The following is a 72,089-nucleotide window of genomic DNA, read 5'->3' as shown; positions in this document are numbered from 1 at the left end:
TGTCGTCTCTAGAATAGCTGAATAGCAACTAATAACTTTATTAATATACTATGGATGTGAAGAAATGCTCACCTCTAACACAAACATGTTCTCCCTGTAGTTTGCAGCATGCCCAGATGTTTCCCAGAGTTGCATATTGTACATATTTGGACTAATTACCTAATATCACGATGAAATCATTAGGGGCGATCAGGAACATAGAATCGTAAATGATGAACATGAAACCAAGTTAATACCCACCTCCTCATAGCCCCTATTCTTATACTCACTTCGAATAAAATCCATCAGTTTATTGTATATGCGGGCACCGAGTGGAAGAAAAAACCAGCTTCCTGGGCTGAAATTCAAAAGAGATAAAGTAAAATCATTACAGGCCACTTCAACTATCATCAAATCACTGCCATGAACATCCTTTCTGCAAACCTGAGAGGGTGACAAAAGAAAAGCTCCTGTTTTACACCCAATATTCTGTGATCGTATTTTTTAGCTTCCTCCAGCTGCCTAAGATATTCCTGATGAAAAAAGATAATCAAAAGCATTACAGTACTTGAGAATCTACAATAATTCACACCAGCACAACCTAACAAACTTTACCTACCATTTAATAAGTCAAAAAGTAGCTAATCATCCAGTAAAAATGTGAAATTGTACTATTTGCTCCAGAAATCATAAGCTCTAAATCACTAAACATGTTACTAAAAGATAGGTACTGCAAGATTTTTTAGCAAAGGACAGTGTAATGATCCGGTGACAAATCAGCTGCCCAAGATTTTTTAGCAAGATTTCACACGTACAGAATGACACCAGAGTACAAGCCCAAAAATGGAAACGCACATTGAAAAGTAACAGCCACTATTAAAAAGCACCTTTAAACGTTTTGAATCCGGATAAGAAATTCCATAGACCCTTTGTAAGCTTTCCCGATTTTTGTCCCCCCTCCAGTAAGCAGATGAAGCCTGGTCAATTAAGAGAAACTCTTAAGAAACAAGAAACTCGACAACCAAAACTTTATCAAACACAGAAGCTATTAGCATCACCTTCAAGCAACTTAACGCTTTGGCAAAGGATGTATTAGGTATATGGGGCCCACGACAAAGATCGACCAAAGGGCCACATCTATATACTGTTATAGTTTTGTCTTCAGGTAGATCATTGATGATTTCAACCTAAAACCATACAAAAAGCAACCACAAGTATGAAGGATAGAGTGAATAGGAAAGGTTACAATAATGATTTTTCATGAGACCTCCTCTACCAACAAGCTCAACCCTACCACTCCCCCCCCCCCCAGTATGCATAAAACTTGCCTTGAATTGATTATCAGAAAATATCTCAAGAGCCTGTTGTCTTGTCACTTCAATTCTCTCAAATGGTTGTTTCTCCTGCAATTGAAGGAAACAAGAAAACAATGAATCAAATATTACAAACAGACAAGGTAAAAAAAAAAACACTACTAGTAGAAACCATGCCTAAAAGAGATAGTAAGTGCATAATGGAACAAAACTCACAAAAGACAAACCACAATATATTCACATAATTAACCATACAAAAATTGAAAAACGTATGAGCCAATCAAAACAACACCAAGTCACCAAGTATGTATACTATTGAGGCAAGGTTTTGGAGCATTTGGATTCTCTTGTGGTCGTTGGAGGTTCCAGTTCTTGCTAAAATTATGACAGTTGGCTTAGTCAAACAATTAAGGGCACTGAATTGTTTTCCTTTTCATTCTGCACTTGTTCCCTTCAACCCATACCACTTGGTACATCCGCAACTATGCTCTTTTCAAAATCTTCTACTGGCACACTCTAAAAAATAAAGTCTTTTAACTTCAAATGAGAAATACGACCTGAAATTATTTACAAATTATTCAACTGGATCTACTCATAGTTATTTGCCGCCATTCTACCGAGGATCGACAGAAGATTTAAGAGTGGAAGGAATTAATTTTTTACCCATCACTAACCTTTGGTGCTCTGTATTATTTTTTAAGATCTGTCTATTATTTTAGTTTCTACTCTTGTTATTGATTCATGGTAGAGTTTCACCTCTTCACCGACGGAGTTAACTAAATCCTCACATTCCCCCATCTGTCAATCTGTCATAGGATTTTCTTTTAATTTTTGCAGCAACCCGCCGAAATTTCTCCAGAAGAAAAGGTTGCAGTTACTTGTTTGAGTGGTGGTGAGGAGACAAATGTCAGCAAAGGAAGAAGAGAGACAGATATATATTTTGCACATCAGGGAGGAAGGGTGTTGAAAGAAACCTAGACATGTGCGTGCAAAGTTTGACTGAACCTCCAGTTCGAAACCCCTAATCAATAACAGAATATAAAAAGAGAAAGATAGAGGAATATCAACTGCAAATTAACAAGTCACACATAACATCCAATTCTACTGCTAATTTCCGTTTGCAGAATTACAGATCATCTATGAGTCAGATTATTGCAAAGAACTATTTATGAAGTACTCAGGCAGTAAGGCTTCAGCAACAAAGTATGGCTTCAACACTAAAAAAAACATTTTCTTAAAACACAAAATTGGCCATAAACAATCAAAATATAGCTTGTTAAAAGAAAAGTTATACCGCAACAGCTTTTGCTGCCGCTGCTTCTATCCGTTTGAAGTGATCCTCATTCAAGCTCATTTCTCCATAAAATGCATCATAAAAGAATCCCTGTCCAATAACTTGGAAATGTTACAATGGGTGGTACTGTGGTAGAAAGATAGGCCAAGTCTTAGAGATGTATTAGGAAAAAATCATCATACACAAAAAAGAAAAATAAACAATATAGTATTATGGAAATATGTAGGTGATAAACTCGATTGTTTATGTGCAAAATATGGAAATTGGAAAGGGGGAGCAATACTCTGACTACAAGAAAACCTAAAACTCACCTCGCCGCGAGTAGTGCACGGTCCAATGCAAAGCTTGCATCCATACTCCGTCTCTAGAGCCTACAAAACAATCATTCCAAAACGAACACCACGAATTTAGGGAAAACTAAAATTTAAAAGAAAAAAAAAGGAAAAAAGGAGTGTGAAGTCTACCTGACCGAGAATGTGAGCACTGGAATGCCAGAAAGTATCTCTGCCTTCGTCAGTATCAAAGTTATACAGCTTCAAATCACAGTCCTCTTCAAGAGGCCTATGCATATCCCATAGAACACCGTTGACCTTTGAAATCAACGAATTCGAAGCCAAACCCTTCGAAATCTGCGCTGCAATGTCGAATGGAGTTGTAATCCATTTTTTGCCTTCCTTCACATTTCCATCCGGCAATGTAATTCTTCAAAAACATACAAAAACCAGTCAAAATCATCTTAGGATAGAGAAACTTAACGAGAGATTGGAGAATAAGGAGGACGGAACTTGATGAGCTCGCCGGAGAGGGAGAGACGTTCTAGAGCTTGCTGAGCTTTAATGGTCTCGAATTGATCGATTCGCTTGGGGATGACTGCGGCGAGGTATGCGTCGTCCTTCGGAAGAGCGCTAGGGCTTGTCTTACTGTTCGGAGCTTTATCGCCGCCGGCCATGGAAGCGCTGTAGAATGGCGGCGAGGAGAGGAGAGACTGAGGAGAGAGAATTGGGGCAGGAGTGAGCGACAGGGCTAACTATACGTTGATAATAGTAATGGGAGAAGGTGATGGTAATTTTGACACTTTTTTTTATTCTTTAAAGTAAATACATAAAGGCTTTATTTGATTGGGAGGAATTGGAAGGAAAAGAAAAGAAAAGAAAGGAAAAGTAAAATAAGGTTTCCTGTATTTGGTACAAATAATTATATGGGAAGTGGGAGGAAATGAAAGGAATTGGAAGGAAAGCTCATTTACAAAATTTTCACTTTCCTTTCCTTCCAAAATTGGAGGAATTCGGAAGGAAAGAGAAAATTAAAAGCTGTCATTTAGTTTTCCCTTCTCTTCCCTTCATTTCTTTTCCCTAAACCAAACACAGGAAAATAAAACCTATTTCCCTTCCTTTCTTTTCCTTTCTTTTCCCTTCCTTTCTTTTCTCTTCCTTTCCTTTACTAATAATGAACCAAATAGGGCCAAAGTGGAGTGATGGTAAATATGAGTGCTCCAAAATCTCAATCCCCACCTCTTATACACTAGTTGTTTAAGAAATTTTAGTTAATTAAGTCAATAAAATTAATTAAATTGGGAAAAAAAATCCCATAGATTATGGAAATAATTCTTAACTTATAATTAAGAGGTGTATCATTTAAGTCAATATTATTTAAGTCAATATTGACAAATAAAAAAGGATTAAATAACAAAAAGTAGTAAAAAAACACAATGATGGACTATTCCCAAACTATTATTAAAAAAATGCTAAAATAAATTGGGGAACATTTTAAATATAGAAAACGGAAATCAAAATTTATTATTGTATAGTAGTCTGATAAATATTAATCATAATTACTCTGTATTACATTTCAAATATTAAATTAGAATGTGAGGCTATATCATTTGCACGGTACAATTGTACCATACGTGGACATCTGAGCATAACGAGTACATTAATGTTAGACATATTAAATATTACATTCGTTTATCTGAGATCATCGTTTTTAATTAATTTATTAAATTTCAAAGTCAATAAATTACAAAGAGCCGAGGGTCGTGGGCTGGGTTAATATCAAAATATAGCAACGAAAATTTATATCTTAAACAATCAATTGACACGTAAATATTTGATCAAGTATTACCAAGAAAATATTACTTTCGTAAAAACCAACTAACACGTACCCGTGTAATCATACAAAACCAATTAATATAATCATTCTGATACGTGTATTTCAAGCTAGCTAATACACTAAAAAACCTATTATTATTATTATTATTATTATTATTATTATTATTATTATTATTATTATTATTATTATTATTATTATTATTATTATAGGAAAACACCAAAACGTTACAAGCTTAACAAGCTACAAAGAACAAGTGAACTACAAGAAGTTGGAGGGGAGCCGAGATACAATCTGGGCCCCCACTCCTCTAGCTATGGCGAACCCGATCCTGCTGAAAATGTGGGCAGCTGCCCGCGCCCCAATGTCCTGAGCCCTGGAGTACGTCTGGACCCGCTTCAGCAAAGAAACAGCCCCTTTCTCTAATTCCCCAAAAGAAGAGAAGGAAAAAGGAAAGAAACCGTAACCCAAAGCCCTACAACGTGCCGCATACTTATCCTGCTTCCGTTGCGCTGCAACCGCCACAACACGACCCGGAACGAAGCCTGACAACCCCGATTGCGTCATAGGGGAAGACCCAGTCAAGTCAACACACACATCTAGACCGCCATCCCATGAGTAAAGCAAAATATCTGCAGGACGAAGAGCTCCATCACTCTCACTAGTCAGCCCAACATCAACCTCCTTGCGAGCAGAAATCCCCGACCGATAGCAAATATCCAAAAGGGTATCACGAACAACATTATGTCGATGTTTGATACCCACAATCCCAGCACAAGACACGGCATGATCCCCATAAATGTCCCCGTCGAAAACCCGAGAGCAAGCAGAACACGGCGTCGAATCAGAGAACAACGGAATACCCAACCGATAGCAAAGAACCGAACGATAAGTCTTACCGTTCATAGTCTGGCCTAAACCCGAGATGGGGACTGCCCGCAACCAAGCCGAGGAGTGATCCCCCTGCTGCGATTTCCATAGGGCAACAAGACGTGAAGATAAGGAGTAGGCGGATTCCGCATCAGCAGTAACCTTCGTGAAATATATGTCTGCCAATTTCTTCATGAGTGTGGGGGCAGCGATCTCACTAGGGCTACGCATAAGGTCGGACTCCACGGTCCTATTGAAAAGACCAAGAGCATCATCAAAGGCCGGTCCCGGTCCATCAACACCTGAAAGCCGAAGAAGCGAATCCTGCAAAGCAGAAGACTGCAAACGAGATGCAAGAAAAGCATAATGCCGAACATCACCAGCTGAATAAACACCCAATCCTCCATAAGAATAAGGCAAGGTGGCAAGGCGCCATTGCCAGTCACCGAACCCAGGTCCCGAAGCAGTCACGATGCGCTCTAAAGAAGCCCGCAGAGCCACATCAAAAGATAATTGGGCCGCTTCGAAAAGATGAGGCGGACAAGTGCGCATAGCAAAGTAGAGTTTAGAAACTCCAGTACACGCACGAAGAAGCAACAACTCACACTGGGGATCATTAAGCTTGGCTACAGCATCCATCAACACAACAGTCTTCGACACACGCTGCGAAACCAACTCCTTGCAAAAAGAAGAATCCGTACTGACTGGGCCACCAAGCAACTTAACACCGAGCGCAGGACGAGCAATATCCGCAGGAAAGACACCCTCCAGACGACTGCGTGGGTCATCCGAAGGCCAAAAAACCTCCGTCTTCTCAACATTAACATGGAGACCTAAATGAGGACCCTCCTCCAAAATCAACTCCAATACCTGTCCAACCACCAAAGTGTCACCAACGATAGTGCCATCGTCCAAGTACCAAACCTAAAGAGATAGATCAAATGAGTCTCTGATGCAACACACCAATGGATGTAGAACCAAAGAAAAAAGCAAAGGGCCGAGAGGATCCCCTTGCTGCACACCCTGACAAGACCACAAGGTATGCTCCCCATAATACAGCCGCGCTGGAGAAGAGTAGCAGAATTCAACCCAACGCGAAAGAGCAGGACAATGAAGCCGAACCTCACGCAACAAAGCCGATCGATCAACTAAATTGAACGCATTCTGAAAATCCACCAATAACATAGAGAGGCCAACATCGGCCCCACGAGCCTCAACCAACCGATTGACAGCATGGAGAATGGCCTCACCACCTGCTGGAACCCCAACTCCAAACTGAATACCTCCAAAGTAGGCTCCTAAACGCGGACCAACCAAAGCAGCCCCGACCTTAGAAACAAGGCGCCTCCAAATAGTGCCCACAGCAATAGGCCGAATACCGCCACCAGGCTTAACAAGTGGCGTAAGAGGAGCACTAGCAATTTATCCTCCAAGCTCAGCAGGACACTTTCCAGCAAGAAAGAGATTAACTACCTGAGTGATAGCATCCACCAACTCATCAGAAACAGCTACAGCAGCACCACCCAAGCAATCCAAAAGGTGTTGGGCACGCAAGCCATCCCTACCGCACGAAGTACCACACGGAAAGCCCTTAATCTGCTCCAAAACAACAGCGGATGAAGCAGTAAGGTGATGATCAACAGGGATATCCGGTAAGGTAGGGACCGGAACGGAAGGGTGCTTTGCTCGCAAATCTGCAAGGGTAGCATCATTGTAAGGGGCAAGACCCGAGGAAGAAAGAACCCTAACTGCAGCAGTGTAGTGACCATCAGAAATCTTTCTCTTGCATTGCTTAATATTACGCTCCGCCAAATCATGGTCTTCGTCAACATCCATTGGAGACACACTAGCCAATGTGTCTATGACTAGTTGCTCGGAACCACCAGGCTCACCCCAAGAACGAATAGCAGAGGTGATACACTCTTCCTGTCGTCGCCGCCGAACACCAGAGGAACACTCACGATTACTTCGCGGTGAAAAAGTCGTGAGGACACAAAGAGGTAACACAAGCAACTGAACCCAACAAGCGATGTCATCAGGTCTACAAATCACCTTATCAAGCGCCCCTTTTAGAACTCGCGAAAAACCCAAACGACATCTGGGAGGGATGGATTTCACAGAGCGCAATCGCTTAGACAATAAAGTGTCTAGAAGAGCAACATCAAAAGAAAAATGATGTTCTCGAGGCGCATCAGAAGAAGACAGCTCGGAAGCAGGAGCTTGCGGTTTTTGAGGTTGCAGGAGCTTGCAGGAGCTCGGAAGCAGGAGCTTGCGGTTATTATTATTATTATTATTATTATTATTATTATTATTATTATTATTATTATTATAAAAACGTTTACACAAAGTTTGATGGGAGCTAGCAACTAACTAAGTCCCGACACCCTTATTCAAGGCAAAACACAACTGTTGAAAAAGAAAGAACGGATGTTAGAAAAGAATGGATGTTATTAATAATATTATTATTATTAATTTTTTTTCTTTCAGATCAGAAAAAAATAAGTTCATATCAGATTATTATTATTATTATTATTATTATTATTATTATTATTATTATTATTATTATTATTATTATTATTATTATTATTATTATTATTATTATTATTATTATTATTATTATTATTATTATTATGGGAAAACACCAAAACGTTACAAGCTTAACAAGCTACAAAGATCAAGTGAACTACAAGAAGTTGGAGGGGAGCCGAGATACAATCTGGACCCCCACTCCTCTAGCTATGGCGAACCCGATCCTGCTGAAAATGTAGGCAGCTGCCTGTGCCCCAATGTCTTGAGCCCTGGAGTACGTCTGGACCCGCTTCAGCAACGAAACAGCCCCTTTCTCTAATTCCCCAAAAGAAGAGAAGGAAAGCGTTATTTTATTATTATTATTATTATTATTATTATTATTATTTATTTATTTATTTATTTATTTATTTATTTGTTTATTTATTTATTTATTATTATTATTATTATTATTATTATTATTATTATCATTCTCAACGAGCATAGTAATTTTTATATAATCTAATTATCTCTTTCATAGCTTTCTAATTTTATAGAAATCACGAGCATTAGCACGGGCACAGACTAGTACAGATTATTACAATTATGTATATACTGAGTAGATTCTATTGCTAATTAGGTCTCCATTATTTCCAATCTAATATGTCGCTATGTGTCGCTTCTCTTTGGATGAGGCTTTTGATATCTGCAATGATGTTGTGAAGTTTTCACTGGGTAGACCAAATTCCTTTGACATAGTTAATGATGAGGAGATTGTCACCTTCAATGAGTAGTCTTCTAAATGTTGAGATGTTTGGCTTCTTGGCCTTTGTTTGACTAAATTCTTTCTCTAGTTTGTGTTCGTGCTAATGTACGGGATATTTATTATCGTGTCAGCTATTCTTAATATTAATTTGATTTAATGATACATTTTTTTATTATTATTATAATAGTGTTATCAACGTGTCGCGTGTTAGAGATTTTATGTGAACAATTTATAATCCTCAAAAAATTATGCACCTTACCAAAAAATTGCATCGGATTTTATATTCATATTGTTTATGCACATTATGCGTACTTGAGATTTCATATGAACAACATAACTTTAATCCTAGTATAATCGGTTATAACATAAGAGATTATTTTTTAACGAAATTATTGATATACGGAGTACTTGATATGTGTTGCGAATATTATTTACGGGGTAGTAAATGACAGTAGAGCGGACTACTAAGAGAAAGTTTTATTTTATTTTTAAGGCTTGAGCATTTTAAATATTGATTGATTAGAGGAAAAATTAGACAATTTCGGTGAACATCAAATTTCCCAAGAGTTGGCATTGTGAAGGGACAAAATACTGGGAATTATAAAGTTGGTGAAACCAGTTTGTCCAATTTGAATGCATCATATGTTAATCGTACATCCTAAGACTACATGACATGAATATCCCCTTTAATTAAAGACAGAAAGAACGACTCGCTGAGCATACGAAGGAACTAAAAGTCTAAATTTAAAATTACACGACAATTTATTAATCAATGTTTGTGACTGTAGAATCTAAAATTTAAATTTAATAAATTCATCATATGTAACTCGGATTTTTCCCGTGTATTTTGATAGATGATCTAGTCCAGCTACTAAAACAATTATTGATGGGATTTACAGTCAATCAACATTAACATAATAGCGGAATAATCCCAATTCCAAAATCCATGTATAAATTATAGTTTAAGAAATACATACTTTTGTAGTGTTTACTCCCGTATTAATTAGTCTACGAACACGAACGAGAAATACAATCGTAGCTCCTCTACTAAGTCCACCAACACGTGTAGATCCACCTTGAGTATTGATAGCTTAGATCTTAATCAAGGGTTTGAGCTTTTGGGAAGAACACACATTGGAGGCACATAGAGAATTAGGGTTCTCAAGGATGCCTGGGGTTTGTGTATGATTCGTTAGATTGGAAAACAACAAGTATGTGAATTAATGTAATAACCCTTAGGTTATAACACTAACCGGTCAAGGCACAAAGGCCAAGAGCCGGCAAACACTCACGCAAACCCATACGCACAACCGCACAGGCGTTGGGCCTTGGGCCGCTCTGTGTGTGCTGCTGATGCTGTTGATCCGTGCGCGCGCACCCAACCGAAGGCTTGAGTCTTGCTTGTGCGCGCTCGCGCGCTGCTGCGCCTAGTGGGCCTTGCACGCTTGGCTCGTTGGGCTGGCAGCGTTGCCTTCTCGTATTTGCGTCCAATACCTTACGGCGATTATTTATTGTATAATACTTTACGATCCAACGTCGTACTATACGATTATTCATTTTTCCTAGCTTACCAATATACGATATACGATTCTGATCCAACATCTTATCATATATTTATGTTTTCCGAAATAATTTCCCTAAAAGCCATTAAATGAATTTTCGATTCATTTAATCCGGCGATCTTTTTTATGTTATTGGTGCGACCTCGTAGGTTCAGTCAAGAGTAAGTTGTTAGCCTAATAAGGATTATAACTCACTGATCGGAAACATCGCTCCAGCTAGTTGTTCCGATCACTTGATCTTACTGAATTAATTATTCGTAATTAATCTGAACCTTGGTATTAGACAGATGCACCTTGGTGAAGGACACATTTCCTACAGTCTCCCACTTGTCCTTTAGACAAGTGTGCATTCACATTCCTTTGTCGCTTAGTGTTACTTGCTGAACGTAAGGTAAGATCCAACCTTATTAGGTCTAGAAGTGTTTCTCGGATTTCTGAGTTTAACTGTTAAACTTTTACAGAAGGTTAAGCCTTAACCATTCTGAGCACGGCCATGTATTTTCACAGTATCTAACTCTCCCAGAGGCCTTATTACACAACAACACCATATCCTATTAAAGATAGGAGGAAAATCCAGTCTTGTAATCTATGAAGGCTTACTTTGGTTCATAATACGCCTGAATACTGCTTTTATAGTCTACTTTTACGGTGCGACATTTAGCGAGCATTAAAGCGAACTAATATTCAAACAAGCAATCATAAGTACTCATGTTTTGAAGAATAGTTCTAATCACCATTAATGAGAACGACTTATGACATGACTTTAATCTCTTAAAGTGTTCTCATGGTCAATCCGATACGAAATCCAATAAGTATATATGCAAAATATTTCCGACATTCAAGTCTTATTTAGTTCAAGAAACTGAACTATAAATCTACTTACAATCTAATCTTCATTAGTCATTGTTCGTCCAACCTTTCAATGACATGGATTATGGATCCTTTGTGATTTCAATATTCAAGTTCACTTATGGGTGTTTCTCTATCAAAGAATCCATCCTTGATATCCCATTTGAAAGTTTTAAATCACTTGGACTTTTATCATTTAATGCTAAACCAAAAATAAATGAATATGAAACATAAAATTTCATAAATATGAAATGGTTAAACCAATTTTTTTAAACACATATGCAACAAATGTTCTAAAACAAAACTGAAGAAAATCAAAGACATTCTCCAATATGCTTGATTCCCATGGTTGCTAGGTGTGCGTTGTGCTTCACTTGTGGCAACAGTTTATTCAATGGATCTGAGAGGTTGTCATCAGTTCTAACCTTGCAAATCTTGATTTCTTTCCGTTCAAAGATTTCTCGAAGTATGTGAAATCGTCGTAGTATATGTTTGACACTCTGGTAGCTCCTAGGCTCCTTTGCCTGGGTAATGGCTCTACTATTATCGCAATATAAAGCCATTGGTCCCTTTATGGAGGGGACAACCTCAAGTTATTCAATGAACTTCCGAGTCCAAACATCTTCCTTTGCTGCTTCTGAGGCAGCAATGTACTCGGCTTCAATTGTAGAATCCGCAATTGTGCTTTTCTTAGCACTTTTTCAGCTTACTTCTCTGTCATTAAGGCAGAACATAAAACCTGGTTGTGATCTGAAATCAAATTTAGATGTTCCTACTAGATGAAACTCTACATTTGACATGTTAGATAGAGCCTTGAAGTTTCGTGATATTTTTTGCAGGATGGATATTCCAACTCTTCCCCGACTAGATTCTACTATGGAAGCTGAGCTTGCCGGAGATGATAATAAAGATCCTATTGAATTACAATTAGAAATGGAAAATGCAGGGGCTCCCTCAGAAAATTATTGGAAGGTATGTGAAGGGTTTGCTTTATTTTTGAAGGTGTTTAAGACATTGATTGAACAAGTTTCTAGCTCCTTGTATGTGACTAGCAATTCAACATTCTTTTTTATTGCACGTGCTTTAGATCAATTAAATAAATGTTTGCCTTGTGAAATATTGACTTTAAGAGAATGGCTACAACAATGAAAAAGAAGTTTGATAAATATTGGGGGCAACTTGAGAAGATGAATGTGTTAATCTACATGGGTGCTATTCTTGATCCAAAAGTGAAGCCCGTAGGTTTAAAACTTATTTTTGATCGTATGTGTGGAACAACTAAAGGTGAGGAATTAGGTGAAGCGGTGCATAATAAAGCGTGTAAGTTGTTTGATGACTATAGGAGGATATATGCACCTTTTAGTCCTAATAACGATGAGGTAACTTCTGCAAGTTCTTCACATTCTACTAGCTTGATCTCAACAAGGTTATTGAAGAACAAGTGAAAAAGTTGAGAACTGATAACAGATATTCAAGTTCAGAATTTGATATATACTTAAATGATCAGTTAGGGGAACATGAATTGGATATGGATATATTAGGTTGGTGGAAAATGAATGCTCATAGGTATCCGATCTTAGCACGTATAGCTCGTAATGTATTAGCAGTTCCTATATATAGTTGCATCTGAGTCTACATTTAGTGCAAGGGGTCCTCATCTTGATCAATTTAGAATCTCTTTGACTATTAAGGTAATTTTATTACTACTTTAATATTATGTTTATTTTACTTGTTTTACTGGTTAACGTTTATTTAAATTTTACATATTTATAAAGATGATAGAAGCTCTTATTTGTACTCAAGATTGGATTCTCCTTAAGAAAGAGAACGATGAGAGGTTGAATGTGGAGGAAAAGTTGGAATATTTAGAGACACTTGAGAAGGGTATGTTCCTTGTTTACTAATATATTTTTGTATAAATTTGGTTTTTTTATCTAATTTTTTACTGACTTAGTTTTTATTCTTAAATTGTTATAATTTGAGAACTCTTCATTTTTATTATTGTTATATATTTTTTTGATAAGGAGAAGAAACTAGATTACACCCTCACATAAATGTAACCTAAAGCATCCTTACGGATGATGAGAGAGAGGGTGTTATCCCACGAAGAGAACCAATACTTCATGATTTTCAGATTAGTCCCTTTACCCGCCATGAAGTTTCGCCGCTTGGTTAGCTTCCCTAAAACAGTGATTGACCGAGAAAGAGCCGAAACAAGCAAGGTCCATCTCTGCATCACAAATAATAGTGTTAATCTCCCAAGGAATTTTCCATGTACGTTTCAAACCATTGATTACTAGGAGATTATCCCCTTCAATGATTAGATTTTTTATACCAAGGAAAATAGCTCCTTTAATACCCTCCCGCATACCTACTGCTTCCGCTTGGATAACAGAGTAACTACTTGGGAGGGCTTTGGCTCCGGCTAACACAAGTTCGCCTGAATCATTTCTAATAACAAAACCGATATGCTTGACCATTGGACAATTTTGACCCATCAAAATTTAACTTATGAAAATCTGAAGGCGGCTTGATCCAAGAAACTTCAATGCTGTTGGAAACCTTTTTCTTCTAGTTATTAGTCTTTACAGGAGGATCGTTGTCCTCCAAGATTATATCTTTGGAAGAGCTCCAATTTTTGTAAAAAGTTCTAATAATGGTGCAAGCTTGGAATACGGAGAGAGTTTCATTTTTGAAAATTACTGAGTTGCGTATGAACCATATATGCCACCAAATTATAATAAGTCTTTCAAACTCAACTAATCTTAAATTATCTTTAAGAGCTTGAAGGGTCTTCATTAAGTGGTGACAAATGATGAACAATTCTTTTTATTATGATTGAGGTAAGAAAATGTCAAGGTTTTATATTAGTAAAATATAATTGACTACTATATTTGATGTTTATGGATTACGTAATTTTTTATTTTATTATGATAATACTAATGCTACTTTTTTTTAACGGTTTTTTCATGAAATGCCCCTGAGGTTTCACGAAATTCACCAAATACCCCTGCGTGTTTCAAAATACATAGTATACCCCTATTTTTTTTGTACTGTGCACCAAATACCCCTATTATGACTTTCCGTTAATCCTCCGTTAAGTCATGTTTATAATTCACCAAATGCACCTATTTATAAACGTTTTGCATAATATACACCTATTTGTAAACTTGTTTGCACCAAATACCCAAACTGCTTTTAAACTGCAGAATTTGAATCTAACGACTAGTTTACATTTCGAATTTTCTTAGCAATGAAGTAGAGCAGTTTATTCAATGTTGTATTCTTTATTGATAAAAGAATAACAAGGTACTCATCAAATATGTTTTACTATTTATAGGGCCAAAACATTACAATGGAGTTTGCTGATACGAAGAACAAAACAACTCCAAAGTCAATTTTCCTCAACACATGTTCCTATGATTCCTCCTAATGCAAGTGGATACCCACAGCTTGGGAAAGCACAGGCACCGCTTGGCTACAGTTACCCACAACACATGCCATCATATCCACCGGTATCTACTTACACTAATCCTCCAGCAACAACTGCACCTCTACCTGCAATGACACCAGGACAATATCCACAAGGACCAACACCATCCCAAGTTTCTTATGCACCTCCACCCATGAAAGACACATTTGGAATGCCACTTTCTATGCCCGTTGGAATGTCAGGTTACCCATATTACATGGGTAAACCCTAATAAAATAAAGTTACCAAGCTTTCAGCTTCTCTGCCTTTGCTCATATGGTATATGCTTGAGTCAGTTTAAGGACTTTTTCATCCATCATCTTCTCTTATAGGCTTATGCAGTATGTTCTGTTCTCTACTGTAAGTTAAGATTTTGTTTCTATCACGAGTAGAAATGCCTTTGATAATTGAAGCACTGGTAATAATGGCGAATTAGATATTATAGTGGAAAACCACCACCACCTCGCAAACCTAGCCATCGACTTAACCTCGACCCTCCCCGAATTTCCCAAAGCTGAAATAACCGAAATCGACATGATAGTTTTAGGACTCAAACCATTCCCCTGAACCACACCTAAAACCCACAATGCACTATCAACATCCCCTGATTTCGCAAACCCTACAACTAGATCATTCAAAAGCTGAGCATCAAGTTCAACTCTTTCATACCTCATCCCGTCATACAATCTCACCAAAACCGATGAATCGTCGTGATTCTTGTTATTCGTCCTCGCAATTGACTGAAAAACCAAACTACAATTCACAAAATCAGGAGGATGCCCATCTTGCCGCATCTTAGACATCAAATTTAGGGATTTTTCAAGGTCGTCGTTTCTGGCGCAAGCTTTAATTCAGGAATTATACGTTAATGGGGTTAATTTCTGGCGCTGCGAAAGTAAGAATGCTTCGTTGAGCTTCTCCGATTTCCCTAAAGCGTGGATTAAAATGGAGTGGAGAAATTCATAGGAGAAGCAGAGATTATGTTTCTGCAACCGGGTGACGACGGCATAAGCGGTGGAGATTGTGGTGGGAGAAGAAGCTAGGGTTTTGAGGAGGGAGCGCGAGTAGTGAGTCGGAACGGCGAGGGCGGAGATTCCAGCGTAGGTGAGAAGGGGATCTTTGAAGAGTTTGGAAGAAGCATCACCGGAACTGGAGGAGATGGAGAGTTGACCAGGTCACCGATGCCATCGACGGTGCAACCGAGGAAGTCAAACCCTGGGCTGAGGTTGGCGACGGTGGCGGGGGCAAAGGTGGTGACGGCGGTGAAGAGTAGTGTTGGTTCATTTGGAGGAGAGAGAAAGTTTGGGTGGGTTGAGGGGGAGGAGATAGAAAGATTGAAGATGAGTAGGGACTTAAGCCACATAAGGGCAAAAACGTAAACTACTGCTAATGGAGGGACTAACGTACGTTAAGTCCAAGTGCATTTTATGAACAATATGGAAAAATAGGGGTATACTATGTATTTGGAAACAGGCAGGGGTATTTGGTGAATTTCGTGAAACCTCAGGGGCATTTCATGAAAAAACCATTTTTTTTAATTATGCAGATTAATAATATCGGATAATTTTATATTCAAAGAAGTTGGTTGATCCTTGTGGGCCTTATTCAGTTAGTTTTAGTTTTCATTTTACAAAGATATGAGTTTAGCGTGTATTACAATTTTTTTTTTTTTTTTGTGAACATGTTTCACACTTTTGGACTTTTTGTACGTTTGAATGTTTGATTACATTAGAGGATTTTGAGAAGACCAATTTTTTATGTAATAAAAAATGGCTAAATGCCTTATTAGTTGCATTTACATATGCATAAACTAGTAGAGTAGTATGATTTATGGTCCAGTCTGTAGATTTTGTCTATTATGAGTATTTCAGTTGGACATTCTTTTCCTAAATTATAATCAAGGTCAAATTTGCAGCATGTTGCAGGTACCAAGCTAAACGAATACCATCAGTTGATTAGGAGTTCAATTAGTAAAAATTGTTATTGATCATGACTGGTTATTAATTTTTTTTAATAGAGAGTTGTTTTTAACCGGTCCAATCGGTCCGTCCGGATTTCAGATCGGTTTTATCAATCTGGTCTGGTCTTGGACCGATTATTTTCGGTTTGGTCTTTGGGTCACGAATTTTATTCTTTCGGTCATCGGTCCTATCCGGTCCGGGTTTGGACCGATGAACAGGCCTCCTGGTATGGCAGCAAGTTTATCAACAAGAAGGTTTTCCTTTCATTTTAAGCAACCAACCACCATACAGTCTCGATTTAAACATACTAGACCTCGGATTTTTTAGAAGCATACAATCACTCAAGCACAAAAAGATGCCCAGAGATGTTAACAAGATGATGGAGGTTGTGAATGAAGCATTCTATGAACTCGAGCCTACAACACTAAGCCATGTGTGGACTACTGATATGTGTGTTTTATATAGAGTTTTTACCCCCGTACTCCCTTAGTACTTTTTGATCTCAAATGAGCTCTTCGGAGCGATTTTTAGTACTAATGTGCTCCTTGTAGTGTGTTTGTAGTTTCAGGTTCATCATTGTAGGAATTAGCATATTTTTGTGCATTTCCTACTCATTTGAATCAATACAAGAGATTATGTACTTTCGAGAGCACAAACATTAAGTTTGAAGAGTTTTGAAGCAAAGCGAATAACGAAGGAAGTACAAAAATGACTATAGTCCACTATTTTAAGCATAACTCAAGTTCTACAACTCCAAATGATGTAATTCCAATTGGGTTGGATTCTAGACTTCAATAGCTTTCCAACAAGTGGTCACTCGCCTAATTCCGACGAATAACAAAGGAGATATTACGTTTTAAAGATAGAGGATTGTGCAGCTTCAACAAGCGTCCGATCGGGCGGGATTCGCCCGATCCGGATCGGGCGGTCATTCTAGGCGCTGTTCTGGGCATTTTGCAACCGCCCGATCGGGCGGAATTTCGCCCAATCGGGCCGACTATCGAGCACATCGCCCGATCGGGCGAAGCGTCTCCCGATCGGGCGACGCCAACCTCCAGCGTATTTCGCGAGTTTTTATTACCGATTTTGGGCTCTATTTTGGGCAAACTATAAATACTAGCCCCTTATATTTTTAGTGACATCCATTATTCTAGTCTAAAAAATTACTTAGTTTATTTTAGTCCTCTTTATTTTCTCCAAACACTTAGTTTTAATTTTAATCAAAGATTCAAGCTTTATTATTCCATTGTCCTTTAATTCGGTATTATTTCTTGTTCTAATTTAATTCATTGCTTTAATAATGTTTTCCATTATGTTAATTGCGTTGTTATTTATTATCATGAGTGAGTAGTTTAATTTCTAGGGTTTAGGGGATCCATGAATGCATGATTGGGATTATATGTGGACTTGATTAATCGATTGATTGATTGTAATTTCTATAGCTTATTATTATTGCTCATCAATTCTGTTCGGCCGGACTATTTTAATTTGAGTTTGATTAACCTTAGATTATGCGCCGAGAGGTATAAATCTGATGTTTTTTGGTCTGTGGCTATTAGATAGGAATTATTTCTAGTACGTAGCGAGAGCCCGCTAGTTGTTCTATCCTAAGGAATCCATAAGATTCGAGAGATGCATGTTTTCCTAGATATGATTGTTAATTGATTGTTACTTTCCGTTGTCCAATCCCAGACTGCATTTATGGTGAATCGCTGCCCTAGATTCCTTTAATATTGTTATTTTCCGATTTGATTATTTGCTTTAGTTTAATATACAAACCAATCCAATTCTTGTTTCCCAATAGTCTAGAATTGTCGATTAATAGTAGAAAGAACATTGTTTCCCTGTGGATACGATCCCTGCTTCCCTTGCTATATTTTTAGTTGGTGAACATTAGGTTTATCTTTGAAAGGAGTGCGATTTAGCCTGTCAAATTTTGGCGCCGTTGCCGGGGAAACGGTTTTATTTTCTGTTATTAATTGTTTTTCTAGATTATTGTTTGTTACTTCTCAAGGGACTCCCGTTCCTTGAGATCGGATCTCATGACTGTTTTCTAGTTTTTGCTTGTTTATGCCCAGGACTGTCCATACCAGCGATCTGACTTCGTTCGATCCTGAACCTGAACGAACCTTTCGTAGACGGCGTAGATTCGTTGAACAGTTGAGAGACTATTCTGACTATGAATCCGACTATCTGATTAGCAATCTATTCCATACAGATTCAGAGATGGGTGACCAAGCACCACCACCCCCACTTGTGCCAAGGCTTACAGACTATTCTAAACCACGTCTGTCTATGCTTCCCAAGGCAATCATGCTTTCCATTGCGGTCGAGAATTTCAAGATCGAACCCCAGCTGATAAACATGATCGAGAGACACCAATGCGGTGGGGAAAAGGGTGAAGATCCTAATCTCCATATTCAGTCTTTCATTCAGTATTGTGCCACCATTAAGCAGAAGAATTTAACACCGGAGCAGACTATGGAAATACTCTTTCCATTTTCATTGAGTGGGAAGGCAAAGCTATGGATTAACAGTCTCAACCGCGCAGCTATGAAAATCACCGATTGGAATTCCTTGGCCCTTGCGTTCTATGTTAAATACTTCCCACCTGAGAAGACAGCTCGTCTGAGGGGTCAGATACTAGGTATCTCTCAACAAGCAGATGAGAGTTTGTTCGAAGTTTGGGAGAGATTCAAGGACTTGCAAAGAGAGTGCCCGCACCATGGTCTGGATGACTGGTTTCTGGTTCAGCAGTTTTATAATGGTCTGGGTAATGAGTCTAGGTGTCTTTTGGATTCAGCTGCCAGTGGGAGATTTATGCAACTGGAGGTGCCTAGAGATTTAGAGGTGATTGAGGAGATGGCCATCCATAGTGCCCAATATGGGAATCCTAGAGGTTTTGTCGACCGGGGTGTTAAGCATGAGATGAATTCTATTGAACAGCTTACTACTCAGCTAACTTCCCTACATCACAAGCTAGATAATATGCAGATCGCATCTTCCCAATCCACCCAACATGCTAGTGTCGCTGCAATGAGTGCTCAATCTGCCAATGTCTGTAATAGTTGTGGGATGCAAGGCCATTATGCACAGGAATGCCGGAGCTCTATCGAACAATGAATGCATTCCAGTCCTACAAGCAGAACAATCCGTACTCCAACTCTTACAATGAGGGGTATAAAAACAACCCCCTACTATAATATCGGAGTACTAATGTCCAGAACACCCATCAGATTCAACACCCTCCACCACCACAACAACAGTACCAACCACCACCACAACAGTCATACCAACCGCGGAGTAACTATAACCCGCAGCCTAGTGGACCACCTGGTTTTCCTCCACAACCTCAACCCACACAGCCTGATCCCATGCTTGTAGAGATGAGGAATATGATGTTGGAATTGCAGAGGTCTCTGAGCGAAAAAGATTCCAAAATCGATGCCCTCACTGCTCATAACAAGATCATGGATAAACAGTTGGCACAAATGGCTACTACTCTTGCAGAGAGACCCAAAGGTCAACTCCCTTCATAGCCTGTGACCAGAGAGTCTGTAAATGCTGTCACCTTGCGGAGTGGATATGAGTATGATGGGCCGCCTATTGAAGAATAGGTTGAAGTACCTGTCAGTGGTGCTGTGCTAGAGGAAAGTGAGAAGGTGGTCAAGGAGAAGGAGGCTAGCACAAGGGTTGAGAAGAAAGTTTAGATACAAGTTCCACCTATCAAACTTCCCTTCCCTCACCGTCAGCTAAAGAACAAGCTAGACAAGCAGTTTGGTAAGTTCTTAGAAGTGGTAAAGAATCTGCAGGTAACGGTCCCTTTCACTGAATTAATTACTCAAGTACCTGCATATGCTAAATACATGAAAAACATCTTGACTAGGAAGAGAGCATTTAGTGAGGTGGAGACTGTTGCATTCACTGAAGAGTGCAGTGCCTTACTACAAAGTAAGTCTCCACCCAAGTTGAAGGACCCCGGGAGTTTCTCTATCCCGTGTAATATTGGCAACCTTTTTATTGACAAAGCCTTATGTGATTTAGGTGCCAGTGTTAGTGTCATGCCCCTGTCTGTATGTACTAAGTTGAACATGGGTGATTTAAAAGTTACCAACATAACTATGCAAATGGCTGATAGATCTGTAAAATACCCCCTAGGTGTTTTAGAAGATGTGCCTGTTAGAGTGGGTAAATTTTTTATTCCTGTTGATTTTGTTGTGTTGGACATGGAAGAGGACAGGCAGATTCCTATTATTTTAGGTCGACCTTTCCTACACACTGCGGGGGCAATCATAGATGTCAAAAATGGCAAGCTGACCTTGAATGTGGGGGATGACAAGGTTACTTTCAATTTAACCCATGTTGCTAAGAGCCCTATGGTAGAGGAGTCATGTTTTGGAGTCAATGTTTCTAATGATTATTTTAACACTGAATTGACTCATACTAACTCTAATAACTCCTCGGAAAAAGCGCATGTGTAACGCCCCGACCTCTAAATCACTTATTAAACATACTTAGCAGCGGAATTAACCTAATTCGGTCGGGACATTACCTGCCGTAACTCCCTTTTGGGAATTACAAGGCAACCATCAATCATAAGCTATTTAACTCCAAAATTAACATAATAATCCTTTTTAATTCCTTAATCAAAGTACGTAACTTAATCAAGAATCTTCACTTAAACTTGTTACAACTTAACAGTAACTTAGGTGAACATAGTGAAATCCTCGCCACTACTCGTTTCCGTGGTCCCCAGCAGTACCTAAAACGGAAAACAAAACGGTGAGCCGAAGACTCAGTAACAAGTTACCCTAGCATCGTAACATCATTTCAATTCATTTTATTAATAACACAGGGAGAATAGAATATAGTAAAACCTTTAATAAATCATCATTTCAGAAGCATCATTTCGAAAACATCATTTCAGAAACATAATTTTAGAAACGTCATTTCAGAAACATCATTTCAGGAACATTATTTCAGGAATATTATTTCAGGAACATCATTTCAGGAACATCATTTCAGGAACATTATTTCATTAACCTTTTTCCTTTTAACAGTATTATTCTGGTCGTCATGACTTTACAGGAAAACATGGTAGGACGTCTCCTACGAACAGGGGAAGCCAGTGCTTCATAACAGGGGGAGTCAATGCTCCATAACAGGGGAAGCCAGTGCTTCATTTCAGGGGGAACCTTGGTTCCATATCAGGGGAAGCCAGTGCTTCTTATCAGGGGGAACCTTGGTTCCATATCAGGGGAAGCCAGTGCTTCTTATCAGGGGGAACCTTGGTTCCATATCAGGGGGAGCCAGTGCTTCTTATCAGGGGGAGCCTGGGCTCCATATCAGGGGAACTTGACCAGTTCTTACACTTTTATTTATCATGTTTACATTTCTTTTAATAGAACATTAATCAGGAAAATCTCATTCATTCAGGGTGGTTCAACAAAACCATTAAATCTCGTTATTTCATAAAATCATTACTTTCGGGGATAATAAGTCATTAAATCAATACTTTGCATAAAGCTGCATTATCGTAAATCAATTCAATCAAAACATACTTGTAATCCCGCAAATCATAAAACATCATTATAAAACATCAATCATTCATAACATCATTTGTACATAAATACATTTTGAAGGGATTGCGGGTACTAGCAATAACCGTTACCTCAACTGTGGTTTTACCCTTCCTGTTCGATGGATCGTTCTTCCTGAGCTCCAAGTCCGATTTCTTTCAGAATATTAAATTATTGAATTAGTAACTAAAACGATAAATAATTTAAAATCAACAAAATTTGTAAGTAATGAATAACGAATTTTCATAAAATTATATTTTCGAATTTTAACAAAAATGTTATTAATAGAATTTTCAATCGAAATATACATATAGTTTATAAATCGATTTTCATGAAAATAATATTTAAAGTCTAATTTGATAAATAATACTAGAATCTTAAAAACCTAAAAAAATCATAAATAATTTATTAGTAAATAATTATATCATAAGAATTATTAAAACATGAATATTGATAATATTGGAAATCTGAAAATTATAATTCAGTTTTTAACTTACCCAAAGCCCAAAGGAAAGTGGCCCAATTTAGTTATGGGTTTGAGGGGAAAATAAATCAAGTTTCAATTGAAACTGATTTGTGGTTTCTGGGAAGGGAGGCACGAGCAGGGGAAGGCACGAGCAGGAGGAGAAGAGAGGAAGGAGAGGAGGGAGGAAGGGAAGAAGGAAGAAGGGACGGCGGCCCAGCCAGGGCGGCGCGACAGTGAGGCGGAAGGAAAGGGGACAGCAGGGCGCGACGGTGATGGTGGTTGCAGGGTTGCGGTTTACGCGGAGGTGAGGGAGAAAAGGCAGGGGAGGTTGGAGGAGAGATGCAGGGGTGTGGGAGTGGTGGTCGGCTGAAGGTGGACGGAACCTGGGCGACGCGGTGGTGGGGGTACACTGATGTGGTGGCTGCGTGGAGGAGAGGAAGACAGAGAGTTGGGCGCAGAGGCAAGGGAGACAGGGGAGGTGGTGCGAGGCGGAGAACGGAGTTTGTGGTGGTACTGGGTGGTTGTTTTTGGTGGTTTCCGGTAGTAGTTAATGGTGGTGGTGGTGGTGTTCTGAAACTGGAACGAAGGTGATGCTGAAGAACACTATGTTCATCAATGGTGAAATTTTGGAATTTGATTTTACAGACTCTGAACAAAGGAGCTATTATAGAAATGAGATTGAATAATTTATGCAATTGATGTTTTAATTTTCAAGAAATATAGATGACAAATGTAAGAGAATAGGAAAAAGGGAGGTGATGACTAATGAAAGCTAGTAATTTAGGGAAGTGAATCAGCAAAGCTAGAGATCTTAGATATAATACATGGCAAGCACCATGGCTTCCATTTGCCCAAGTTACACGACAGAGAAGAGGAGAAAAGAAGGGTTGACTTGGTTTCAATGGGTCAAAAGGGCATTTGGTAAATATTTATATTGTTGCAAAATTTTCAGAATTTCTATTGCTATTTTTGGATGAAAATAGAATCATTAAAATTAATTTCCAGAATAATTCTTTTATAAAGTTCTAATAAAATAAATTTAGTTTTCGAATAAAATTAGTCGTTGATAAGAACGTTTTTAAAATTATTAAAATCTTTTATATATTACGAAATATAATTTAAAATTTAAAAAGGTAGCTTAAGCTCGTAAATATGAAATTAAATTATAAAATCTGAAAAATAATAAATCGTGTAACGATATTGAATTTAAAAAAAAATAAAACTTCGTTAATCAAAACAAGGTTCAAAAATTTGGATTCAAAACGAATTTAAGCTAAATAAAAATAATTAAGCATAATTAATCAAGTTTTAGAAATTCGGGGTATTACACTCTCACCCCCTTAGAAAAAGTTTCGTCCTCGAAACTTGAAAATTAGACGTATAAAATGATTGTTGAAAATCAAAAACATTCGATTAAGAGTATGATATTTATTTTAAAACCAAGATCTCACAATTTCATTCCAATTCCGACAATGTCTAGATTTCATTCCGCCATCATCTTTTAGGACTCCGCTTCAACTCGAGACCTAGAATCGAAGAGTAAAGAGTACAAAAGGGGCAAAATTTATATATTGATCCTTAATCGTCATTAAGGTCAATTACATTCCGCCATCGTCTTTCGTATCTCCACTTTACTTCATAAAATAGGATCGAGGAGCAAAGAACATAAAAGGGGCAAACTCGTTAGTATAGACTAGGCTCCTATTTTACTTTGCGAGATCTTGTTTGAAAATATTTCATACCAAAATAGTAACTTTTAATGCAACTTATAATTCTGAAAATATATGTGTACATAATTAAAATAAATATTTATCTATTATTTGCAATACTCAAATAATTTGTAAAAGTTGTTTATTATATCAATCTCGTACTCTGAGCTCAGGAGAACTTCCATCGTAGGCGGCATCCATGAATAACAATTAGATTACCAGTACAATCATGTCAGCACAAACATAATCCATATCATAGAGACATAATTCATATGAAAATTCAAATTAAGCATAACATTCATAATCATTTGATCTAACACACGATCATGGTTGACCATAACATAATCATTCATAGAAAACATAGTAATTCATACATCATATCGTTCGTGGGAGAATAATTAGAGATATTTCGCTTTCTTTTTCCATTGTGCTTCTTTGTTGCAGGAAACTTATCGTTGACTTTCGTTATTCAATTCGTTTCGATTTCTATCTCCGATCTTTTCTTCTACGTCAAACAACTTCGTTGACTACGTTCGTTGCGGGGGTTTGAGTCCAATCGCGTGACTAGAAATATATCGTTAGACATATGACTTCGTTACTTATCCTTAGGTCGAAAAATCTCATATTTTGCGAAGAATGCTAAGCCATCAAGCATGCCTTTATCATAAACAATCTAGCTTCTAGAAAACTTAGTTCATCCTACCTGGTTTTACAAACATGTCATTTTGTCAATTTCTATTCTCAACTCCATTTCATTCCTCAATCATTCATAACTCTTTTCGAATTTCATAACATTCATTAATATCATCAACCTGATAGACGGAATTCTTGATAACTTATTTCAATGCTTTATATGCAACCTCAATTTCATGTCCTTGCCATAAATCGTACTTTTCCTCAGAACATTTTTGCAAAACCTTACATTCTCTAGTTCAACTTCCTTTATGGAGATTATCAAGTATCCTTTTAAATAAATACACAAAAATACTCCCTATTAAAGGCGCGAAAAGGTAAACCAAGAATACCATCAACGTAACTGACATACTAATTCCTGATTACTTGTTTTGGTATAATTCTCAGAACTTCATTTGTACATTCAATTTCATCTCTTCACCATAAATCATATTCTTTCATAACTTTTAAAAGTTCTAGCTTAGCTTCCTTAACATATATGAATACACACTTAGGTACCTACAACCACAAAACAATCATTATGAAAGGTGCGGAAAAGTAACTCATAAATCAATCATAACTTGAACGCTTTAAACCTTGAATAACCTTAATTTAATTGGTGATTCGCCACTTATAAACATACAAAATCATGCTCTTTCGGTAATCTATCCTTTAACCTTATTGACAGACTAATTCTTGATAGCTTTATTTTGGTAAAATCCTCAAGATCTTATTTATGTGTCAACTCAAATAGGTCCTTTATCATAACTTATGTTGGGTTCATAACTTTTCTGTATAACTCCTTAGCTTCCTTAATAGAGGCATAAGGCATACCAATCATCTTCTAGATAATAGACTTTAGTACTTATAAACATTAATGTATTCGTCATGACTAACACGGGGAGGTAACCCTAGAATCAATATCATTCATAACTTGAACACTTTAAACCTAAAATAACCTCAACTTAATTAGTGATCCATCACTCATGAAATACATCCTTGGTCTCGTTTGGTACTATAATATTTATTCTATCCTTAAAGATTTCATAACCATGAAAATTCCTCAAAACAATTCATATCCACAAAATCTTTGAGTTCGCACCGTGCTTAACTTAACTTCTTCCAAGGAAATGCTTAAACTTTGCCTAGTTTATCTAGGGTAGAAAAACTCATAACATGACATGTGACGGTAAACATAAAATCCAGGGAAGTTCGATTCTAAAGCGAGAGAGAGCTAAATCAAAATAATATCGGCGTTGGCGTCATCTTTGTCCTTTATCATGTAATCTCTTACGTATGTTGACGAGCGTGATGGATTTAGCATTGTTGTTGCTTCGTTCATGATTGGTCGAGGTTGATGTTCCGATATTCGTTGGAGGTGGTTTAGGACAATCTTTAACGAAATAATATTTTCCTTGACATAAATAACAAGTATTCGTTTTAGCACAATATTCAATTCCATTCGTTAGAGCATTTTGAAAATCTCGAGTAGTTGATCCATATGATTGACCTAGTCTTCAAATTCCATTGAATTGGCTTGCGATCATAGATTGGTGGATTCGAGGGTGATTAGTGACGCAATTTCGTTTGCATTAGTGACTTTCGTTTTTCGAGAATCTTGACCACTTCAGCTGACAACGTACTTGCAGTTCTTAATCGTTCCATCATCTCCTTGGGGTCTACTATAGATTGCTCGTCATAGAAATCAACGTAGTGAACATCATTGTGAGCGACGTTATCGTGAATGTTGCGCTTTGTTGTGAGCTTCGTTCGTGGCATCGTTGGTAAGTTCGATAATCGATATTTCGCATAACATATTCAATCAAGAAAACATCAATAACATAAGAAATGAATCCCTTTTATCCCGTGCGTTCCTACGCTCACACTCATTTCATTTTAACTTGACTTGATTTTAACATATTCTTTTTAACTTATTCCTTAAAACTCTTTGCTTAAAGCCTATTGAATTCTACTATGCGCAAAAACCCGTAAGGTTTAGCACTTATGGTCCAGAACCTTTGCTCTGAATACCAAACTGTAACGCCCCGACCTCTAAATCACTTATTAAACATACTTAGCAGCGGAATTAACCTAATTCGGTCGGGACATTACCTGCCGTAACTCCCTTTTGGGAATTACAAGGCAACCATCAATCATAAGCTATTTAACTCCAAAATTAACATAATAATCCTTTTATAAAGTTCTAATAAAATAAATTTAGTTTTCGAATAAAATTAGTCGTTGATAAGAACGTTTTTAAAATTATTAAAATCTTTTATATATTACGAAATATAATTTAAAATTTAAAAAGGTAGCTTAAGCTCGTAAATATGAAATTAAATTATAAAATCTGAAAAATAATAAATCGTGTAACGATATTGAATTTAAAAAAAAATAAAACTTCGTTAATCAAAACAAGGTTCAAAAATTTGGATTCAAAACGAATTTAAGCTAAATAAAAATAATTAAGCATAATTAATCAAGTTTTAGAAATTCGGGGTATTACAGCATGTTTCAAATTGTTTTGCAGGTGGAGGCGATCGGAGTATGAACTCTTTGGCATGGGTTCGAAAGGAAGCACGATTTGATGATGCAAAGACCCGAAAGGCCGAAAGCTCGGTGAACGGTGGGCACAACATTCATGATAGGGGTCTTGATCTGTCACTTCCAGCACCACATAGCTCATCCAAGGCATTTGAATTGACACCAGATGGCACCATCTTTGGTGCCCCCATTCGATGAGTTGTCGTGGCTCTCATCCCCTTCCTTTCGTTGTCTGCACATAAACTGAGATTGTGTAATGGGGACATTGCATCAATCTAATAGGGGATGAGTATCTCACTATCCGTTTATTGCTTTTCGTAGTGTATTTTTCGCTTTCGTTTGTGTGTTTTAGTATAATTTTTGAGCAAGTGTGTGTTTCATTGTAGTTTTTGGTGTTAGAGAGGTGAGAAGAGGGTATTTTACGGTTTGGACGTTTAATGCTGTGCAGGTCTAAGGCTCCAAGTTCGAAAAAGTTGAATTCAAGCTGAAACGGAGTAGTCTGCGTTTCGCCCGATCCGGATCGGGCAAGGAGCGCCCTATCGGGCGCGCACAGATTCAACGAAAGGTTCGAAATTCGCCCGATCGGGCGATCTGCTGCCCGATCGGGAGATTTGCGAATCAGCGACAAATAAGCCACGGGTTGCTCACTTTCCTCATGATACCCCTTGAGCCAATGAGGACGCTGTCTGATTTAGCTTGGGGGGGTGTTTCACTCACTTGTATATATTAGGTATGTTTTTCCTTTTATTTTTGCATTTACTTATTTTTGTGTGTTTATTTTGGTGTGTTTAATGTTTTCTAGAGTAGTTTATTGCTTTGAAAAAAAAAATACAAAAATAGGTTCCGATGAATACAATATCATGCTTCCCTGTGCCCCTTTAACGAAAATTGTTTTGATTCTTGGTATTTGATGATGGGCAATGTAGATGTGTTAGCCATGATTTGATATTCGATTGCTTTGATGCCTTAACATGAGTCAACTCCGACTAACTATTTGTGAACTTGGTGCTTGACTAGTTGATTTGGTTAGGATGTGTGATAGCTTCCTGGTGTGTCATTGATTTTGAGTATTGATTTACAACTATTAGTAGTGTTTTATGACTCATATACATGCACATTGTGAAGGACGAAGGCATTTTTCTGTTTAGGTAGCCTTCAGATGAATCTAGATACATTTGTTCCCTCCTTTTCTACCCATGTTGTTGCTTGTGCCCCTTTATTCGGTGACTAGCCACATTACAAGCCTGTAAAACCCCATTGGTTACTAGTCCCAAGCCTAGCTTGGGGGAGCTAATAGTAGTGAGGTGAGGGAGTTGTAATGTGCTATATTTTGAGCACAAAGTGGGTATTGAAAAAGGAGTTCGTCTTATCATGGTTGTTGTTGAAAATGAGTTGAAAATGAAAAGAGATGAAAGAACAAAACAAATGTGAAGGTTTCTAAAAAGAAAGAAAAAAAGAGAGATTGAAAAGGAAAAGAAAGAGAAAAATTTATTACTCTCATAAAAAAGTTCAAAGTATTGTTTCAATCAAGTTTTGCAAATTCATATCCTTATGAGTGATTGGTTACAATTGTGGAAAAAAGGCAAGAAAGTATGGTGTTGGCTATTTGTTGTTTTGTCATGTGTTGAGTGGGAGAGTTATGGTCATTATATCGGTTGATCATGGTTGTTTTAAGGATTTATGCTCCCCAAAGCCAAGGCTTTAAAGCTCACATTATACCCAAACTTACCGCACCCTTACCTAAGCCTAACATTACAAGCTTTGAAGACCTTCCGACCTTTGTGTATAGAGTCGTACTTATGTGAAAATAGTTGTTTATCAATGCAAGTTATGACATGACACATTTCGATTCGACTACTAGGTTGAGTGTATGTTTTTTCTAGACACACGAGTGTTGTGAGTTTGGGTGGGCATTGTTCACTTATATGTTGGGAGGAGAGCGAACGGGTACATCTTTTATCCGCCACATAAATGAGTGACGAGTGTGTGAGCACTAGTCTTGAATTCCATTGTGCACTTGTGGTTTGCTTTGCATGACGATTGTTAGGGAGGATTTGTGGTTGGGTGGATTTGATTGGTTGACATTGATGCATGCTCGTTGGATTTTGCCTTGAATTATGTTTTTCATTTTGAAATATGTTGGGGGTGAAGTTGGTCTTGTATTCATCGATGATTTCCTTTCTTAGGGACAAGCAAGGATCTAGCTTGGGGGAGTTTGATATGTGTGTTTTATATAGAGTTTTTACCCCCGTCCCTTAGTACTTTTTGATCTCAAATGAGCTCTTCGGAGCGATTTTTAGTACTAATATGCTCGTTGTAGTGTGTTTGTAGTTTCAGGTTCATCATTGTAGGAATTAGCATATTTTTGTGCATTTCCTACTCATTTGAATCAATACAAGAGATTATGTACTTTCGAGAGCACAAACATTAAGTTTGAAGAGTTTTGAAGCAAAGCGAATAACGAAGGAAGTACAAAAATGACTATAGTCCACTATTTTAAGCATAACTCAAGTTCTACAACTCCAAATGATGTAATTCCAATTGGGTTGGATTCTAGACTTCAATAGCTTTCCAACAAGTGGTCACTCGCCTAATTCCGACGAATAACAAAGGAGATATTACGTTTTAAAGATAGAGGATTGTGCAGCTTCAACAAGCGTCCGATCGGGCGGGATTCGCCCGATCCGGATCGGGCGGTCATTCTAGGCGCTGTTCTGGGCATTTTGCAACCGCCCGATCGGGCGGAATTTCGCCCAATCGGGCCGACTATCGAGCACATCGCCCGATCGGGCGAAGCGTCTCCCGATCGGGCGACGCCAACCTCCAGCGTATTTCGCGAGTTTTTATTACCGATTTTGGGCTCTATTTTGGGCAAACTATAAATACTAGCCCCTTATATTTTTAGTGACATCCATTATTCTAGTCTAAAAAATTACTTAGTTTATTTTAGTCCTCTTTATTTTCTCCAAACACTTAGTTTTAATTTTAATCAAAGATTCAAGCTTTATTATTCCATTGTCCTTTAATTCGGTATTATTTCTTGTTCTAATTTAATTCATTGCTTTAATAATGTTTTCCATTATGTTAATTGCGTTGTTATTTATTATCATGAGTGAGTAGTTTAATTTCTAGGGTTTAGGGGATCCATGAATGCATGATTGGGATTATATGTGGACTTGATTAATCGATTGATTGATTGTAATTTCTATAGCTTATTATTATTGCTCATCAATTCTGTTCGGCCGGACTATTTTAATTTGAGTTTGATTAACCTTAGATTATGCGCCGAGAGGTATAAATCTGATGTTTTTTTGGTCTGTGGCTATTAGATAGGAATTATTTCTAGTACGTAGCGAGAGCCCGCTAGTTGTTCTATCCTAAGGAATCCATAAGATTCGAGAGATGCATGTTTTCCTAGATATGGTTGTTAATTGATTGTTACTTTCCGTTGTCCAATCCCGTTCTGCATTTATGGTGAACCGCTGCCCTAGATTCCTTTAATATTGTTATTTTCCGATTTGATTATTTGCTTTAGTTTAATATACAAACCAATCCAATTCTTGTTTCCCAATAGTCTATAATTGTCGATTAATAGTAGAAAGGACATTGTTTCCCTGTGGATAGGATCCCTGCTTCCCTTGCTATATTTTTATTTGGTGAACATTAGGTTTATCTTTGATAGGAGTGCGATTTAGCCTGTCAACTACTCTATGTAGACACCTAATTTGTTTCTCCCCTTTGGGATGATGACGATACCATTATCCTTGTTAGGTGATTGGAATAACTCCAGGCGGAAATCCCAATTGCTAAGAATGCTTCCAAAATTCAAGATCCAAAATCCAACCCTGAGACCGTTCCCCTTTCGGTTCTCGGTACAAAATACAACTTTCCAAATCCAATTTCAAAATCCAAGTACAATCTCAACTAGTAGACCATCCCATTGGTCTTACTAGGCCTTTTCCACGCAAAATCATATAAGGCAAGTCAAATTCGGGCGCCGACCCACAAAACCGAGCATGCCGGGCCCCGTCCCGTAAAACCGGAATTCAAAAACCCGAGAAAGGCTTGTTTTTAAACGCTAAACGATGCTTTAACCTCCAAGAAAATACAAAACTCCAAACCTAGTACTATTCGTACAACAGGTACAACGCTACAAGACGAAACAAGGACGATTCCCCGTCCTTGCTTTGGCGGCATCCAAGCCACGTCAGCAGCGCACTACGCTGGCCTGGCGCCCTGCGCTGGCGTGTGCTGGCGTTTTGCACCATCCCCTCCTATAAATACCCCTCATTTCCATCGAAAAAAAGGGGGGCACAACAATACAACGTCGTAATTTCGACATTACGCCTCAAAATACAACTCAAAACTCCTCAAAAACACATACAAAATTCCTAAGTTCAAAAAAAAGCAATTGGGAGCTCTTGACTAAATCTAACTAGGTAAATCCGAATCTCATTCTAATCTACTATGTTGCTTTGATTTCTAAATGATTAGCAAGTTGGTGTTTTTAATCAATAAAAAACACCACTTGCAACAATCACACATGTTTTCCAAAAATACAAACTTTCTCAAAATACAAAATATAATTTTCAAAGATTCAAGGATGTCCAAGTTGTTTACAATCATCTCTTGGGCTAGAATCACCATCAAACATGGGGTAATCAAAGGTAAACACTTTTTAACATTTAAAGGTTTAGTCTTTTGAGATTCAAAACTCCATTTTCAATATACAAGTTCAAGTCTTCAATTTTCAAAGATCTTACCATGTTTAGGGTTATTCATAGTTATTTCCCTAAACTAGGATCATTTCAAGTTCAAATTTCAATCATTTCAAGTTCAAACATTTCAATATTCAAGCTTTCAATTTCAAGTTCCACATGCAAAATCTAGGATATTTGGGTTGAGCAACCTCTCCCAAGTTGAGATTTTTGGCTTTGAATTCGTGTCGGGCGCACTTATTTTTAAGGAGCCACTTGGCGTTCGAATCTCATGTGCCCAAGTACAACTTTCAATTATGCACCTTTCAATATGGCAATTTCAATATCGCACCTTTCAATATCGCACTTTCAATATCGCACTTTCAATACCGCAATTTCAATACCGCAATTTCAATTCCGCACTTTCAATTCCGCATCTTTACTTGCCTAGTCGATTTCTAGGCAATGTGGACCCACTCCCTAGTCCTTTTCTAGGGGGTCTTGTATTTACTAATTCCGCACTTTATTTAGTATTGTGATGTTGCTTTATTTGCTTTATCGCTTTCATCACCAACATGCTAAATACAACAAAATACAAAGGTTACATCACGCTTAACAAAGATATTTTTGGACAAACCGGCCCTTAGGTTCCTTAAATCAATCTTTAAAGCAAAGTGACCATCGTACAATTAGAAATTCTATTTTGCTCTAAACTCAAACCCACATAGTCTAATCTAGGGTTTATTTTCGAACTAATGTTGTGCCAACGTACTTGAATATTTCTAAAGCTCGCCGAATAAGCATTTTCGTTCCCAAGCCCGGATCTCACCCATCCGTTTCAAGGATTCAAGGCCTTATCCAAAAATAGAGTCATTTGCGGTCTTTCCAAACAAGACCTTAAATAAAGTTTGGTGGCGACTCCTTCGAGGTGCAAAAATTCAAACGGTTCTCTAAACGAGCCGGCCGGTCTCCTAAACCCCCTTGTAGGAAACGGGGAATAAACACCCCCTACACTCTACAATATGTGATGAATGAGATCTTCAAGGCTAAAAGATCAAACAACTACGATCTACTATGTGTAAACCAGAAAAGGCTAGCTGTCTAGGGAAGATATATTGGAAGAACAAGTGAGTCCTCCAATGTGCGCAGTGATGGAGGCATGACAAGCATTGTACGGGGAAGGGGAAAATAACACAAACATTGCATCCACATATAATGCACACACAAACATTGCATCAACATCAAATGCACATGATTAGGTCAAGTTGTAATAGATCGACTAAAGTTGGAGTGTTGCTGATTTAATTAGCCTAAGTTGTAACGAATGAAGTATTTTTATTTAAGGGGAGTATTTTTATTTAAGGGGAGTATTTTTATTTAAGTTAAAACTTGTTGAAATAATGATTGAAGTGTATGTTGTTTTAATGACCTCAGTTGTCCCCAAGCATCATCTAACAAATACCCTAACCACAAACCGTTAGCACATAAAAGCCTCAATTCAGCCAACAATGGTCGGTTGCCTATGCCGCATTTCGGTTTGTGGTATTAAGGGCAAGTGCTCTCAGCAAATAAAGACTCATCATTGGCCAAAAAAAATTGAAACAGTTCATCAATAACAGGATCATCACACAAACCTCAAACTAGTCGATGGCATCCATTAACTCAAGTTACAATAAAGACTCGCAATTGATCGAACCAGAGAACAACATAGGCATGCCAAGCTTTGTGTGATCTCAGATGTCCACAAGCATCACAAACACAAACACTAGACACTAACCCTTAGCACACAAAAGCCTCAAATCAGCCGATAAAATCAGGTTTCTTATGGCAAACTAGGTTAATGGCATTACATGTTGTGTTTCAGCAAATAAGAACTCATCATTGATCAAAACGGGGGACATTAAAGGGGACGTTCTTAAATACTCCAATTTAAAGGGGATATACTTGCATACTCCAATTTAAAGAGGACATAATTACATACTCCAATTTAAAGGGACGTTAAAGGGGGCATTTTTAAAAGTCAGGAGCACAAGAACTAGCATGAATTATAAAGTCAGGAGCACAAGAACATGAATTATAAAGTCAGGAGAACAAGAGCATGAATTAGCACAGGGGCACAGGAGCATGAATTAGAAGAACATGTAAAATCATCCAAAACATTTACAAACAGACAATCACAATCATAATCATGAATTAACAGAACATGTAAATGCCCATATTATCACAACTCAAAAAATCCTCCAAAACATTTAAATACCAAACTGATAATCATACTCATAAAGAAAAACATACAATCATAAAGAAAAACATACTCATATTACTCCATAAATCCTCCAAAACAAACACATAAATCAACAACAACCCTTGGCCAGCAACATATCACATTTGTCGGTATACATCGGCACAATAATTAATCCTCCTCCAACTACTCAACATTAATTAAAAGAATAAAAAAGAGAAAGGAGAGGGCACTTAGCTCTAGTTACAACATGAACCAGCACCACCAGAAACATCATCAACATCATCACCATCATTAACAATATCAGAATCTCAGGGCTTACCGCCGCCATTAGGAACCTCTTGGTCATTAACTTTAACCGAATCAGCGGGGACAACAGGGATATTGATCAACTTCCTGATCTTCAATTAGTGGTTTAGTAGGTGACACAACAACTTACCCTTGACGGATTGTTCTGAAGATTCAGACGATTCATTACGGCCCCATTTGAACCGAATATACTCACGGCTATAACTGTGATCACCTTCACATAGAGCACCTTCACAATGACCAGAATCTGAGCAATGATAAGGCCTAGAGTACGGAATATCATCCCCACTATATGTGAAACCATGAAAACTCATTTTCAACCAGGAAAAATGAACCCAAAAAACAAACTGAACTCGGAGAAATGAACCCAGAAAAATGAATTCAAAAATACAAACTCATAAACAAACCAAATTGAACCCAGAAAAATAAACTCATAAATAAAAAATAAAAAATGAACAAAAATGAACCAAGAAAGATAAATCCAGAAAGATGAACCCAGAAACCTTCTAAAAACCCTAAACCTTCGAAAAAACCCAAAAAGATGAACAACCTTCGAAAAATCCTAAACCACAAACTCTAAACCTTCGAAAAACCCAGAAAATAAAACGAACTCTAAACCTTCAAAAACCCAATCAACACTAGAACCCAGATCAAAACAAACTCAACACAAACACGAACTCAAAAATACAAACCCATAACCATTTTAAACCCAGAATGAACATAAAGCAGACAACGTACAACCCAAAACCGAACCCAGATAAAAAATTACCCAGGTCTAGAAGACGGATTCAAATCCAAAACCCAAATCTCCAGAAAAATCAAACCAGAACGACGAACACGAAGAACAAAGCAAAATACAACGAACAGATCAAGATTTTCAGAGTGAATTTTATTCAAATTAAACCAGGGATTTGTTCATTAAGTAGTTGAGTGAACAATTTCTCAAAAAATTCAGAAAAATGAATGAGAGAACCGTAGATTTTGGGGATAGAGCTCAAAAATTAGGGTAATGGAGAGGAAGAGAAAGAAATTTTGAGAGGGATTGTGGGTGGATTTTAAAGCCAAAGAATTTAGGATTTCTATGTGTGAACCCCATAAATGGGCCTCAAAAATCGAAATAATGGGTTGAACCAAAGTCAAGAAGTACAGTTTTCAAAGTTGTACTTCTGACTTTTTGAGGATAAAATTGGAATTAGAATTAGAATTTGAGTAAGGGTATAATGGGAAAATATTAACGGTTTTAAATAGAAACAGGCACATCATTTAGGGACACCGGATTAGGAAAAGGTGCACTATATTTTGGGACGGAGGGAGTACTAGTTATTTCTATATCAATACAAGTGTGATTAGGAATTAGGCATGTTTCTACGTAGAGGACACTACAAAAACAAAGAGAAAACAAGGCGACATTATTTGAGCAAAGAGGAAGAGTATATAATCTCCTTTAAATAAACAACCAACTAGGGCGAGTTATTATCATTGTCTTACATATGAACAATAAGGGCAACTTGTTTGAGGTTTCCCTTTTTGATAAAAAAAACGAGGACCCGTTTTAAAAATCGTCCTCCTAAAATATAAAAAGTTAACTCCAAAACATAATTAAACCCCTAAATCCCAAAATATGTTTTCTAGGATGACTCTCCTACTAGTGTTCTTCGAAGAAAGATAAATCCCTAAAATCCCAAATTCGTTTTCCCTAAGAAAATAGATCAAACGATGCTCAAATATTTCGTTAAGAATTTCACTTGGGTCAATATTGCTACTTTACTTGAAACTATAGTAGAATATTGATTATTACGGAGTGTAGACATTTCCATTGATAATGTTCATATTTTTGTAACTTGAACATGCTGGAAATCTACTAGAATAAGTATAAGAGGAACTTAAGGAAATGTCCAAGGGAAATTGCATAGTTGGTAAATTTTTTATGCTGATTGTGTCATCATCTTGACAGAAAGGGAACTCAACAATAAGGCTGCATTTAGGCCACTTTTCCACATGATAATAGAGTGGTTTCAAGGCCAGATCAACCGTTACAAGTTCTTTAATATACTTTGTAGATACATCCAGTAGAACTCATGAGCTAACTAACCACTCTATTCAGTCAACTTGATTTTGTTCTGCTCTGCAGTTAGCTCATGAGCTTGTAACTATGCTTCTGTTATCTCCTCACTTCAATTCCTTCTGATGTATTGTATGCCTCTGGTTTTAAACTTCTCGAGTCTTTATAGTTTCAGTAGAGCCCTGCTAAGTTTGTCTGTGCTTCTTCTTTGCAGGCAAAAGTGACTGATTCAAATCTGACAGAAGAGAGGAGGTTGGTCATTCAAGAAAGGGAGAACCTGAAACAAAAAATGGTGTATTTCCCTGTATTCTAAATTGATTATCTGTATAAGCCATATTTCTGGATAATAGTTGCAAGTTTTTCTTAGGAGCTTTATGAAGTGGTAAGAAATAATTTATAATAGATTATGATATAAACTAGAATGATCTATAAAATTATAACTATTTTCCTATCTCAAGTTCTTGCCCAACCATCAAATTATTATTTTTTAAATAAAATAATTATTAAAGAGGGCTTATGTTTGATTTTGAACAAAGAGGGCAAAACAGTTGCCCTTCTTGACATGATTTAAGAGGGCGAAAAAATGTATAATGTCGTCCTTGATTGCTAGCAAAGAGGGCGAGCGTGAACACCTTCCTTGAATTTAACAAAGAGGGCGAAATAAGGTGCCCTAATAGATCTCAACCAAAGAGGGCGAAATTTAACATTTGTCATGCGAAGCTAATGCAACGGCTATAACAGGGTAACCTTAAGGGAGATTCTCAGGTCGCCCTTATATAGGGCGATTTTTCTCGCCCTCTTTGATCTTATATGTTGTAGTAGGAGACTAGCGGTTGCAGTTGTTCTGAATTCGTGTTGCTTTGTGACATCACTGCGATACATAAAGACATGAAGTCTCCAGAAAATACTCGTTCAAGTCACACGACTTGGGTGTCTCCAGATTTAAATGTCTTGTTTAAAATGCTTACTGCTAGCTTTTGCATTGGGACTTAACAAAGTATTGAGCAACAACTCTCATCAAGGAAGGAATACCTTTTTGATTTTATACACTGCCTCACCAGCAACAGGTAAAGTGAAAACAATATTCTGACAGTTTTCCTTCAGGAGATGAATTCATTCCACTCATCCACTGAAAAAGAGAGAATTGCTAAGCATGGCCTATCTACGAGGAATGCTAAACCTCAAGTGGCTTGTGTCCATATCTACTGTCATCTCCTTCTGGTAAATATACACGAAGTACTTTACAATGTTTCCATCAGCACTTTGAGGTTTTGATCTATATGTGCTTAAACGCTAAAAAATGGTGTACCTTGATAAAGGGATTTCAAATCATGGCCAAGACTCAAGAGAGTCGGGAATGAATAGCGATTTTTGGACGTCAGTTGCTTCCCAAAGTAGAATGTGAGGGATCAGAAAAGATTATATACATTACAAGGAAAGTGCACTAAGACCGGCTAGACCGCCTAGACCGCCATCCATTGATCCACCTCATTATCCTGAAATCTCTCGAGAAGAATAAGCTGACGTCGCAAATGCAATACCTGTCATACCAAATTGCAAGGATGAGAATCTACAAATAACCGAAACAATTATGCTACGCTAAGATAAAATTCAACTACAGGGGGGGTGAACAAGAGTGGAAAGGGATGGAGTATGTATGATAAAAGGAAAATAAATCCCTCAAGATAGAGGACGTTTCTAGTGTTTGTTCCCAACTGTTTAGCCTAAATTGCAATGAATAAGTTGGGATTGGCCATATTTGGCCATATTTGACCTTAATGATCAATACACAATCCATTTGTCCATTAATTAGTCAATATAAGCAATGAGTTATAATGTAAAGGTATCATTGATATATTTATCTAAACAAGCAAGGAGTAATTCTTTCTAAGAAGAGCTCTTCAGTTAAAGTTGACTAGGTTTTAGTTTTCACCATAAAATTCAAAATGTTGCACCATATTTTGAAACTGGAGGCCGGGTTATTCAGTTATTCCAGTTGAGGAGCAAACATATAAATATCAGTCTGCAACTCTGCATCTATGGTTATGAAATCCTGTGTCATCAGATACCTCAAGGTAGTCTTGAACAAACCTCTGCTACAAGCAGTGGCGTATCCAGGATTTGATTATAGGGTATGCAAACGTATATAGACAAAATTCAAACCCGTTTTTCATTAGTCTACATATTTTATCTATGACTACTTATGACCTTTATATGGCAATTTTTTGCTTTTTCTTCTCAAATTTAATCATTTTATGGAAAAATAATAATGGTACAAAAGTAACCCTTATAAAATAGTATCAAATGCATATATGATAATAAGGAGAAAAATAAATTAATTGACACTAAATAATTGGAAGAGGAGATTGAGGTAAAGAGATGTTGGAGTAAGAAAACAATTGTTGAGAAATAGGACTACCAATATCATAAAAGAATAAAGTAGTAAAAAAGAACAAGAAATTGGAACTAATCTAGAATCGAACTCAAGACCATTGAGCCAAGAAGTGGCACTACTGACACTCATTACCAGCAAGCTAAATTAAATCATTTGATACATCTTTGGCTTTAAATGTTTTTGTATAAACATTCAGGGTATGCAACTGCATACCCTTGTTCTTAACTGCATCCGCCCCTGGCTACAAGATTAGACAATAGCACAATAGGCAATTCAGTGTCTCCAATATTGTTTAATTCTATCTTTATCTTATGATTGCTAGGAGCCTACGATAAACAGATTAGGAGATATTTTCGGGATTTGTGAGAAAACAACGAGAGCATTATATTGTTGACCTTCAAGGTATGAAAACTTAGAAGGCATATTGATAACTAATTAAGTAGTAATGAATATCCACCAATACAAATGGTAGTTCAAATGCCTTATAAATCATGATGAAGAAAAATAGAAGACACAAATATCAGATTACTTACCTCCTCCTTCAATAAAGCAGGAAGATGTTCAGTAGAAACCAATCTTGTCAAGTCTTCGACAAGCATTTCATCTTTAATACCAGACCATGTTTGCACAGGCAGTGCAAGCAAAAGTATAGTCAGAACATCATTTCCAGCAGGGTGCCTTCCAGGACAACTTGGATCCGAGCAGCAATTGAATTTTTTTTGAGTCATGGGGACCAAAATTTGCAATCCTTGCTGACTTGCACCATCCTTTACAGTACCCGAGACTAGAGTTACGGGTTTTCCACCATCACCTCTTATCTGTTTCACGGATGTTTTCTCACAACAAAATCCACCAAAAGAGCCAGGTTGACCATTTAAAAGCTCTGCTCCCTCACAACAAACCGCTGCTGCAACATCAGATAAACTGTGTTCATGACCAAACATAACACCTTTTCTGGAACACAATGCTGAAGATAGAAATATAGTAACTTGTTTATATAGACCCGTCTCCTGAACTTGTTTGAGTAGCTCTTCCTGCAAAAGGAATATGTGTGTCGGTAGTAAAGCCATATGAACCGGGACATAATTGTTTTTTAATGGTATAGCTAGTGCTGCAAAGTACAAACCTTCAGCACAAGCCTTCTCATTTCCTCCTGGCTTAGACTTTGACCATCATCTTCATGCCTTCGAACTTCAGCCACCCACTTAATAAAGTCCCTGAAGTTAGAAGGTAATGACATGCACACAACAGAGATGGCTCCCTCAATATCCTGCACATTCTCTGACTTTAAGAGAAGAGGTACATCCTCCATCAAGTATTTTGCTATACTAGCCCAGCTCTCATGCTTACAACTCTGCAAAGAGATAAGCGGAGTAAAATCTCAATTCAGGCGAAAAAGATGGTAAAAAGTATTAATTTGTATGCAATGTGTGTACCACTAGAGCCATTAAGCCATTAATTTCCTGGGAATAAGTAAGAAATTCCAAACGTAGTCTACAAAACACGCTATTTCTGGTTTGTCTCTATTCAGAACCTAAATCTCATACTGACGGTCTTCCTTCCCGGTATCATATTAGGCTGCCTAAGTAATCAGTTAACTATTCCTGTTATGAAGGAGAAAGAATGCGAAAGGTTTGGTTAAGATAGCTAGCCGGGTGCATTATACGGTCAGCTAGAACCATCATAGCGTTGTACTAAAATAAAATATTCAACATAATTCAAGTAAAAAGAGAAAGCTTTCCTATAAACCAACTCTCACAACAAATACTCACTGATGCTAATATAGGCATAATAAAGTCACAAGACTCAAAATCCATGATTCATATCAACTTGTGAAAATTACTCCCATTTACTTAATATGGAGTAGTTAACCATCTATAAGAGAATATTATATACAGCAGCCAGCATGTCATACCAAGGTATAAAGAAGTGCTGGCTCATGTTGCTGTCTTGATATGAGCATGTACCTGGCAAATAGACACTTCAAAGTTAGATGAAAAGATAACACAAAGAAATTGCATCTCTATAATTATTAGTTTATTACTTCAAAAAAAAAATGAACTTTAACCTATGATATAATTACATGTAATATTAGTAAAGTATTTGATATGAAGAATTCCAACCAACAAAATATAAGTTTAGAATCCAATATACTTGTAAGTTGTAAATTAAAAACAGTACGGGTTCCAGTAAATCGTCTCTAGCTTCCTTTCCCAAATCAGAATTGGACAAAGTAACGAGTGAAATCATGTTATACCAATACAAAACCAGCAACATCAATCCATTTGCAGCTTCTAATTTTAAAGTCTATTTCAATTAGAATAATCTTGGCCAGTATAACGCTATCTATGTCTATAATGAAACAGATTAACCTCGCAGTCTCCTACTGACCTATTGTTATGAAGTCAATAAGAAGATATTATAAGACCCCTTGAAAAATAAATCAATGACTCCATTGTAAATGCAATATACGGACGGATACAGTCTCAACTCTCGATGTATACAGTTTCGTTCTTACAAACAACCTAGCAAACATATTGATTCTCCTTTGTAAGTTGTTTCCTTATTTTCTTTTCCCTTATTTACTATATTTTTCCTTCTTTTTTGTGGGGGCATAAGTAATCAGCTCAGTAGCCAGACTTTTGTGGTATCAGTCAACAACTGTATCCAGTATAAGGTAATTCAAGTGGTTACAAAGTTGACCAAAGGTATCTTCCTGGACTAACAGTATGAAACTATGAATATAAAACTGAAAGCGTGTGCACTTTTCACAGAAATACAATTGGAACTTATCTTAAGATTCTGACCTTATTCTAGCTGTGAATTAAACTTGGTTAGCCCTTTTAGAAACTTGTCTAAACTTACTGGCACTAATCTGAACCAATTTCTCCTAAAATAAGTTTTTTAAAGTGAAAATAATACGTAGTAGATATTAAATGAAAGACAAAACCATAGTTACTTAATCTGTGATATGCTATCGTACATGGAATGAGTAGAGAAATGCATTTTTCTACTTATATTTGTTAATCTAATCCAAAACTTTGACATTGTACCACTTCAAAGGTAGTGAATCATATCAGATCATGGTTCGTGGAGGAGGGGAGGGATTTAGCAAAGTAGGTAACACTGGACAAAACTGTTCATAATATTACAACTGGAGAGGAGGAAGCACAGACAAATACCTACCCTCTGTGTTCGTCGCTTGCTTCAACTACTGTATCCATGGCTTCCCAAAGAAGAGATAGAGGGATCCAATGAGGTGGATATTTAAAACGAGCAACATCTAGAACCAATGCCATATCTTTTCCACCATGATAACCACCAATAGGAGAGAAGTGACCAGATCCAGTCTGAGATTGTAGTACAGGAAATTAAGATAACAATTCATACAAGAAAACTGAAAAAGGAACACATAAAATGTGTCATATTTCAGCAAAGCATGTGAAAACAGTGTAGAAAAGCCGCTTCATACAGAAAAGGTGAACATTTTATGCTATACTGACATGCACAAATTTAGTAAGTGGTAACCGACAAAAAAAATTCCTAGATGGGGTAACATAGAGGCCGTTTTTCCTGCAGTTTATACCATCTATTATTTACATGGATTTTCCCTCCTTTTTATTTTTTTCATATTTCGTGAACATCAGTTTGATTAAAAGTTGGTTAGGGTTAGAGAGGATTACATAACTATATACTCCAGGTGTTCTTCTTTTCCAGGGGAGGGCCAGGAGTTTACTAACTGGATCACCTCAAAAAAGGCATGAATTGTTGAAAAGGCACAATTGAAAGATTGCAAGCATTACACCAAATTTCACTCTATTTTATACTCATTGAGGCCATTAGGTCAGATAATCAGTTAATCACAACAGCGGAAATAACAACACCTTGGTCCGTATGGATCCTGCATGACATAATACTTGCCAAGCCATCAACAAATTGAAAGAAAATGTAGAGAAGCACAATTCAAGTTCGTCAATACCTGCTTAAAAATCCCTCTATGGTAGGATGAGATGACATGACACTCGTCTGATACCGAGCATGTCTTCACATAATTTCTAAACTCTTTAATAGAACTTTCGCTGGTACGAAAAGCTTGAACATTTGCGCCAGCACATTGAGCCAAACACGTAAGTTTCCCAAAGGAAATCCCTTTAGATTTTACTTTTTCTAGAGGCTCACAACAGTCCAGCATAGATTCATCAAACCATCTCCATGGTCCTATTGGAGGAAATACATGGCAATTAGATTTGAAAGTATGAAATGAAATGTAAAAAGTCTAAGCTTCATTAAAATAATAGAAAAATAAGCTCTGATGGATTGTACAATTATATAGACCGAGATGAATTCCTTAAAACGACATCTACGTCTAATGGTGGAAATTTTCTCCTTTCACGTCGGAGGTTAAATACTTAAATCAAATAAAGGAGGTGAAAAGAAAATCTTTAATCTAAAATCTTATTGCAAATTGTCAGGAGAGATATGTGTTCAACAGAATGCTTTCCAGCTATTTTATCAGATAGAAACAATATCATACATTCATACTTCAGTACAAAATACCAAAGCATATTTAAAACCATACAGTAACTCAAGAACAATTATCCTGTTTGTAAAAAACAAAAAAACAAAAAAGAACTTCTAGCTCCTACGCTCCCTCCCTCCATCCCTCAACTAACAGACCACATATCTATTTTAGAACCTCTCAAAATCTTCGGCCAGTTTCGTGATTTTGTAACTCGAAATTCAATTTTCCTCATACTTCCCTGGACTAGAAATGAAAAAGATACACAACATTGAAATGGACCTAAATATGGCCTAATTCGAGGAATGAAGACATAAAACTTTAAAGAATAAAGGATAATCATAACTCAATTCCTTGAAATTGACCTAAATATGGCCTAATTCGAGGAATTCCATATTTCCATCCACTTCTAAGGCCTCCTTCAGAATTTCAACTTTCTATTGTTTCACATATTCCATGAAGCTCAAACAGGTCTTCTGCATTAATGCTAAGGTTGTTTGATATCTTGAATCTATTATCTATCGATTCCTAAATGTTAAGCTTACTTTAATGGAAGTACTCATTTCTGATCTACTATAATGATACTGCATATTTCTTCATAAACTTTAACCTCCGATTACATTAATATCACAGTTCATAACTAATAAAGGCCCACTTAAACAATATAATAATACTTAAAATCATCAGTCTACCTTCCCCATCCCGCAAATTTCCTTAAGCTATAATCTGACTTCCTACACCTATGACCTAACTAGACCCTCCTTTCCCCAAACTTTGAAGTCCTGCTGATAGCCAATGTGATGAAATGAATTCACAACTAAAGCACGTAAATCCCCATTCTGTTATCAGAAGAAAGTTTAAACAAATTAAACTTATATCCTGCAAGGACTCTGCATAAGCCACCTGTACTCTTTAGTTATTCAAGGAGGAAGCACAAGGGTAATACCATGAGAAGTGGCAGAAACCATTACCAAGGGCAGTACAGGAAAATACAGCTGTTGACAGAAGTTTGTTAAGTAAAGTAGGCAACAAGTTTGCTGAGGAGTAGAATAACTAGGGAAGAGTTGTAGAGCAGAAAGCATCTTGAGAATTGTTTTGACGAAGCTACTTTTGGGAAGCCATCCACTGTTCGAACTGTGGGTATTTGTAATTGTTTAGTAACACTCATTAAGCAATACAAAGTCCATCTTCTTCCCTAATCTCTTTATTCTTTTTATTTCAGCATTCCTTATTCTGCTGTACTTGTCACTAAGCTTGAAATAGTAATCTGACTCTATCCCATGTGGATTAATGCACCATTACAAGTTGTTGGCTTGTTGCCTTCAAACATGTTACAGCTTTTAAACATTATTCAACAGATTTCTATTCAATTCACAAAAAACGTGAAAACCTAAATAGAATACCAATAACAAGGCAAGTACCAAGGACATAGCGGAAACGGGGGTGGTATAAACTGTACTGTTAATTTTAAGCAAATATGCAAAATGCAATGAAAAGTTTTGGACCTTTCCAAGTTCTCCCGGGATCAATGGAAAGCGCATTTAAAACCATTGAAAGGCTAGCTAATCCACAATAGGCAGGCTCTGATTGTGTTTGGAAGTAAGAAATCAATTTGAAGAAACCCTCCATTGTTCCATCTTGAACAGCTTCTATGAAAAGTTTCTGCATTGCCAATTAAAAGAAGTATTAGGACTCCTAGCAAACCAGCTTACCAGGAGCTCCAGTTTCTGAATATACAAAGGCCAGAAGATCTTAAGAGATACAATGCACTGTAAACTGATTTAATTTCTATCCTTTTGGCCTTTCAATCTTTACAATCATATCTAGTCGAGTAACCCCGTCTCCTCTCATCAAAGTGACATCAATCTCATACGACGAAACACCGAAAAAACTAGAGATAGGAAAGCCCTTGTTTCTAATTATGAAATTCAAATCATTAAAGGCAAAACATTTAAAACATTTTTTTCCAATTTCTGAACTTATAGCGCAAAATTGCAAAATTAATAAACTAACACTTCAATTCCATTTTCAAACACCAAGGAGCTTCAATTGTAGGATCATTACCCATTAAATTGACAAAAACAAAAAATTAAACATAAATTAAGCATCAAATCCGCAAAATTTAGAGTCAATTTAGGTCTGATTGCAACAAAATATAGAATTGCTGAAAATGAGAATTTCGAAGATGAAATATTTAGCACAGAATGAGTGAAGGCCCTTAACCTTGCCTTCAGTGGAAGCAAACTCAATGGCGGGAGGTGATGGAAGAACCCGACGATATAATCCAGCCGTCGCCATTGTTGTTGCTTTCGAATTTCCTCTTTTCTCTTCCCCAATCTGGCTAGGGTTTAGGGCAGGTTTAAGAAATGAGAAAGAACGATGCCCGCCAAATTAATCGTTTTCGAAAATACTGGTGCATTTTTTCTTTTTGGGTTCTCGATTCCCCCTCCCATTTGGACCCCTTTCCGAATTCGGACCCAGTATAGTAAAGGTTGTGCGACTGTGTCACGTATTAGCTTCATTTTATTTGACTTATTTAGTCTGAACTTATATTATCTGGATTTATCTTCACTTATTTTGTCTTAAATAATTTCTTTTTGTATGAAAATGCATGACAAAACTTAAATGTTTTGAATTTATATCATATGAACTTATCTTAACTTATACGGAGTATGAACTTGTCTTATTTGAAATAAGTTAAAACAAGTCGAACAGAACAAATCCTTAATCAAAATATAACTCTTTCATCATTCCAAAAAATGAAGGAATTTGAATAAAGTCAATGGATTATAAAAGTACACAATAAGGGATAAGTAATTAATTCGCCACATAAGATGTATAATGGTTATATTGTACTTTTTTTTATTATTAACCTAGTCCTCATTTATGACAAGTTTTCGTTATAAAGCCCCTATGAATATAAAGCATGAGATTTACCATGAGTGTGTTGGAGTAAGCTTGAAGTAACTTGGAGGTCTAAGACAAGTATATTTAGGAGTCATCTAAATATGCTTAGGAGTTCTATTATGCTTAGGAGTGTTCTAATAAACATATCTAGTATTTAGGAGATAATCTAAATATATAATGTTTCCTAAAAGGATTAGGAAATCTCTCTCTATATAAGAGGATGTCAAGGTGTGACATAACTTACGTGAATTAAGAGATTAAGCAACTTAGAGTTTTGAGTTATTTTCTTTAAGTTAATAAGAGAGTTATTATTGTTAATCTTGTGTCCACTATATTGATATTCTACATTTGGTATCAGAGCAAACAATCAAGTCGTCATGGGTGACAACAAAGATGACTCTGGTGAAACCAAAAACAGAGAAGCCGAACCGTCGTCGATCAAGTATCCTATGCTAACAAGCTCAAACTACACTGTCTGGGCCTTACGAATGAAGATTGCTCTCAAGGTGAACAAAGTGTGGGAAACCATAGATCCCGGAAGTAAACACGAAGACAAGAACAACTTGGCAATTGCCCTGTTATTTCAATCCATACCAGAAGCTTTAACCTTGCAAGTCGGAGAGCTCGACACCTCGAAAGCTATTTGGGAAGCAATTAGGGCAAGACATGTTGGTGCCGACAGAGTAAAGGAGGCCCGATTGCAAACCTTAATGGCAGAATTTGATAGACTCAAGATGAAGGAGGAAGATACAATCGACACATTCGTTGGTAGAATCTCTGAAATTTCCTCCAAATCAGCATCTCTTGGAGAAGTCATTGAAGAATCAAAACTTGTGAAGAAGTTTCTGAAAAGTTTACCACGAAAAAGATACATACACATTGTAGCAGCTCTTGAACAAGTTCTTGATTTGAAAACAACCAGCTTTGAAGACATTGTTGGAAGATTAAAAGCTTATGAGGAGAGGATCAACGAAGAGGAGGAGAATCACCATGATGATCAAAACAAACTCATGTATGCAAACATGGACACATCCCAGAACTATCAACAAAGTTACGACAGTAATAGAGGAAGAGGACGAGGAGGTCGTTTTCCATGGAGAGGAAGAGGTCGCGGTCGAGGCCGAGATCCAGAAAGGACGAAGAATGTAACATGTTATCGATGTGACCAACAAGGTCACTATGCATCCGATTGTCCCGATAGGCTATTGAAATTTCAAGAAGCAATAGAAGAGAAGGGTGAAGAGACTCATGAGGCCGATAGATTGATGAAACATGAGATGATTTATCTGAATGAAGGAAAAGTGAAGCCCATACTGTTTGAGACACATCTAGACACGAGTAATGTGTGGTATCTAGATAATGGAGCTAGCAACCATATGAGTGGAAATCGGCAGCTCTTCATGGAGATTGATGAAACAATCTCAGGAAAGGTACGATTTGGTGACGACTCACGCGTAGACATTAAAGGAAAGGGATCGATATGCTTTGTACTCAAGTCAGCGAGAAGAAAATACTGGAGAATGTGTATTTTATTCCTGACTTAAGAAGCAACATCATAAGCCTTGGCCAAGCAACAGAAGCAGGATGTGAGGTGCGAATGAAAGACGAGGTCTTTCGACTACTTGATCGAAGTGGCAAATTACTTATGGAGACTACTAGGTCCAAGAATCGCCTGTACAAAGAAGTGTTAGAGGTTGACAACATCAAGTGCTTACAGATGATAGGAATAAGTGAGTCAAGCAAATGGCATGCAAGATTGGGGCATGTAAATTTGGATACCATAAAACTAATGATTACCAAAGAACTTGTGAGTGGTATACCGAAGATAGCAATCGAGAAGGAAACTTGTGTCTCTTGTCTTCTCGGCAAGCAAACAAGACAAAGCTTTCCTCAAACAACATCGTACAGAGCATCGCAAGTTCTTGAACTCATCCACGGGGATCTCTGCGGACCAATCTCTCCACCCACTCCAGCAAGAAAACGGTATGTATTCGTACTTATCGATGATTATACTCGCTATATGTGGACAATTCTGTTACAGGAGAAAAGTGAAGCATTCGAGAAGTTCAAAATCTTCAAGAACGTAGTAGAACAGGAGACGAAAAACACGATTAAAATGTTCCGTACAGACAGAGGTGGAGAATTTACATTGCATGAGTTCATGGCTTCTTGCGAGAAACATGGTATTCAAAGACACTTAACAGCACCATACTCACCTCAGCAAAACGGAGTAGTTGAGAGGAGGAATAGGACCCTGCTTGGTATGACAAGAAGCATCCTAAAACATATGAACTTACCAAAATACTTGTGGGGAGAAGCTATAAGACACTCCACCTATCTTATAAACCGAGTAGCAACGAGATCACTAGAGGGAAACCAAACACCGTACGAAGTGCTTAAAGGCAAGAAACCTAATCTCAATCACCTTCGCGTTTTTGGATGTATAAGCTATGCAAGAACAGAAACTGTGGGTCGGAAGAAGTTGGATGACCGATCACGAGTGTTAGTGCACCTCGGAACGGAACCCGGATCAAAAGCCTATCGTTTGTTTGATCCGGCAAATCGAAGAATTGTTGTCAGCAGAGATGTGGTATTTGACGAGACCAAGAGCTGGAAGTGGGATGAACTAAGAGAAGAAGAAACGGGAACATTTGAGATAGACTTTGGAAGGGATGGAGTTATCATCCAAAACGACGAGACAACAAATAATAATACTATAGAGAACAGAGAAAGAAACGAAGAAGTCGACGATGATGGAACTGATACAGACAATGAGGGATCGGAGCAAACTCAGCAACCACTGCGACAATCAAATCGAGTACGTCGCAGGCCAGATTACTTGACTGATTATATTTGTCTGGCTGAAGTTGAAAGTGAACAATTGTTGATTCTATTGGATGAGGAACCATGGGAGTTTAGTGAAGCCAAAGGATCAAAACATTGGATAAACGCGTGTGAAGATGAAATTTGTTCAATAAGCAAGAACAAAACATGGGATTTGTGTGACTTACCGATTGGAGCTAAAGCAATCGGACTGAAGTGGATTTTCAAGATCAAGCGCAACTCCGATGAAAGCATTAATAAGTACAAAGCTAGACTTGTAGCAAAGGGATATGTACAAAAGACAGGTATAGACTTTGATGAAGTGTTTGCACCAGTAGCTCGGATTGAGACAATTCGGTTCATCATCGCCTTGGCAGCCTCAAACGGGTGGAAGATACACCACCTTGATGTAAAGACCGCGTTTCTTCACGGAGAGCTGAAGGAAGTCGTTTATGTTACACAACCAGAAGGGTTTGAGATCAAGGGGAGTGAAGAGAAAGTATACAAGTTAAACAAAGCACTTTACGGATTAAGACAAGCCCCAAGGGCATGGAATACCAAGCTAAATCAAATTTTGATGGATCTCAAGTTCGTAAAATGCTCAAAAGAACCCTCGCTTTATCGAAAACAAGAAAGGGAGCAACTTCTTCTTGTAGCAGTCTACGTAGATGACCTGCTTGTCACAGGGTCATGCTTAGAGATAATTTTGGATTTTAAGCGAGAGATGGCAACTAAGTTTGAAATGAGTGATCTTGGTGAGTTAACTTATTACCTCGGGATTGAAGTAATCCAACATGATGACGGTATCTCGTTGAAGCAAGAAAGATATGCGAGGAAGATTTTGAAAGAGACTAAAATGGAAGAGTGCAATGCAGCCCACATACCAATGGAATCAGGTCTGAAACTGTCCAAAGCTCGAGAGGAACAAGGCGTTGACGAGAAAGAATATAGGAGAAACATTGGATGCCTCCGATACCTGCTTCGCACGCGACCGGATCTTTCGTTCAGTGTTGGGGTGTTGAGTAGGTACATGCATGAACCAAAGGGGTCACATAAAGCAGCATTGAAGCAAGTCTTAAGGTATTTACAAGGAACCCTCTCCCATGATCTTATGTTTAAACGAGTAAACAAGTATGAGCTCGTAGGGTACAGCGATAGTAGTCACAATGTGGATGTAGATGACGGCAAAAGCACCGCTGGCCATGTTTTCTATCTCAATGATTGTCCAATCACTTGGTGCTCGCAAAAACAAGAGACTGTGGCTATGTTTTCTTGTGAGGCCGAGTTCATGGCTGCCACAGAGGCAGCAAAACAAGCCATTTGGCTCCAAGATCTACTCAGCGAAGTCACGGGAAAGACAAGTGAGAAGGTGTTGGTTCGTGTCGACAATAAATCCGCCATTGCACTTACGAAAAATCCAGTATTTCATGGACGAAGTAAGCATATACACAGAAGGTATCATTTCATAAGAGAGTGCGTGGAGAATGAGCAAGTGAAAGTCGAACATGTTCCAGGTAATGAGCAAAAGGCTGATATTCTGACAAAGGCACTAGGAAGGTTAAAGTTCAAAGAGATGAGAGATCTCATTGGGGTTCAAGACTTGTCGAAGAACGACTTCAAGCTTAAAGGGGAGATTGTTGGAGTAAGCTTGAAGTAACTTGGAGGTCTAAGACAAGTATATTTAGGATTCATCTAAATATGCTTAGGAGTTCTATTATTCTTAGGAGTGTTCTAATAAACATATCTAGTATTTAGGAGATAATCTAAATATATAATGTTTCCTAAAAGGATTAGGAAATCTCTCTCTATATAAGAGGATGTCAAGGTGTGACATAACTTACGTGAATTAAGAGATTAAGCAACTTAGAGTTTTGAGTTATTTTCTTTAAGTTAATAAGAGAGTTATTATTGTTAATCTTGTGTCCACTATATTGATATTCTACAGAGTGAGTATTTTTTTTCCCTTTATAAATGTATGACTATAATTTGTGTTTAGAATGATAATTATGACATACGCAGTATATTAAGTACAAAACATAAAATCATATCGCATGTAAAAAAAACGTCTGAAGTTACTAAAATGTATGTGGAAGGAGACGAGGAAATAATGTTACTCCCACGTCATTGGACGATGGAGTAGAGCGAACACATCTTGTCAACCATTGGGCTATCGAAGTAACATTCATGTGTGTTTGTTGTTTGTGTTTTTTACGACGTTTATTTTTTTCGCATCTGGTGGGGGTTAAACCCAATTAATTCATTCATAGAATTAGACCCGTCTATGGTGTTATCTTAATATATTACCTCAGTGTTTGTTTTCTATTCACTTTTTTACGTAGGGCTTTTTAATTCTACTCACTTTTCTTTATTAGGTTTTTGGCAGATACTATCCTTATTGTGGTCTATGGTTACCCCAATATATAACAAAATCGTACTTGAATACGCACAAGTATCACAATTCATAAACAAAAGAACAATAATTATTTTGTATATATCACAGTAATAAGATATTAAGATGATCTCACATTGATAAATCGAGATTAACTAACGACAAACATTATTGTCTTGTTACTCAAAATGTTCATAATGTCAAGTGGTTAAATGTATCACGATCTTTTACTCCGTGTCCTGTGAGTACCGAGGAAGTCTTTGTGTATACTAGGTATACCATTTAAATGGTATACTAGCAATAGAATAATACTAAAATCAGAAGTGGGGTCATTAAAGTTAGAAAAGAAAAAGGAAATGGGGGTTAAATGGAAGCGCCATGATATTTTGGTGAAATTGTAGAGAGAGAGTGAAATTTTCCCCAAATTGCGCCAATGTCAGTGTTGAAAAATTAGGCGGCAAAAATGGTGAAATAATTTGCATAATTTTTTTTCCGTAAACTTTAATTTCTATTCTGTTTAATTTCTTCCCCCAATTTCTTCCCCCAATTTCATAATTATCTTTCAGATCTGGTTTGTTTGATTAAAAATTTGAAATCCGTATGAATGAAGCCCTCGAATGTGGAAGCTGGGCTCACCTTGTGTATGGTGTTTGTCATGAAATAGGCGTCGATAAGTTGGCCAAAAATTGGTAGGCGCCGGAAATGAGAACTTCTAAGGAGGGTGAAGGAGTGGTTGGAAGCAAAAGGAGGTTGCAATTAAACCAGGTATGTTTCCAAGTTTCCGTAATTAGTTGTAAATAAACCAAACATTTCATTTTTTCATACAATAAATGCATTCAACTATTAGTGGAAAAATAATGTCGAAAATTTTATTAAAACGAGGTCATTCAATTCAGTGAGTAGAGACTGAGAATTAGTTCTGGTATGAATTTTTTAATTATCCATGTTATAAATTTGAGTAATGTTGAAATTACGGTTTGCATTTGGTTACGAAATATGGGGAAAAAAATTAGGATAAAGATGATTGGGATAATAATTAGGATCTCAACGATGATTGGAATAAAATTTAGGGTATTGTTATTGATAAATTGTGAATTTACGGAAAACATTTTGTTAAAAGAGGAAAAGGCAATGGGGAACACGAACTCATTGGTAAACATTTTTAAGGTTTGGTATCGGAATCCTGTACCATACTCCAAATTAAACACAATAAATTTCATTATGTAGGTTCTTGAATTGGATGGGGAGGAAGAGTTGTTGGATGATGTAGGGGAATATTGTAGTGATGATGGGTTTGACGAAGATGATGGGGTAGGTGATGGTGTAGAGTCTGAAGATGGTGGAGTTGAGGAGGTAGAAGTTGGTGAAGAACGTTGGGAAGATGACGAGGATGATGTTGTGGATGATTATGATGAAGCATTAGATGAAGGAGATGAATTAGATGAAGAATTGTGTATTGAAAATGATGATGACCTGAATGAGGTTAATGAGGTTAATGATGATAATTATGATGAATCCGGAGAAATGGGAGTGGGGCGAAACACTACTTGTATGGAGGATGGAGACATTGGATGCCCTGGTGATGGAGATGGGGTTTCAACCATTAACGCAGATTTGTATACAACTCCTACGAAGCGGAACAAAGGTCCCGTTCTACCGACCCCTTCTGTTGGAATGTCTTTTGCTAATTGGGAAGCATTGAATAACTATTTTCGATCCTATGGGGAGCAACAAGGTTTTGGTGTAGTGTGTATGGGAGGGAATAAGAGCGGGGTGAAAGACAGTGAAACGGGAAAATCGAATTCCCTGAGGACCTATGTTTGGCGGTGTGAGTGTCATGGAAGGCCAAAATACCGGCGGATGGTGAATGGCAGGGTAGTTACCTGCGCAGAGGAACCAATTCTTAAGAGGAAGACGAAGAAGTGTAGTTGCCCTGTTATGCTATATGGGGCTCGGACCAAAGAGAATTTATGGGTTGTGAAGAGTGTTGTTACTGAACATTTGAACCACATTCCCACTCCTACCAAGTCCAACCATATTTCCATGTTCCGGGTCAGGAAAATTACTCAGACAATCCTGAAACAGATTGAAAATGATCACGATTCAGGTGCACCTGTGGCTCAGATTTTCAATAACTTAGCGGGAAGAAGGAATGGTGTAGAGAATATTGGTTTTACGAAAAAAGACGTGCATAATATTTTGAATAGGAGGATGCGATTAAGGCTACGAGATGGGGATGCTGTTGCGATGATAAATTATTTAGATAAAATGACAAAGGATAATCAAAATTTTTTCCATCTGCACCGGCTTGATAAAACAGGGAAGTTGCAGGATGTAATGTGGGTTGATGCTCGTAGCAGAGCCGCGTATGAGTACTTTGGGGATGTGGTTTGTTTTGACTCCACGTACTTGACAAACAAGTATGAGTTGCCATTTTCGAACTTTGTTGGGGTGAATCACCATGGGCAAACAATTTTGCTTGGATGTGCATTAGTGTCTCATGAAACCGCGGAAACGTTCGTTTGGCTCTTTAGGGCATGGTTGTCTTGTATGGGGGGTAAAGCTCCCGCTGCTATTATGACCGACCAGGATGCGGCTATGAGGAAGGCAATTAGAATAGCAATGCCAATGCCTAAAACCAGACATCGTTGGTGTATGTGGCATATTATGCAGAAGTTCAACCGAAAATTGGGTTCGATGACTGATTTTCCCCAAATAAAAGTTGCCCTACAGAATGTCATATACAACAGTTTGACCCCTGTTGAATTCGAAGAAGGTTGGGCTGAAGTGGTGGAAACTTTCAAGCTGAAGGAGGCTAAGGAAAGCTACAAGTGGCTAGTAGGTATTTTTCATTGTTTGGTACTACTTTTAATTCTAATCGTGATATGATAAAGTATACATCATACGAAACCGCGATAACATTTTAGATGGGTACACGTTTTCATTTAATTATGTACCAAACTGCAATAAAAATTTGATTTACATGTGCAATGTGGTTGGTATTTCATATATGGCATTGTCTTTGGTGAGAATGTCTTTCATGTTCAATTCCTTTGTTGTTAATTTACCTAATGACCTTTTTTAAATGTATAGGGTTGTATAATCAGCGAGAAATGTGGATACCTGCATATGTGAAGCATATTTTTTGGGCGGGGATGCAGACGACTCAGAGGGTTGAGAGTATTAACAGTTTCTTCGACGGGTACTTGAAGAAGAATACGAGATTATATCAGTTTGCTCCTAGGTACTGCAAGGCCATGGAAAGTAGGGCCAATGATGAAAAAGCTGCTGATGTGAACTGCTGTCGTTTTACTCGGTCTTTGGTTGGAGAGTTTGTTGTGGAGAGGAAGTTCCAAAAACTATATACGGATGCGAAGTTCGTTGAAGTCCAGATCCAATGTATGCGGGTATGTTACGTAACACCTATTACTTCGAAAGTAGTTTCTGATGTGGAGGTTGAGCATACGGTGTCTGACAAAGTATGGGTATGGTCCAAGTTCTTGAGAAAGGAAATATCTTTGGCAGGCCGGAAGCGTATATACGTCGTGCTGTTCAACAAGGAGACCTCTTTTGCAAAGTGTGACTGCAAACATTTCGAGTTCCACGGCATTATGTGTAGGCACATCATTAAGGTGTTGGACGTGGAGGATGTGGAAAATGTGCCTGTTGGATATATAGTTGACCGATGGAGGAAAGATATACAACGCAAGCACACTCTTGTGAAGGTTGCTTATCATGATCCCGAGAAAACAGAAGAAGTTAAGCGCTATGACCGGATTATGAATGCGGTGGAACCTGCTGCCCTCCGTGGATCACTTTCCGAGCAGAAGTTGGATTTGGTCATAGAAGGTATTATGAATATTGTGTTACGTCTTGATGAGAGTGATGCTCTTTCAGCATTTGGTGATAACGAAGCTGGTGCACTGACTTCCGGGGGGAACAGGATGGCGTTTGTTGGTCCTACGACACCAGGCTCCGTTAACAAACCTCCAAACAGCGTTGGGGATGATACTACCACACTTACCCCCCCTATTATGGTTAAAGATCCTGTTCCGCGAGGTGGTTTAAAGGCTCACAGGACTCGTGAAAAAAGATTTTTACAACCAGGTGAGAATAAAAACTCCGCAAGGAAGCAAGTCAGGAAAAACAAGAGTGTTGTACCACAAGACTTTCCAGAAACCAGCAATTTTCAGAACACTTGCCTTCCTGAACACAACTACGTGCAGCCGCCAAACACCTTCCATCCTGGTTGGGGATCCCACGATCAATGTGTGAGTGAATCACATACGCTACAAATTAAACTTAAACAAATATTGATGTGAGTTTGTGAGTTTGTGATATTCTATTTAAACACATATTGATTTGAGTTTGTGATATTTCCAGGGGTATAGTGCTGATTACCCGCCTCAAATGGCTGGGCAAGTAAGGGGGACTATGGTATACCCTCAGCAGAACTACAACAATGGGGTATCTGTTCAACAGTTTCAGGTGATTTTTTTCGTGTCCTTTTGTACCACTCATGTTATTAAATGTTTATTAACCGTCAACAACATTTACCTTGTATTTATTAGCGTTTGACATGTATACAGTCATCCGGAAGAGTAAGTGGAGTTGTTGCCACAAATTTGTTTCCCTCAGGACAGACAGAAATTCGCATGTCTGTGGGTGGGATTCGTATGACCCCGGAGGGTGGTGACGTACTTTTGTCCCAAGACCGTTGTGGTATATCAATGTCACAAAACATATCTGGTGGTCCAATTGCCCAAAACCGATCCGGTTTACACATGTCCCAGAACATTAATGGTGTGCAAATGTCGCAAAACTTGAGTGGAGTGCAAATATCTCAGATGTCGCAAATGTCCCAGAATGCTGGTTCCATTCGTTACTTCACCAGTAACAGCAGCAACAGAGGTGGAAATTATCAAGAGGCCGGGACTCATTGTATGCCTGCAAATCATAACCAGCACCGGCATAGTTTCCAGGTTGTGAACGAAACCTCCCATGGGGATCATCGTAGTTATCAACCAACTACTAAACACTTGTTGCAGTCCAATCCGGGTTTATTAGTCAATGAGGGTGGGTGTGGAACGCATTCTACACATGGCGCCAGTGGTAATCCAGTATTCACTCAAGACCTGCTCGGTTGTCATGACCTTACGAAGAATTAGAATTGATTTCCATGGTGAAATCCACCCAATAAATCTACCTTTGTGGTACGTTATTTGAAGTTGATTGACTTCCATCCAATAAGTCTGAATTATGGCGTGTTACCATATGTGCATTCCTCTGTAACCATATGATTCAATTTGTAACCCAATTTGGGGTTTACAGGATGTCGTAACTTAAATAAGGTTACTTTAGATACTTTCGTAAACTGAATTTTCATAATTGACACAGAACTCTGAATTACTTCGTGTTTGCTATGTACTAAACCATGTATAATTCGGTAATTTGGTACCCTTCGTGTTTGCTATTTTTAACAGTATTTGTGTTAGTGTTTTTGCGGTTTTGTGTTAGTGTTTTTGCGGTTACTTTGTTTTAAAAAATAAAGACGAATAATACGTATGAAGAATAAGAATAAGACTACTAATACGAAAAGCATCATCCGCAAAATATTACATGGAAGGCAGCGCCGCCTAGGTTGAAACTATAAAATACACCTCAATGTCTGAACAACAACAAATAACTTACCTGTTACTATTACGCCATAGAAGTAGGATAGATAAATCTACCCAAACCTAATAACTAAATACGTCATGGTGATGAATACTATGCCGATAAATACTACGCCGTAGTTAAGCTAGTACCTAACTAAGTTCTTATACTATAGGTACAAAACAACCTACGTCATAAGTACTACACACACACTGATGGGGAAAATTGTGTATAACCCTACATAATAAGTACAACACACACACTGATGGGGAAAATTGTGTATAATAGCTCCAGACTCCGGCGCTTACAGTTCCAGTTTACGCGCAAGTGGTTGCTTCTGGAGCTTCACCGACTGCATAAATCAAATAAACCATTACAATCAACTAAAATGTTTTCTAATTGTCTACATTACATAGTTCGTATGAGACATAATAACAGCGGTAGCGGTACCATACTCACCCATAACGGTACCATACTCACCCATAAAATATCGGTATGCATTGTAATGCAGTACTATGTACACCTGTTTGGTACTATGGAGTCAACCCAATGCAGTAAGCATACCTGTTTGGTACCCTAATGGAAGTACCAGACGGTGTAAAACAAAGCGTTGGGAACCGAAATAAGAAATTAAATGAAGTACCTCAAATAAGACAGTAAACAGGAGGTTGGCGGAACCCAAATCAGATTCATTGTAATTTGGTAACAAGTCGTTTCCCCGCCACATAAGGACAACCCCTCCGCATTGATTCTCAAACCATTTGGATTGATATTCTCCTGGTAAGTTGCTAATTAGCTCCCTGCAGTCGTTGTTACTTATTCGGGCTTCAGTAACCACCATGAGTGATGGATGGTGCCTTGCAAACATCTCAAAGAAGGTGGCTCTGAATGAGGGTCTGCTCATGGATAGGGCGTTCCATGCAACGACCACCGTACCTCGTGGTATGAAGGCGGAAACCGCCGTCCCAACCATAGTCTTTCCCTCTAAACACACCTCAGTGTAAGCCCGTAGTTTGGTCTGAAAATACCTTGGAACAACAGTAATTTCCACCCCAGTAAACGTATGTTCCACACTCATAACATGAATAGCATGAGCGTTGGATGCAATGAAAACGTGGCTCCTTGAATCAGGGAAATTGTACACAGGGAGGTCGTCCACAACTATAGCTGGTCTAGGGTCTACCACAGCGAGGAGATTGTTCGGGTACAACAACCACGACCCTTGTGCAGCAAGCCGGTTGGAACACCAATCTAAGTAAGCCCAAAACCCAAGATGCATATTAGGGTGGTCCGTAATTAAAGGGTGGTGTGCAGGCAGGATTTTACCTGCAGAGGTGACCATCACAGAACAAGGGAACATAACAGGGTGGTAAGGCAACTTACTAACGGCACAATAAAGCTGGATATTCAGGTCAGTTTTGATTGCGTGCGGCACACGGAGACCATTTTCTGCGTCTTCGACGTCGATGGAGTAGTAAGTGGTGTTGTAGTTCAATTCAGGCCCGTTTGAAGATTTTGGCTGGTCGAAGTACATTATGGCTTTTGGGTGGCAGAGTAGTGTTCGGCTGCTATCACAAACAAGGATAGATTTGCCTTTGTCCATTTTTGGCAGGTTTGCCGGTGGAGAATTTGGAAACAATTAGGGTTTGAACAGCTAGAAGGAGAAACAAGTGGGTTGGTTTGAGGAGTCCCCACTGGAAGGAGGTTGTCAACTATAAAGGGAAGTGAATACTACACTAAAGTTGTCGGTGAAAAAACGTAGTGAAATAAATTCCTAACAACCTAGGTGGGTTTAAAAGTTATTACGTCGTTTGGTACCACCAGGTTTACTGATCTTATTACTTGGTACCGCTCCAGAGTACTTTTTTCAGTAAATGCAAACTACTGCAATTTAACGTTATCTGCATAATTGTTCTTATTGTTGAGTGAAATCAATAGTTGAATGTTGAACACAAGTTATCCGACTTTGGTGATGTTTTCGTTTGATTCAGTAGTTTGGGACACTAATATTATCGGTAAGGAACAACAGACTACTAAGAATCGGATTTTAGGGTTATGTGTTGTCGTTACTATGACTTGTATAGGGCACTATTTTTGTCGGTATATGTAACAGTAGACCATTAAGAATTGGATTTTAGGCAAATGTGGTTTCGTTATCATAAGTAGTTTGGGACACTAACATTGTCGGTATGGAACAACAGACTACTAAGAATCGGATTTTAGGGTTAGTTACTATGACTTGTAGGACACTAATATTGTCGGTATGTAACAGTAGACCACTAAGAATTGAAATTTAGGAAAATGTGGATTCGTTATCGTAAGTAGTTTGGCACACTCATATTGTCGGTATGGAACAGTAGACTACTAAGAATCGGAAATTAGGGTTATGTACAAGTTAGTGATATGTTTGAAGGTAAAGGGTGTAGGGTACTTGAATGTGTTAAAAGTCGGATATTATAGGTCTTTAATTTGTCGTGACCTAATCGACACTAGGGTGTCCGAACATTGTTAACTCATATTTGAAATGACTCCAAACCCAATATTAGTAAAAAAATGTAATGATTACATTTGTGAACTTTTATTAGTATTAGTACCTCATTAATAGGTTGTGTACGTCTTACAATATAATGTGTTTATGTCTTACAATATGTGTTTAAAATTGAAAATTCTCACGTCTTAGAATAAGATGTGTTTACGTAACAATATAACAATGTAAGATGGTTGTCTTAATTTACGTATGTTATGATGTTCGATGATGTTATCCTGATATTTATATTCAAAATATCAAGTGTTAATAATTTATGCAAATACGGAAATTGAAATTTTACGATTTCATGATGACCACGATCTGTACGCATACGACCATACAATACACTTAGTAAGACTATTACTACATAATTATATACATATGTGGTTATAAAATGATAATTACCTCCTAACTGAATGGATTAGGTAAATCTAAGGTAATCGGATTGAATGGATTTTTGAAATCAACTATCGGGTTCTTAACACCACTAAGGGTTTATCCTGTCATTGGTTAGATTTTCAACCCTACACCCAAATGAGATTTGGGCGACTTCTCGACCGGGTACACATTCAGTCCCTTAACCAATACGAATAATTTACCAATGCGATTAATTAACCGATACGATTAATTAACCGATACGATTAATTAACCAATAACAAATACTTTACATTAAGAACTAATTTTAAATTTAGTTCCCAAACGTACGAAATGGCCTATCCCAAACAACGTAGTAATAGGAGAATTCCAAAATTATTTTGAACCATTGAGCGGGAATTTTCCCGCCTCCTTCAGTAAAATTTCAAAATTTTTGGAAGCTTGTCAAAGAATCTTTGACTTTGACCACCACAGCTATATAAGCCACAAGAAGTTGGCCACATCCTACCTCATGTTAAATAATTTAAAATCAAATAACGCCGGCTAATGTCTCATAGTTCTAATTCCCTAAGGTCACCGCCGGCAAACGTGGGATGCGTAGATGGCCGGAAGATGCTCTGGTGCGAGACGATCAGTTGTCCAACATGCATCACTTGCATAACTGAACTAAGGATTTCACAGACAACCACAAATCCACACAAATTATATTTTAAATGTCGATTTTGTGGGTGGTTCCGGTGGGTTGAAGATCACAATTTAATAACAGAGGAAAACATGCTGCCATCGCGTCTTGTTGATGTTGGGCTGGACCGCGTCCTCCACCGCCTCGACAAGATTGAATCAAGCATTTGGATGTTGTATAAATTATTCGTCGTTTGTCTTATAGTTTTTGTGTATTTTCTCCTCCCAAAGTAAATCGACGTTTCCTTTGTAAAAGATCGTAATAATCAATAAAAAGCGTATTTTAAGAGTTGGACAATTTCATCAATATCTTTCGTATGTAAATTACATCTGTGTGTCGTATTCCCGTAAGTTTTGTTCGCGTTAATTGGGGGACTGTTTTTAGTTATTATGGATTAGGGAAATCTAATATTGATTAGGGAAATCTAATATTACCTTTCATTGGATCTGTCCGTCTGCAACGCTTAGCACATCAATAGACGTCGTTTTGCTCGGGAAGTCGTTCCCGAGATCACAGCCTACGTACGAATAAAAGGAACAAATTGTTATATGTTTTATCAAACATTATTGAGCTACATTGAACCACAAACATACATTCCTCCATTGTAACCCCCATTTGTACACTATCCAACATTTGGTGTTTTATATGCCCTCGTTTGGTATTGTAATACCCCAAAATACGTGTTTTTCTCGGTCAAATCAGTTTTATATGGATCGAAAATGCATGGCCGAAACTGAATGGTTTGGTACACCATGTAGTTATTGTTTCTGTACCAAACCGTCGTTCGGAACCTTATGTCATACTATATGTCTATGTAAAACGGAAGACACTTACATGAAATTGTAACGACGCAAGGTGTTTAGGTTTTGCTCCCCCCATTTGACAAACGGGATCATGCCGGTACGTAATCGATGGCTGGACTTGGTTGACAGACCAGAACATAACAACACCCCCGGCTCGTCCTTCGGGACCGAATAAGTCGTGTTGGTACGTCCCAGGCAGTGTTTGTGCGATAAGCAGTAGTTGAGGTTCATTTATTCTTGACTCGGTCACGATGATAATGGACGGTGTAAGTTGGGAAAATATGCGATAGAAGTGTTCCTTGAACGAAGGCCTGGTTACACCTCTAGCATTCCAAATGACCACTAACATTCCCTTTGCCAGTAGTGTCGGTGTTGTATGACCGACGTATTGTTCTGTTGATCCCAGGTGAATATGGTGGTAACCCTTTTTATACAGGTTCCCTTCACGGTAGAAGACATCTACGTCAATTGAGTGAATGTAGTTAGAGTTTTTCATGACATGAAGTCCATCGGTGTAAGAACCAAAAAATATAGGGGTTTTTTTGATTGGTACAGTGTATACCGGTGTTTGGTCAATATGTAGTACTGGAATGGGATCAATGAAAGGTAAGTAATTATAAGGGATTACCTCAAACGCCTCAAACTCGGCCCTACTCCTAGCTTCCCACTCTATGTAAGCTAACAAACCAGCTGGAATACGACCACCCGAGTCTTCGGGAGTGGGGAGGTGGAATGGTAGTACACGGTTGTTCTCCGTTACCATGAACCTACCGGGAAATTCTTCTCTGTCCGATGTTTTTGAAAATATTGCCCGTACGATAGTGTCCCTATCAACGGGGTTCCACTCCTCTTCCCCTATGATCTCGTCATAGGTCTGAAAGTAAAAGGTCCGATTTATATCCAACTCATATCGCATACCCGCAGCCGGGGAGAAGTACATTGCTTCGCGAGGATGATATAGGAGGTTCCTGGTTGGGGACGTTTCATTGCTTACACATTGTTTTAAAACGTTTTGGGTTGGTGATTTTGGCATTAGGCTTCCTTTGATTAACAGTATAGGGGGACTTCGGGTTTGATTGTAGGGGAGGACCTCAAGTCAGTCAGTCGTTAGTGATAAATAGGGCAACTGGTAACTTTAATTACGGACGTTGGTGTTAAAGTACGTTGTAGTTATTGCATTTCCCCTAAAAATTTTATAATACATAAACAATACAAATTCAGATACTTTGACCTTGTATTTTTTCCTCGTATTTTTTGTGAATAGTACATTACACAAGTAAGTTTATTTTATGTCTTTTCATTAATATACTCTAGTTACGCCAACTACCCTTTACTAAAGTTGTACTTGGACTTAAACCCCAACCACCAGCAAAGGTAATCATTCATTGTTGCATTCCTTATCCTGTACTTCTATAATTAAAATGAGGCATTCCTAGGTTTTATTTCATTTTGCATCCAACTTTCTATAGAGATTTAACAAGAAACTACTTCCAGTCATGGCGGGTGGTCCTACTCGGAAAGAAAATAAAAGGTAACTTCTGCTAATGTATGACCTTGTTCTGTTAAAGACAAATATGTGATAAATACGGCTTTTTTGTTGTGTTTATGTTTATATTACACCATTGACATCTATTTATTTTAGTTTATTAATGTCGATCGTACTTTACTAATACGGAGTGTGTACTAAATCGCTTGGTATGGTACATTTGTGTAAATATATTTGCAGTCATGGAAAAGGCAAGGCAGCTGAACAGGAAGAAACACCAAGGACTAGGAGGTATACAGCCAGGGAGAAGGGAAAGGCCAAGGTAATGGATAGTGACGAAGTGTTAAAGGTCATGGCTGATTCCGGCCAACGCGACGTAAAGGACGTCGTCGGGATCCACACGGTACGTAAAAGGGCTGACAGCCTTGTCTTCCCCCACCTTCTGGCAGCTGTGTCCAGGAACGGGGATGAAGCCATAGGTGGAATAGACTTCAACCCTAAATGGCCGTACCTCACACCTCTCAAGATAGTTAGTGCAAGACGCTTCAGGAAAGAGGCGTACTGTTTTTTATATTACTTACTAGATTCGTATAAGATGGCTTTTAGTTTTAACCTGAACAAACTTAAAAAAATCATCCTTAAGTGCATAGAAAATGATATTTTCTACCGCTACCTTGTCAAATTCTTTGAGATGTTCAAGCCCTTGAAAGGGTGGTTGGATGAGGTCAATTACAGGTTACAGGTACATGAGACAGAGTCGGGTCCATTCGGCCTACTAGTGCTTGGTCGGAAATACATGGGTTTCAAAGAAAGGGAGACCACGTTCGAGTGGATGAATTTCGGAAACGAGGATCTTTTTTACTACCTCTCTTACGATGAAGACAACTACCTCCATTTCAAGAACGAAATGATAGATCTGAATGGGTTGGAGACGATGAGTGAGTTGGATTTACTCCTTGAAAACCCTTTTTACTCTACGCATAACTACCCTGCTCATTACGATCAGCAGATGGAACTGGCCTACGCTTCGAGAAGTTCTAAGATATATTATCACGACGAGGACATGGTGTACTTTCACCCTGACTCAGCTGATGAGTACGATAGTTCTAACAGCGACGCAAGTGAAGAAATTTGATGCTAATTGGTACCTACACGTCGCTAATATGGGTACCAAATGATGCGGTTTGGGATACACAAACATTACGTAATCGGTGTGTCCTCGGTAAGTTTATGTTTTTTATTCTGAAAGTGTTATTACTTTAGCCCTATGAGGTTTGCAAAATTCTCCCAAAAGCTTGTATTTTTTGGTCGTTTTCAGTAAGGCCCTAGGACTGTATTTGGACTATGTAATCGGTATTTGGTACACAAGGTAGTACCAAATAGCCAATTTGGACTATGTAATCGGTATTTGGTAAACACGGTAGTACCAAATAGCCAATTCGTACTTTATGTGAATTTATATGAGTTCACAATTAATATGTTATTAACATTACATTTGTCATGATAGTCTAGCATTAATAATAACTAAACCTTGTTCAATTTAATACAAATTCTAACATTATATATCATAATACAACACTTAAGGAATTTAATTCTTCAGCTTACACAACACTGATTATAAGAATATAGCCGACTACGAATACAAACCAATATAATAAGAACCCTAGTTGTTTATAATTGTTGTAGTTGACTCACCCTCAATCCTTGCCATCTTCATAGACCCAACTCCGACGTACGGGCTACTTTTTTCTTTCTTGACACGTAAACCACCGGCTGTACACAAAATTGTAAGTATGCGTTACATAGTAGACGTCGAATTAGGAAACGTATTGAATATAATTGGGTGCGTCCTCATTTGAACTTATATACTCTTGTACTTACTTAGCTACCTACCCACAACATTAATTTGGAGAGGCCATCGCACAATGTAAAAGTGTCCAGAAATATGAAGGTGGATTGCAAAGATGATACTAGTGTAGTTTGTGTTTGGTACCACATTCGTAAAAGTTATTAAGAAAAGTAGTAGAAAGGTACAACTACATGCACGGGAATGGAACCCTTTTCGACCTTATTACGGTACTAAACTCTCAGATTAAGGTCAAATTTCATGTAAAGGTCATCAATGTCGTTTCAAAGGGCATTTAATCTAAGTAGAGTATGTAGAAAGAGGGGTGTTGTACGCTTTTTACCTCAAATGTGAAGTTGAACAACCCGCTTTCTGCCGTGGAATCATCTTCTTTGTAAGATACGAATAGATCGTTAACGCGCCACATAAGAACCACCCCTCCACACTGATCTATGTTATCGAACACTGCACTCTCGTACTTTCCTGGTAGTGTAGTTGTCAGTTCCTGACAGTGTTCGTCGCTTATCCTGGCTTCAATGACAATCAACAGAGCCGGGTGGTGGGTTGCAAACAGTTCCAAGAATGTCGCCTTGAATGATGGCCTTGTCATGGACTTAGCGTTCCATATTGACACAATCAAACCGCGTGGGATCGTATTTGGTACCCCCTCGAATTTCTTTTGTCCCTCAACAGAAATGTCTGTGTAGGCACGTGACATGCCCCAAAAAAATCGCCGGCTAACTCTGACATTTAGGCTGTAGAAAAAATCCTCCGCCCTCATAATGTGAATAGTGTCTGAGTAGGATGCAATGAAAATGTGTGCGTCGAAGGCGGGGATGTTATAAATTGGAAGATCCTGGACATCTATGTCTGGGACGGGGTCAACGACTGCAAGAAGCTCCGTTGGGTACAACTTCCAGTCAAGTTGTTCCCTCAGTTGGTTGGAGCACCAGTCGAGAAACCTCCAGAAGCCCAAATGCATGTGCGGTTGGTCTCTGATTAAAGGACGGTGAGCTGCAGCAGCATTCCCTTCAGTTGTTGCCATGATGGCACAACGGAAATTTTCATGGGTGTACGGCAATTTGTCCATGACAGCATTAACTTGAAAATTCAAGTCCGTCTTAATTGCTTCATCTAACGGAAAAAGCATTTCTAAGTCTTCCATGTCGACGTAGTACGAGGTGTTGTTGTAGTCCAACTCAGGGACGTTTGTTGATTTTGGTGGATTGAAATAAAAAACGCAATTTGGATGTGAAAGGTAATTTTGGCAAGTCCCAGAGACCTGGTTTTGCGCAACCCTACTCGAAATCGACTTCAGTTTCTTCATGCTAAAAGGTAGTAATGAGAAATTGGCTTTTGAGTGAGGGGGAAAACACTTATGGCTATAAGTTTGTATAAAGGGAGAAGATTAAATGAAGTTATACTAGAACAGGTAGTTGATAGCCATTACTTACAGTGGTTGAAAGTAATTAATGTGACTCACATTTCCCAACGTTTTTACGTAAGTTAGTAAATGAACTTCAAATCTTTACCTTTGGAACCCCAAACTACCAATTACCTAGGTTTGGTATACGATGATATATTCCCGTATACTTTTTAAATCGGTATGTACTCAAACAAAACAATACAAACTTATTTATATACACACTTATAAATACTCCGTATCACACCTGGACCATAAATACATGAAACATATATGTGTTATACAAAAGGTTTAGTTAATAAACAATCGTTGAGAGTGTGGATTGTTTGGGACTCTGTATTCAGGAGGTTGAGACTGCATAACCTTGGGAATGGTACTTCATGGGGATAAGACAATGACAAACTTGGCGTGGTAGTTTTTAAGTTTTGTAGGCGGGAATTGCGGACCATACCCCCGATGGGTAGTTACGTATAGAAAGGCGGTTTCATTATAATAATAAAGGTAGTTATTCATTTCCACATTATTTGGATAAGGACGGACCCAGGGATCGTCTTCTATAAATAGGAGAACACATTCACGTTTATAGAGTGCATGTATTGGAGAAATACGATAATAAAATGGCATCGTCCGCAAACTCAAGATGGTCTGGCGTCCCTCATAGACCCACGGCGGAAGAACGTGGCATGGAAGAAATTAATGCAAAGGTGCAACAAATCAAGGAAGCGAAAATAACTCAACGTGACTGCATAAAATCAACGATGATAAGAATGAGGTGGGAAGGGAATAATCGGGCTGAGACCCTTTTCAAAGATTTGCTACAGAGGTATGACGATGTGGAGCAAGGCGTTGATGAAATGAACAAGGTAATGGAGAATGGGATACGAAATTGCAAAGAACATATACATCGACTCAAATCCATGCAACGTCATTTCTTTACATCGCTACACCAGGCGCTGCGTATCGGTGGTCATGGGGATCATTGTGAACATATGAAAGAAATCATTGAGCAATATGACGACGCAGAACAAAGGGTGATTGATCTTAATATAGGAATTGAGCGTATCAAGTCCCCTACGCTTGCTCCGTGAGACTGATTATTCCCTTCGTTAACGCAATTCCGTATGTTTGCTAAAGTAAGGTGTGAAGCATAATAAGTAGTACATATTAATAGTAAGTTAGTGTGACGCAGTGTAAGTTGTAAATGTTATTTTAAAAATTGATGTCATTGTGTACAACTGTGTAATGTTAGTGCGTCTTTCTGTTTATGAAATTAGGCTTTGCAGATGTCTGTAAGTGTGTCTTATGATAAGTGATTGCAAGTATGTTAAGTGTTTGCAAGTATTTAATGAACCATATTGTGTAATCACCATTTGTGGGTAATGTTATTGTAATTTTCGATAAACGCCTTTGTACTCGACTACGAATAATTTTCATACGGGCTACTTAATACTCGACAATCCTATCTTTTCGTCAACATTTAGTGTAACGAAGGGACGCTGTCTGGTAATTTCTTTGGGGGTCTTTAATAAAGCTGAAATGAAATATTAAAGCGTATTAGGTTGAAAATCGCGCGAATTGAATATCATAACTGACAACAAAGGTCAGCAGTTTGAAGAAGATATAAAGTTTGAAGAAGATATAAGGTCTCTTAAGTGTAAATGTTGGCGTCAGTAATAGTGAGTATATTGTGACGGTTGATTATCTATATTGTGACGGTTGATTATCCAAATAATATAAAACCGAAGAGGTGGCAGTTTTGTGACCGTTACATCAAATCCTCTATAAATAACACTTAGTATGAGGGAGATATTCAAACACTTCATTCTCTCTTCACATCTCTTCACAACAAAGCATTTCATTTGCAAAATGGAATTTCCACCAAATGCATACCCCAACGTCTGCCCTAACCACCATTACCGTTATGATCATGTCGCAAACCACAAAACTGCTCGCAAACCAGATCTCATACAAGAATTCGAGATCGACCTCGCGGAAAAGTACGGCCATGCGGTGGTTGCACCAGACCAACACGGTGATGAACAGCCCACGAGCGTCGATATTGTTGCAGGAGATGAGAATGTAATGGGTATCATATGGTCTAAGATGGACAAGCCAACTAGGGCTAATTCAGTGTTCGCATGCAAGAAGTGGGCCATGGAACTGATCAATCAATACTACGCCCCAACTTCGACTGCAGATTCTCCGAAAGAGTACGTACCGTTAATTTTCGATACTATGAGATCCTAGAGTACAAAGAAACAAATGGCACTTACACAAGGATTAAATATAAGTGCGTATGTGACCTGTGGAAGGAAGCATCAAATCTCTTCTACCCTAGGGAAACGCTGCTCAATGTACCAAGTGACATTGATTTCAATAATTTCGATCAAAGTGGGAACAATGCAAACTACAATTGGAGGATTCAGTGTGGTTCCATGTAATGTCTTGGAATTGGAATTCTCTACCCATTTTCGTTATGTTATTTCAATGTCATAGTTTTAGGTGTGTGATTGTTTTCTTTTCATCTTATGTTTTGCTTAATTTTATTTAAATGCCCTAGTATGAAGTGTGATTTGGTGTGTTTGTCATCCTCCTTTAGATTATGTTATTGTAATGTAACGGTGTGATTTGGTTTAATAACTATGATTGCTAAAATGAAGTATTTTTTTAAAATTTGTATAATGGTAATTAGATTTTCAATAACGAACGACAAATAACACTAACAGTTTCAAAGGTCATGTTATAATTTCGTCGAATGGTCTACGATCACCCTTATTCCGTAGGCATATGGTACCATTGAGTAAAGTAGTACCAAACCAATGAACAACACATGTTTGGTACTGTTTATATTGCGACAGAGGTACCAACGGTATGTTTGGTACTGTTTATATTGCGACAGAGGTACCAACGGTATAATTTTTTCAAATTAAAGGAATAGTGTAAGGTTAGCATAACGAAATATGGGTGTTTTTTTATATTAAATGGATAAGGTGGCAGTTACGTGACGGTTAAAACAGGCGCTCTATAAAGAACACTTCGTGGGAGGGTTATTTCCATAAACTTCAATGTCTTCACAAAGCATTTCCATTAACTTCATTGTCTTCACAAAGCATTTCATTCGAGAAAATGGAAATTCCGCCAAATTATTACCCCAGAGTCTGTCCTAACCACCGTTACCGTTTCGATTATACGGAACAACACAAAACTGCTCGCAAACACGACCTCATACAACAATTCGAGATCGACCTCGCGGAAAAGTATGGCTATGCGGTGGTTGAACCAGACCAACACGGATGTGCGAAGTCCAAGAGCGTCGAAATTGTTGCCGGAGATGCTAATATAATGGGTGTCATATGGTCTAAGATGGACAAGCCAACTAGGGCTAATTCAGTGTTCGCATGCAAGAAGTGGGCCATGGAATTGATCAATCAATACTACCGCCCCGACTTTGATTGGAAATTCACCGAAAGAGTACGTACCCTTAATTTTCGATACTATGAAACCCTAGAGTACAAAGAAACAAATGGCACTTACACAAGGTTTAAATATAAGTGCGTCTGTGACCTGTGGAGGGAAGGGTCAAATACCTTGAACCCTAGGGAACCACTACTTAATGTACCGAGTGACATTGATTTCAATAATTTCGACACAAGTGTGGGGAATGCAAACTACAGTTGGAGGATACTATTATTTCCTGGAAGTCTGGCCATTTGCATACTATTATTTCAATGCCATAGTGTTAGCTGTGTGATTGTTTCTTATTTCACAAATGTATTGCTTTAGTTATTTTTTTTATTATCCTGTGTGTTTGACATCCTCCTTCAGCATAATATTTCCTTTGATTTGGTTAGTGTGAATGTAAAAGTGTGATTTGGTTTGTTTAAACATATGTTTATGTGTTGATTCCAGATTACTCTACAAACAATACACAAGATCACATTTTTCAACTTTCAATTTCAAATTAACGAGAATTAACCACAATAAAAACCCAACTACCGAACTTGAAACCGAATTAACCAGCCTGTCGAACGGGTCGGACCTGACTCAGGACTTGATATAACCTTTTTATCCTTTATAACAATAAACACTGCTGAAATGAAAAGTAGTTATTCACTAAATTCATAAACACCGCAAATTTTGATTACTCAGGTCACCGTGTTTGCGTACTGTTTTGTCTAACTCTTAATCATCCAACTTTTGTAGCAACAATTACTAATGTTCGTGTGGTACATATCTGATCTTGTTTGGTATTAAATTTATGCTTGGTACCATGCAAAGCCGGAACAAAGCTCAGGCTGTACCAAACTCGTAGATTGTACCCAAACTTTTCTAATAACGGTACAAAACAACCTATTAGGTATCACAACACGTACCAAACTCGTATTGTAAATCTTTAATGCACGATACAAAGCATACCACAAAACTTGCAAAACATACCTGCAAGCAATGAATCCCACCTCCTAGAAATAATGTGAGTATCAAAAGACAACAACTATGATTAAGTTCACGCGTTAATCACATTTCAAAATTTGACCAGATAAGTGTGCAATTGTTTTCTCTGTTAAAAACCCTAAACGTTAGCAGAAGAAGCACGACCAAACATCAACGAACTGGGCAGTGGGTTGCAACGATTTGGGGAAGAAGCGGGCGGCAGGAGTTGAAATCTGAATTCAAGTGAGACAAAAACAGTGCCCTCCGAGCTACATTGATGTCCCCCTGTCCCAAAACAAGTTTGAAAAGACAACTGTAAGTTTATAATGTGGGGGTATGGCACTTACAGTTACAACAGTAGAGGACTTACCACATGCATCGTCTTTGTAAATGCCCTTGCACTTTCCTGGATAGCCATAAGCATTACTATTCCACACGCATGACTACAAAGCCAAACAAAACATATCAGTAAGACTTAAGGAGGTTACTCGACGATGAAAAGGTACCATAAACAGTACTTGTCGTTGTAGTCAGGGAAGCTAATGGAGTCCAAGGGCCAAGTATGCATTTGCTTCAACTTCCAAACAAGAGCTGCATTATACTGCGTGTCCCTCCAATGTAGAACGTACTCCACAGCTGCTATCTGGAATGAGGAGACCGTATTATGTTAGTACAATAAACTGAGTGAAGTCAATGTTCTTAAACTCCCACCAAACCAGGTTAAGATACCAATTTTTTAACATCCCCAGAATGCTCGGAAGCAGGATTAGTATACATGCTGTCAATGAACCATATCTTCTGGTCTTTCAGTGCAAAAGCAACACACCACCAATGTCCGTTGTCCACAACTGGAACATAGACCTGGACATGATAA

General features: G+C 38.0%; 4 protein-coding genes and 1 pseudogene across 10 annotated transcripts in view; 1 reads left to right on the top strand and 4 right to left on the bottom strand.

Moving 5' to 3' along the window:
* LOC110787092 (threonine--tRNA ligase, mitochondrial 1) overlaps window positions 1-3,642 on the bottom strand; it is a 16,899-nt gene extending 13,257 nt beyond the window's left edge. Inside the window, exons 1-10 of the mRNA XM_021991668.2 lie at window positions 3,372-3,642; window positions 3,051-3,288; window positions 2,898-2,957; window positions 2,587-2,676; window positions 1,308-1,382; window positions 1,038-1,166; window positions 867-956; window positions 424-512; window positions 241-337; window positions 73-159 (exon numbers count right to left, since the gene is read on the bottom strand). Of these exons, the coding sequence (XP_021847360.1) occupies window positions 73-159; window positions 241-337; window positions 424-512; window positions 867-956; window positions 1,038-1,166; window positions 1,308-1,382; window positions 2,587-2,676; window positions 2,898-2,957; window positions 3,051-3,288; window positions 3,372-3,535 (1,119 nt within the window). The 5' untranslated portion in view covers window positions 3,536-3,642. The remainder of the gene's footprint in view (window positions 1-72; window positions 160-240; window positions 338-423; window positions 513-866; window positions 957-1,037; window positions 1,167-1,307; window positions 1,383-2,586; window positions 2,677-2,897; window positions 2,958-3,050; window positions 3,289-3,371) is intronic.
* A 15,667-nt stretch (window positions 3,643-19,309) lies between these two features.
* Window positions 19,310-19,409, bottom strand: LOC130464563 (uncharacterized; annotated as a pseudogene).
* A 17,374-nt stretch (window positions 19,410-36,783) lies between these two features.
* Window positions 36,784-46,307, bottom strand: LOC110787047 (glutathione gamma-glutamylcysteinyltransferase 1). 4 transcript variants are annotated; one of them, XR_008924297.1, is made up of 9 exons: window positions 46,092-46,304; window positions 45,374-45,530; window positions 43,329-43,567; window positions 42,536-42,699; window positions 41,265-41,316; window positions 40,476-40,703; window positions 39,883-40,383; window positions 38,264-38,495; window positions 36,784-37,189 (listed from the first exon to the last, which is right to left on the bottom strand). XR_008924297.1 is itself a non-coding variant. In XM_021991620.2 (8 exons), exons 1-8 carry the CDS (start codon window positions 46,164-46,166, stop codon window positions 38,418-38,420), a joined length of 1,494 nt encoding a protein of 497 aa, XP_021847312.1. In that variant the 5' UTR covers window positions 46,167-46,307; the 3' UTR covers window positions 37,972-38,417. The 4 variants fall into 4 exon arrangements, 3 of the variants coding, with proteins under 3 accessions (XP_021847312.1, XP_056689312.1, XP_056689313.1); XM_021991620.2 differs by lacking the exon at window positions 36,784-37,189 and having other exon boundaries at window positions 37,972-38,495; window positions 46,092-46,307; XM_056833334.1 differs by lacking the exon at window positions 36,784-37,189 and having other exon boundaries at window positions 37,972-38,495; window positions 46,097-46,247.
* Window positions 46,308-52,689: 6,382 nt separating this feature from the next.
* On the top strand, window positions 52,690-54,688 carry LOC130463593 (protein FAR-RED IMPAIRED RESPONSE 1-like). Its single transcript, XM_056832765.1, has 3 exons — window positions 52,690-52,752; window positions 53,215-54,503; window positions 54,661-54,688. Exons 1-3 carry the CDS (start codon window positions 52,690-52,692, stop codon window positions 54,686-54,688), a joined length of 1,380 nt encoding a protein of 459 aa, XP_056688743.1.
* A 16,429-nt stretch (window positions 54,689-71,117) lies between these two features.
* The window catches only part of LOC110779636 (uncharacterized), a 6,238-nt gene continuing 5,266 nt past the window's right edge, over window positions 71,118-72,089 (bottom strand). For 2 of the 4 annotated variants that reach the window (XM_056833533.1, XM_056833536.1), the window contains 4 exons: window positions 71,945-72,076; window positions 71,734-71,858; window positions 71,586-71,658; window positions 71,118-71,500 (listed from right to left, as the gene is read on the bottom strand). In XM_056833533.1, coding sequence (XP_056689511.1) covers window positions 71,387-71,500; window positions 71,586-71,658; window positions 71,734-71,858; window positions 71,945-72,076 — 444 coding nt within the window. In that variant the 3' untranslated portion in view covers window positions 71,118-71,386. The remainder of the gene's footprint in view (window positions 71,501-71,585; window positions 71,659-71,733; window positions 71,859-71,944; window positions 72,077-72,089) is intronic. The other 2 variants (XM_056833534.1, XM_056833535.1) reach the window with 2 other exon arrangements.

The sequence above is a fragment of the Spinacia oleracea genome, chromosome 6 (genome assembly GCF_020520425.1).
Source record: "Spinacia oleracea cultivar Varoflay chromosome 6, BTI_SOV_V1, whole genome shotgun sequence".
NCBI classification, from domain to species: Eukaryota; Viridiplantae; Streptophyta; class Magnoliopsida; order Caryophyllales; family Amaranthaceae; genus Spinacia; species Spinacia oleracea.
This window is presented reverse-complemented; position numbering and strand designations above follow the sequence as displayed.

Bases quoted from the DNA above. Each gene is read 5' to 3' on its own strand.
- LOC130463593 (XM_056832765.1), top strand. From the start codon at position 52,690: ATGAGAACTTCTAAGGAGGGTGAAGGAGTGGTTGGAAGCAAAAGGAGG. The intron at 52,753-53,214 runs GTATGTTTCCAA...TTCATTATGTAG, and splicing joins GGAGGTTGCAATTAAACCAG to GTTCTTGAATTGGATGGGGA. The intron at 54,504-54,660 runs GTTCGTTTGGCT...CATATTATGCAG, and splicing joins TCTCATGAAACCGCGGAAAC to AAGTTCAACCGAAAATTGGG.
- LOC110787047 (XM_021991620.2), bottom strand. From the start codon at position 46,166: ATGGCGACGGCTGGATTATATCGTCGGGTTCTTCCATCACCTCCCGCC. The intron at 41,317-42,535 runs GTAGGTATTTGT...TCTATTTGCCAG, and splicing joins GCAAGCGACGAACACAGAGG to GTACATGCTCATATCAAGAC. The intron at 38,496-39,882 runs GTAAGTAATCTG...TTGGTATGACAG, and splicing joins CTGCTTTATTGAAGGAGGAG to GTATTGCATTTGCGACGTCA.